The sequence below is a fragment of the Miniopterus schreibersii genome (genome assembly GCF_964146895.1).
Source record: "Miniopterus schreibersii genome assembly, chromosome: 19".
In the NCBI taxonomy this organism is placed as follows: Eukaryota; Metazoa; Chordata; class Mammalia; order Chiroptera; family Miniopteridae; genus Miniopterus; species Miniopterus schreibersii.
The window spans coordinates 27945438-28017526 of NC_138119.1; positions in this window are offsets into that span (position 1 = coordinate 27945438).

Here is a 72089-nt window from a genome sequence, read left to right on the forward strand (position 1 = left end):
CCATTGGGACAGGGTTGTCGAAGGTCAAGGGGTTCGTCAGGGTAAGGGGCTCGTCGGGACAGAATCCAGGCCTCTGGTTTCTAGTATAATGTGCGTTTATTTCCACCATAAGGCTGCCTTCAGTGTTCCTCTGCAGCCAGTGGAGATCCTAGAACATATACTTACTGATGAGATCTTATAGTATGTATTGACTGTGCCTCTCAAGTGACATTTTTTGGGGGGGGTGATTTTATTTCCTTTTTTCAATGACCATACAATATAATTGACTTTCTTTTTGCATAGGGTTTCATGAATTTTAATATATGCGTAGATTTATTAGCTACCACCATAAACAGGATACAAAAGAGTTCTATTACCCCTCTAAGAAATCCTTTATGCTATTTCTTTTTAAAATTGAGATATAATTGATATATAACATTGTGTAAGTTTACTGTGCACAATGTGATCATTTCATACACTTATTTATTGCAATATGGTTACTGCTGTGGAGTTAGCTAGTTCCTCCATTATGTCACATCATTTGTGTGTGTGTGTGTGTGTGTGTGTGGTGAAAATGCTTAAGGTCTAGTGCCTTAGCAACTTTGAAGTGTACAATGTAGTATTGTTTACTGTGATCACAATGTTATGCATTAGATCCCCAGAACTTATTCATTTTCTAACTACACATTTGTACCCGTTGACCAACATCCCCCCAGTTCCCCTATCCTAGCCCCTGGTAACCAACATTCTACTCTGTTTCTAGGAGTTCAGCTCTTTTAAATTCTCAAGAGACATTTAATCAGGTAGTGCCTGCATTCTTGGTTAAGTTTGTCCAGAGTTCATTATCAGCTGGCCTGCTCCAGATGTTGAAATATCAAAATACTTCTATGGCGGTTAGTAAATAACTGTTACTCTGAATCCCTACATAAAAGGAACACTGGGGGAGGGACATCACTAGCCTCCCACAAGCAATTTCTGTTTAGATTGGGCCAACACCTCCTCTTGACACTTGCACACCTAATTGTAACTTCATAGAGGCATTTCCCCCCTTTATATTCTTTAATATCATCCAAAACAGGACTAGGAACCTTGTCAACATTTAATATAAAGTCATTAAATAAATGCATGAATGGATGCATTTCTCTGATGGGCATTATGACTACAGTTTACACTAGGGGTTTTTTCTGCTGTGTGTCATAAGGCTTCAGGGATCTTATGAGCCTCTTAAAATTATAAGCAAAGATTCTGTATATGGGAGGTTTAAAAAATACATACTTTTATTGATTTCAGAGAGGAAGGAGAGGGAGAGACAGAAACATTGATGAGAGAGAAACATCAATCTGTTGCCTCCAGCACGCCCCCTACTGGGGATCGAGCCTACAACCCTGGCACATGCCCTGACTGGGAATGGAACCAGCGACCTCCTGGAGCATAGGTAGACACTCAACCATTGAGCAACACTGGCTGGGCTATGTGAGATTTTTTTTGAAAGGGAGAGTCTATAACTTTTTTTTCACCTCAAGATTTTAAAACAAATCTACACTTAGCTACTTTAAGGGTGCTTTAAAGGTAGGCCTTGGTGATCTTAAAGGGGTCTTCTTGCTCAGGTGAAAGTTTGTGATATTTAGTGTCTCAGTGTCTGGGTCTGGAAGAATGTGGACATGGGTTCCTAGATAGGAAAAGACTGCTCTCCAATATTACTCTATCTCAGACAAAAGGACTCAGTGCTTTGCTTTCTTACTGGCAGATCCGGCACCCTCCTGCTTTGGGGTTTACTGATGTGGAGTCCTCTTTGTGACTGCTGACCCTTGTCAGCTTGGTAGTCCGCCAAGTCATGCTCATTTCCTGGTCTCTCTGTGTCTCTACGACCAGTGCCACTGGGCACTTTCAAACAGGCTGTCTGCACTTGCTGTTTAGATCAGCTATTTTTGGTAATCAGTGGAAGGCTCCCCAAACATATGGCTGGGTCCTTTCCTTCAGAATTACACTCAGAGGGGACACTGAGCCATGTTAATGACATCTTGGGTTGAAGACACATTTAAGCTTATTTTTTCAAGTCTTAGAACCTTCAAATCAGGCTACCCTGAATCCATGCTGCTTTTAGTAAGCTAGGTGATTGTAGAAGGGAAGTATTCAAAGTGGGAATGGGATGGGGTCTTCAATTGTGAAGCAATTCATCAAACTGATGTGATTATAGTGCTTTTTACATGGGAACTAGCTTCTCCCACATTGAAGTATCATGACCTAGCATTACCCTACCCTTTCCAAGCAGCAGGCAACAGCTTACTTTTAGTGCAACTAAAAACAGTATCAGCACCCCAAGCACTCCGGGAGCTGAAATAATCACAACTTTCTTCTCACAACAATACCTATAACTGGCTAGATATTTATAAGACTTTCACAGTCTTTGTATTTCACTGTTCGTGGGAGGGATAGACTGGAAGAAAAAGAGAAAAGAGAGTCAGGACTTGTAGACAAAGCTCTGGGTAGGAGGCAGCCCTTAGATGGAAACTCCCTCCTCTTCTTCCAAGGCAATGCTACCGGGATCATAAATTACCAGCCCTGGGGAATCAGCTTGTCCCTTTAGGGCTATTAAAGGGACCAAGATGAGCGGGATTTCCAAATGAGCTTTGAGGATTACTGTGCCAGATGGAAGGTGGCTGCCCAAAAGGGGAAAGAGAAATTGGCTTCTAGTGTATCATTTTGGAGCCGTCCAGCATTAATCCCCAGACTGATTTAAGCAGGAGGAATTTCAGATAGTGATGGCCAGTTGGCTATTGCTTCTGCCTGATAATAGCCAGTACTCTCAACAACAGTCATTTATCCTCAGGTATGGGAATGAAAGGTGGGAGCCTTAGACCAGGACGTGATGATAAAGGAGTGAAGTGGGTGGGTGCATGGGGGTGGAGACAGGTATGGAGAATGCAAGTGTCATCTCAGCATCCAAGCAGAGCTGCCTCTCTGCCACTAAATCCTCGGAAGTAAGATCAGGCCTGCTCTTGTCTAGCAGAGGGACATGGCTCGGCGCAGATGCCATCTTCAAAGGCAGGAGCTAATTTCCTCCCAGGATTAAGGAGAAGAGTCCTGAGGTCAATGGTGCAGGCTACTCAGAGGCTGTCCTCGAAGCATCACTCAATCCCGGGGCCAGAAGTCTAGTCTTGACCATTGTCAAATATCTATTTTAAGCTGACCCCACCCTCCCTTGCTGGAGGCAGGAGATGTTATTCAACATGTTTGGGAACTTATTAAACGATTAGATGGCAGTTTTTTAAAGTTAACTTTTTATTTAAGCACGTCCTTAGCATATGAGCTTCGAGAGGGTCTTGGGATGGTTTTCTGGCAGGTGGAAGCCCTAGCCAGGGCCTTCGGTTGGATGAGGGAGTTAGAGGCTTCACTGGCTCTCACACAGACAATTGCAGTCCTGCCCCCATCCTCCCCCCCCCCCTTTCAACCCTGCTCCCACTGCAACCGGCCTCATCTTCTGAGGTCTCCCCATATCAGGGCCTCCTCCCCATAGCTGTCAGTCTACTTTCTAAAACAGCATAGTAATGAAATGCCTGTGCTAAAAACCTCCAGAGTCTAAGTTTCTATCACTGATGCAGTCCTGATTCCTTAGCATGCCTGCTACTTTATTTATAATCCAGTTCCAATGTCTTCATCCAGCCTTATCTCCTATCACTTTCCTCCCTGCAGGTCCCACTCCAGCCACGAGAATCCGCCCGTTCCCTGCACATGTGCTCTTCTCCTTCAGGCCTTTGCTCATGCTGGTCCCCTTAACCAGAATCCTGTATCTTCTACCTTTTCTCTGGCAGGTGGATTCCCAAGAACCAGTTCCAATGTTATCTCACTTGAAAATGTCCCTTCTGGTTCCCCCCACCCCAACTCTGGCCCATCCTATTCAGGCAGATGTCATCATTTCTTCTGTCATGCAATAGTATTTTCGGTGGATTTCTGCTAGGACGCTTACCCATACTATTCAAACTATATTGTGATTTTTTGTTTACACATCTGTCTTTCCTCTGAACTAGAAGGCTATTTTCATCCACTCCCCCCCACCCCAGCTTTAGCACCTAGCACAATACCTAGGGAAACGGTACTCAGTGAATACTCACTGGAAGAGAAATGAATGAAAGCTCGAATGAATGTAGAAAGTGGGGCACAGACACAGAGGTTTAGAATTTATAGCTAGAAAAGACCTATTGAAGGTCATGCAGTTCTGTGCCCCGTCGTCCCCTCCTCCAGCCCTCTGCAGGCAATTTGCACCTAAACCGTCCTTCACGTTTCTGTCCCATCATGTCTTGTTGCCCTCAATTGCTTTAGTCTGACATTGACCCGGCATGACAAGCAGATCAACTCCTAATCTGCAAGAGCCCTGGTTTTTCTGGGACATTTGAAAGCTCTTGACAGAACTGGAGGAGAGGAACCTGTCAGCCCTCAATTGTCAGCTGCTGAGTAGCCCGTCCAAGGCTTAATGTGCACCTTGACATTCCCTGGGGCCATCGGAGCTCTGATTGCTGGTTTAAGCCCTTTCAGTAGTTGCTCTCAGGAGATAAGTAGGGTAGAAGGGTGGAGAATAGGGAATATTACTGTGTTCTTTCTGCATCTCTAAAAAGCAGTGATGGGGCAGGGATGTGGAGAGGGGATCGTAGGCAGGAAAACAGAAAACGAGGAATGAATGGACTGGCTTTAAATTTCACATCAAATTGGACTACTAATGGGGAGCTAGAGTGGGGAAACATTTAAGAAACACAAAGGTGGGCCAGTGTAAACAGCGCCATCCAAGAGGCTGCAGAACATCCACCCACGAAGAGGCTGCCAGTGCTAAGCTCCACTCGGGGGATAATCAAGAGGCCGTTAAAAAACAGAGATCTCCCTCGTCTGCTGGGTTTCTATCGCTTAATCAAAAGTGACTCCAACTACTGCAGCTGCAAAAAAAATGTTCCCCACCTTCCATTAATTTCCATACAATAACCCTCTAATGGGGGAGCTGTTCAGGGGAGGAGGGCAATCAATCTGGGCTAATGACACACCGGAGACCCAGGGAAAATGCAAACTTGGAGCAATTTCATGGCAGGTGCAACCTTGGAAAGCATTACCATTTTTCTAAGTTAATTTGTTCCCTTGATATGTTTGAGATCCATATTTGTACTTTAAAGGTATAAAGCGCAAGATGATTAAAAAATATAAGGGCATTTTTGTAAACCTTTCAGCGGCAGCAGGTGATGCATTAGCCATCCCCGCCCTTCCTCTCCCCGGTGAGCTGGACCGCTTTGCATTCTTTTACTCTTTGCTATCATCAGAGAGACTGTTGAGCTCTGCTTTGTTTACTATTTTCAGGTTCTCCCCTGGGTCTGAGGGCTGGAACCTCCTGATGCCCTGGGCAGAACCAGTCCAAGAAATTGCTGTCAGAAAGGCTGGCTCTCTGATGGGGTCCCAGAAGCCTGAGGGGGGGGGGGGGGGATGCAAGGAAACCCCAGGCCGGGATTGGTTGCTGAGAGGCTGTGACGTCTTCTCTCTGCTTCCAGCTCCTCCTCCCTGCAGGGTGGGTGAGGAACAGTCCAGGGAAATGGAATCAGGACCTGCACTTGGCCTTCATTCAGTCCTGTGATTTCTCAGTGTCACTAGGTCTCTCCTGGCCTTAAACTGGTCAGGCCTTGCAGCTTGAAACCAGTCTCCAGAGCTACACAGGTGCCCTTCCTAGAGGAACTTGTCCATTCCCTTTTCTCTTAGAACTTGTCTTAGGAAATAGAAGGAAAACACTCTGCTCCACTGAAATGCGTTCTCTCCCTGCCTCCTCTCCTCTATGCCCCTTGGAATAAAACAGTAACGTGCAGATTTCTTACCTCTCCCCTGCCATCTCGCCCGAAGTCGAGTAGACTGGCTCTGTTTGGGGAACGGGCAGGCCACGTCCTTCCCTCCCCTCTACCTTAGTCTGGGGAACCCCACTCTGAAAGAACCCTTTCTAGACTCCCGGGGCTTCTTCTTTCCACTCTTTCAGTCACTTCTCCTATTCCAAGAGCAAGTGCATCAGGAATCCTGATAAATTCTCATCAGCAGGACAATTCAAACAGCCAGAAACTCACGAGTTCTTTGAGCCTTTAGAAATGAGGTGGTATTTCATTCCTTTTAATGTTAGGGTTCGTAGGTGAATCCCAAAACTCTCAGGAAATGCATTTGCCATCAGATTATAGGATTTGCAGATACTATACTCAGGGATCCAGGTCCAGAGCTCATGATGGTGCTTAGAGATTGAGGGTTTCATGGTGCTTAACCCCTCGGTACCTAGTGCTCTGGGCTGAGCTGCCCGTGGAGAGAGCATAGATCTTTTAGAACTAGAAGCTGGGAGATAGTTTCTTCTGAACATTCATTAATTAGGCCCTTGGGGTTTTAATTTTTTTTGCTCAGAAAAAGGGAAGTAACATTTGCCATATACTTAGGAAATACTCTCTTTGCTACCCTGCATTGGTACTATCCCTGAACCATGAAAATGCTCATGTAGTAACCATGAGAATGCCCCCTGCAAACCTGCAACCCCAGGAGCACAATTGACCAGGGATCCCAATGGCTGGACTCTGAATTCCTTCCCTGAATTCAGGTGGCTCCCGGTCAGTGACTGAGTTTGGCAGGGATACTCCAGCAGACTAAGGCTTGATTTCAGCTTGTTGACTGCCTGATGGCCCCACTGAACCTTCTTGAGACTGCATTGTGGCCTAGGACAATTCCTTTCTCTGTCCTACCTTTGGAAGGTTCAGACTTGCTATGTGGTTTGATGACTCTCCAAGGCTCCTCGGTACTCTTTCTATTTTCTTTCTGGCAAAATTCCTTGACGATGTTTAATCTCATCTTCATGTCTGCACCCCAGAGGCCCTGAACTAACACACATAGTCACAGGCACCAGGGAAGGGTACCTGTGGGAGATGAGCATTCCAGTGGTTGAAATTTTATTGGCTTCAAGGAATTCAGACAGCATTATTCATTTTGAATTTAAAGATAAGGCCTAATATATAAAACAGGGCCCAAAGAACCTGGTGAATTCCTAGATTTTTCTTTTGGTTTTGGAGCCTTCCATCTGTGTGCAGAATTCACTTCATTCCGGAAAAGCGTTGCCTTTCAACTCTTCATCATGGGATCTGTGTACTGCACTCTAGGTAACAGGAGTTGACATTTATTGTTAAACTTGCTTCTTGAATCACTCAGAGGAAGACGGTAAATGTCTCAGATGTGATTCCATATAGAGACTTAAAATGGCAATGTTATCTATATGTGCAATTATGAGTCTCTTCTTCCTTTCGAGAGACTACAAGTGCTGGGAGGAGGCTGCAATCTTTTTCTCTGGTGAGGTGGGGTGAACTGTGAATTCATACAAACACTGTAGGGTCATGACAATATTATCCTGGTCCAGCTTCTGGGACCAACTTTATTTAACAGAAACACTCCCTTAGATCAAGAGTTGCAATAACTTGGATAGATTCCAGGAATTGCAGTGGGACTTCCATCTGGTACATTTGGGAATGCACAAGTTTTAATGTAATCATTTCACCTTTTGCATACTACCTATAACCCAATTCTGGTTCAAATCCCATAGGACAAGCTCCACTATTTTTCTAGCTCCACTATGTATCTCTTTTAATATTCTGTTTTTTATTATCACTTGCATAAGATAAAAAACGTGTAGCTAGACCCATGGTTTTCAGTCTGCTTTTCTCTCATTTCTTTTTCTGGGGGGGGAAAAAAAGATTTTGTTGAGATAGGTAGTATTTTATTTTGTAGCAGAAGCCAATATTTGACCAAATTATTCAATCAGAGAAGTTTTACCCATTTATGACTTCTTCCATCCTTTTGGACAGAATGCTTCTGACATAGTTTACTTCTTTATAACATGGAAGAATTGAAAAACAGCTTTCGTCTTGCTTTCTTATTATTGTAGAAGTATACATGTTTGATTTCTGGGTTCTAAAATATTATCAGCAAACAACTTTTATGGCTCACCGTAGGTGAAAGCATAGCAAATGCTGTTCTCCATTATTTATCTAGAGGGCAGGTTTGAGATACCGTGTACTCATCTGTTCTTTCTCTCACAAATATTTGTTTAAATTTGATACAGCAAATGTTTACTGAGCAACTGCTATATACCAAGGGCCAGGAATGCTGGAATGAACTAAATGAACTAAATTTCTGTGCTCATGGAACTTATTCTTAGCGGGAGACACAGACAATGGACAAACATATAAATATACAATCAGCTTAAACCAATTGTATTTCTAATGGATTCACTGTGGGGATGTTAGAAAAAGAGAGGAGCCAAGGATGAGTGCAGGAAATTTAACTTAAGAAACTGGGTCAACGTAGAGAAAAGGAGAACTCTGAGGGAGAAGCAGGTTTGGCGGCAGGCAGGCCAGGAGGTGGGCCAAGAACTCTGTTTTGGACATGCTAAGTGGCAGACGCCTGTGACATATCCTGGTAGAAGTTTTATGGAAGAAGTTGGATCTATGTATCTGGAGTTCAGCGTATGAATTGAGACTGTTAACATGTATTTAAGATGTCACTTAAGGCTTTGGGACTAGATGAGACTCTCAAAAGTGTGTTGATGGAGACAATAAGCGTTCAAAAAACTAGATTCTGGGGCTCCCCAACATTCAAGAATCAGGAAAAGGGTATAGATTCTTTAGAGGAAACAATTATCATGCGCCAGGAACTAAGCTAAGTGGAGGAGATACAAAGAAGAAAAGACATTCGCTTTAAGTTCTTTGAGGACAGGAAATGTGTTTTATTTTCTTTGGATTCCAGAACTTAGCACAGTATCAGCCACACAAGACTTTGTTTACCCCCAAAATTGGAGTGGAGGGCCCATGCAGAGTTCAATGTTGAACCAAGGATTCTGCTTAATCTAAGTCTGTGCATATGGGGTCCTGTTAAAAAAAAATAAAGGTCATAGTCCAGTGGGATAGAAGTCATTACAACAGAGTGGTTATTTCTCAAGTGGAATTTTGTGCGGACTGTTTTGGGAATGTAAGAGGGACACAGCTATTTCTGACCAGGGCTATCACCAGGGGAGCTGGTGCTTCAGTGGACAGGATAAGAATGGATGGGTTCTCACTAGGCAGACAAGGCTGAGAAGGACATTTGTTAAATTATTGAGGCCTAGCAATTTTGTTGCACGACCTGGTGTCCTTGCTTCCTGGGTGGGGTGAAATCCTCTACTACGAACTCCCCATGTTTCTCGACATGGACCTCATGCTTGGCTCACTTTCCACTACAGTTATGTTTGTCTCTTTGAAAAACTGATTTAAACAAACATTAAATTAAATTCCTACCTGTGTTCAAGAGGCTTTCAGATGAGAAGATGAGAAGTAGATGTTAGCAGTCACAACAAGCCAGGTCAAGATAAAAACATTCTAAGCAGAGGTATGAAGATGCATTACAGCTGAGCGTGGGAAAGAAGGGTTGGTTCTGACCCAGGAAAAAGGAAAGCTGCAGAGAAGCGACTCTGAGTGGACGAGTTCGGGTTTAGAAGATAAGGGAGCTGAGAAAACAGCACCAGCAACCATAAAGGTAATACAACGTTTAGTGTGGGAGGAGCAGGAGGTGTGACTGTCGATGTTTGGAAGGATGCTCCAGGGAGATTGCACCAAATACAGTGCCCCAAGTCATGGAGGGCTCAGGATACCACGCCGGAGAGTTTGAATTTTACTCTGTAGGCAACAGGGATACCCTTTCACAAAGTAGAGAGAATTTTTGAGCAGCCCCTCAAACATCAAATCAATAGGAGAAAACCCTTGGTAAGGTTGGGAATTGTTCGTTTAAATAAATAGCAGGGGGAGAGCATTGAATTCCACCCCTACTGGAAAGGGTTTTTATAAGTCAGAATCATAACTTTTACAGTTCCATTAAGTCTTGCTTTTAGTCCATTAGTTTGGGGATGTTAGGCTGACGTGTTTAGTCATGTGACCCCAAAGTACTCTCGGAGATATTTCTATATTTCATATCCCAGACAGAAAGGTAAACCCTTAGCCTGGCCTCGGGACTTCCAGTAAATACGGTGGATTGACAACACATTTATCTCTCCTTACGTAAGCTTTCTGAAACACCCACAAAGAAAGGAAATAACAAAGTGACTGAGGCAAATGACCACAGTGGGCAGAATGTAAGTTCAACTTTTGTTCACTTATATTTCCCTAGAATCTGGCACGCAGTAGGCGAACCATTTTTGAATGAATGAAAAGGCAAGACAAAACATTAGATAAACTCTTCTGTAAGATGAAGAGAATGAAGGCGTGATAACTGCACAGGGCGGAAAGGAGGTGGTTACAAGCTTTGAACCTACGGAGGGGAAATATTGATACTAGGAAAGATCGTGCTCTTTCCCTTGGTCCTGCTGCCTCCGGAGGGCTGGGCTGTGTAATCCTGTTGCAGCTGTTAATCTTGTTGCAAGTTCAGCCTGATCCAATTCTGTACGCTCCTTAGATCCAGAAACAGGCATGCCATGTCCTCACGGATCCATCTGCTCTGCCTGGTTAGATTGTCATCTTTACCCAGGAAGAATCCATTGGCTCCGGTAAAAGCTTTAGATTCACAAAGCCACGAAGAGAGTGAAGCAATTTCAAATGTGGTTCCCTGGAGCCTGTCCCACGGCCTTTGCTGGGTGTCTGCAGGAAACCACCCTCACCTTCTGCTTCTGTGTCCTTGAATTGAAGGTGGTTGTTGCTGGGTTTGTTTGTTTTTTCTGACCATAATTTATTGGCTCTGGTCCCAGGCCAGACCTCACTTTGTTCTGTGAGGGTCCTATGCAGGCTTTTGCCTGGCCATTCCTCAGCCCTTATGGGGTCCTTACAGGGAGAGCAGGGGGGCAGTGATCTTGCAGGCCCCGATCCTACTCCCTGAATTCTGTTACCAGACCTCACACCCAGCCCCTGCTGGGCCAAGGGGCCAGCTCCTTCCTGGTAATAAAGTGACTGTCCTGGCAAGAACACTGCAGCCAAGTGTCCTTCCCAGCCCCTGGCATGAGCAGGCCACCTTCACCCGCAGTGACAGGCCCCAGGTAAAGCGACAAGTTGGGGAAGGAAGGCATGGGGTCCCACAAGCAGCAAGCCTCTTCCCACCATGAGTTGGCTCATAGGGCCCGTGGGGAAGAGAAGGGAAAGTTTGCTTCCAGGGACTCTTCCTGCACCGGGCAGTTGTTGGACATTTCCCCTTTTATTCCTCATTATTGTCCACCAAAATCTTAAAAGTATGATTCTCCTGTGAGAGTTAAAATAGTAAACCCCATACATATGCATGTGATTATCCATTTGTAGAAGAACCTGGAGAGATATTCTGTAAATGGGCAGCTGAGTGACATAGGGGGATAACAACAGAGCAGAAGCTTTGGTGGGCTGGCCTAGAGTACAGCTGACTCGAGACAGTCGAGCCTGATGACATAGATCAGGTCCTTCCTGGAGACCACAGCACGGTGCTGAAGACTGTGACCTCAGGAACACAGGCCCGGATTCCCTGCCAGCCACGGTGGTTTTGTGTAACCACTTATCCTTCCTGGCAATCAGTTTCCTCGTTGGTTAAATGAAGATTGGTTAAATGTCTTCAGGGTCACATGCTGATCAATGAGATGATATCTGTAAAGCGTTTAGCACAGTGTTTACCACATTTAACAAGTGGATCTGCATGAAGCTGAAAAAAGGAAGACACCAAAGCACCAACATTTGTCATTGTTCATCTAACTCATCCAGAAGACAAAGACTAAATGTGAAGGAAATGAGCCTTCGGGTGCCTGGGAAGTTGAACTCGTGTGGGGATGGGTGGGCTGCTCAGGATTTCCAGGAGCTCAGCTTCAAGACTCCCACTTCCCACTCCATGCACTCATCAAGGCAGCACTGTGTTAGACGACTTGGCTTCCAGGCTTTCTGAGGCCTGGAAGAGGGAGCTCTAAATATTGGATTCCAGTATTCTGGTTACTTACCAAAGAATATTTCCATCCTAAATGCACAAATTGCAATTTCGCTTTACACATGGTCTCTTGTGAGTTTAGTTTACATGAGCCACCATCTAACCTTGATCTGTCTGGACATGAACTCAACAAATGAGACCTTCTGTGCAGAGTCATAACTTTTCCCACAATGTCTTCGTTTCATTCCTCTCTTTTCCTTTTCCAGGGATGATCTCCTATGTCCACATGACACTGGTTTCTCTCTGTAGATTATCCCACCATTTACCCTGTCCTTCTCTGTTGGGTTTGGAGCCCCCTGCTGTGTGCCATGTCCCCTGTCACCACAGGGGCAGCAGCTGTTTTCATGACTCCTTTGGTTGTGGGAATATCTGTCATCCAAAGAGACACACTGAGCCCAAATGTCTGATGTCTGGTTTTCCCAGAATCCAAACCTATTTCCCTAATGCTTCCATACCCACTTGCCCTAATGGGCTAATATATTCTGGAATTAAGGTAGTTTTCTTCATGTTGGAAAGTGGGTATAGCTCCTGCCTCTGGCCCTCTGAGGGGTCTTTCTCTGACTCAGAGCCTGTTCGCTAATGGTAGCAAAATTTTCCAAAACTTCCATTTTACTTTCTTATGTAAATGAATGTGCTTCTACCAAACGGTCTGAGATCAGCTGTCTAGGAAATAAGAAATCTCTCAGCCTCTCTGAGGTGTTGACCACTGCCCCCTAACTCCAGCCTGCTAATTTATCTAGGCCTTACTAGAACTAGTTGCAGATACTGGAATTTTATTTTTTTAATATATCTTCTCCAGGGACACTCAACTTCTTATCACTCCCTGCACCCTCACCACCACATCCAGCCTTCCACTACTTTGAACCCCAAGCGTGTGTTCTCATTGAGTTATTTTCTGGCTAGCCATAGGGTAGGTACAATATTTTACCTTTTTCTGATTTTCCCACTTCTCTGCTTTTCTGAGACATTATTTACTTTGCAATAACACTTACCCATTTAGTTGCATAGTTTGGTAAACTTTTATACTCATATACAATTGTGTAAACCATTGCCACAATCTAGATAGAGCAGTTTCTTTACCCTACAGAGTTTTCCCTTTTTGCTGCTTTTGAAAAAGGTGGCTAAATGGCCTTGAAACACCATCTTCATACTTAGCAATCCTTTATAGGGAAACCTTTAAAGGGAAATTTTAGTTAAAAGTTTTAATTTGAGTGACATATTCAAGGTTCTGAGTTTGGGAGACTTCCAGGTCTGAAGTTTCAGTTGTATCTCTGAGATTTTCTCTCAGTTAAAGGCTACATTTGTCATCTACATCTGCTATCTATGTAGAATATTTTCACAGATGGCAGGTGTCTTGGGCAAAGACTAGCCCACTGGCCTCATTCCCTCTCCATTACTGCCAGCTGCTGTTTTAACAGTTCTTGGTCAGCCTTGCAACTCATCCATTAATGTTTAGTCTTTCCCCGGCCAAATAACTGCATGAAGTGTCAGAGACCGTAGTAACTCTGGAAAATTGTGCTGTCTAAAAGGTGATACACTCTTTTCAGTTCTTTGTAAGGTCTCTCATTCCATTCAGCATTTCAGCTCTTCCTTCAAGTAAATGGAAATATTTATTTTGTCCATGTTTCTTTCATTGTATACCAATATCTGTCCATTACAGTGAGGTATAACCTTAGTAGAATAATTATGTCTCACTGGATCTCCATTTACATTGCTCCATTCATTCATTAATCAATAAACATCCAATGTATGAATATGTGGCCTACATATGTCAGTACTGCACTTTATAGTATCATTTAATTTGATCCTTAAAATAACACTGATTTTACATTTGAGGAAACTACACCTAGTCTAAGGAAACTGATGACCAATAAATGATAGTGTTATGACTCAAATTTGATTTTCTCTGATTGCCAAAATCATACTCCTTCCTGAGTTCTCAGTTGATTGTGTTTTGTGTGTATAATACAGTGGTGGAGATGGTCAGTAAGATTTGACTCTATGAGTATGAAGTTGAGTTGAGAGGTCTGGGGGAAAAATAGAGAGTTAGGTGTCATTGATATGTGGATGGTCTTGGAAGCTTTGCACATACATGGGATTGGTGAGATCAAAAGAGGTGATCTGACTAGAATCATAGCCAGATTTGATCTGGTTCTAACATTTCATGCTCCTTTAGACTTCACATGCTTATATGATTGCTTATCTCTGTCAGCCATTCTTCATGCCATTACAGAAAAGCCTAATCGCAGCATCATCCCTTGGTGTCCTGTTGGTCTGAAGGACGTTTCTCCTTGAAGCTTAGGGCTTTGCTTTTACTCACTCAAGGAAAGGGGAAGAATGCCTTCTTGGGTGCCCATCCTCTGTATTTCCTGGCTGTGACTAGGGTTTGAGTCTGACTTATTGACCCCACACTCATCTACTCACCCATCAGGGGTCTGTTGTATGTCATTTTCCTCTCCCCAACTTCCTTCCCTATTGCTCAAGGAACCTTTTCCTGACCTAAGGAAGCATTGCTGCTCTCCCTGATTTAACTTGGACAAGATTGGAATTTATCATTGGGTTCAATTGTTCTAGGAAACCTAAGTGTGGAAAACCCTAAAACATAGATATGGATGCTTTTAGAAAGCACAGATTTTGAATCCTGTTTTTTTGTTTGTTTGTTTAATAATCTAGCCAGAGACATGCTTATCTGTGCTTCCTTATGGAGTTATTCCCCAAACCTTGATCTTTCAGTGTCAGCACTGTTGCCAAGCCCCACCTCAATTCCATGTTTAGAATTTTTGGGATTCTCCCTCTAACTTGCTCCTGTAGGAGGCCTAGATTTATCCTTATTGGTTTTGGTTAATGAGAAGGTCCTAGTTAAAGACTATTTTCAACTTGTAGATCACACTTCAGATTCCTATGACCTACTAATTAGGGATGTTTATCCCATCCACATATAACCCCTATATTCAGATGTGGCCGAATGCTTTTATTATCCCAAGGAGAGCCCGGGCCAAGTACATCTCCAGTCCAGGGACTGTGCTGTGTACATTATTAATGTTTATACTGAGGGAAAATGCAGTAAAAGAGAAAATAGGTTTGTATTTCCTTAAAAAGACTTGGGTTAGATATTTAGAAGAACTTTTGACCCTGAAGAGGAGTGAAACTTTTTGACACAAGGGGATTGTGGCAGTCCTTGCTGATATTTTTATTTTTTAAAGAAAGGAAAACAAATCACTTTCCAAAGATAGTTTAAATGCCATCCTGCCTGGAGGAAGGGCAATGGACTAAATGACTTCTCAAGGTCTTTCTGAACCCAAGGATTTTTATAGCCATTCATCCAGAAAATGTAAAAATCAGCTAGCTGCACTTTTCCAAGTAAGAACTCAGGTACACTGTTCCTCGAGGGTTCAGTGACATACTACTGCTGCTGCTTATTATAAACCAGAGTACCTTCTCCCAGGTGCCTGAATCTTCTTTTACCAGGACAAGCAAATGTCCATTTGCCATGGACATGTGAGATTCCCAGGCCACTCTGAGGAGTTGAGAGGTTCAACACTAAGTATTTGCCTGGATGGTGCTGTATGCTGAGTACCTGGGAGAAATAACTGAGACTTGGTCATTCCGGCTCAGGAAGAAACACTCTGCGTTGGTGGTTTAAGGGCTCAACAATAGGAATTGGGAGACTTGAGCTTGGGCCTGGCTCAGCCCCCAAACAGCTGTGGCAGAAGTTTCTGTGCCTCCTTAGACCTCATGATATAGAAGGTAGAAGTGCAGATGTTGGAGTCTACCTGAGTCTTCCACTTAGTAACCGGGGGACCTTTTATAAGCGGCTGAGACCCCTTAAACTAAGTTTACAGCCTTGCCTTCTATAAAATTTTGATAACAGAGCCTACTTTAGAGAAGCACCATGAGGATTAAAGGGCATAATTGATGTATATTATAGAGTCAATCAATGGTAGGTACTCTCTACCTGTTCGATAGTGTCATTAGTTTAGTTTTCTTATTTATAGAATGAGGAGATTGGGTAAAGATGGAAGATCTTTTCAGCTCTGAGAGTCTGTGAGTCTAATATTACTTTTTCTGTGGGGCACCTATTTCATTTCCTCCTCTCATCCCTCTTCTGCTTGGGTTCCCCACAATTTCCCCCAACCGCAGGCCCATAGTTGCAGAGCCGGCTGTGCTGACTTCCCTCTTTCCATAGCTCAGGGGCCCCCCATGGCGCCCACTGCTGCAAACGGTGGCCCAGCGTTTGCTGAAGGACACTGTCGGCCTGCAAGTGTACCTCTCCCCCCTCCCCAGACATTAATCCTGCCAGGCACTGAGCACTTGTGTTGCCAAGCCTCCCTCCCCTGCGAGCAATCTGGGAGACTGCCTGACATTCATAACTTCTGGACCTGTGTGTGTGTTTTTTCCCCCTAAAACAAAGTCATCTCCAAAGTTTTACATTATAGATCATCTTGGAGCTTTATTTTCACCATCACTGAACTGGAAAGGGGACTAAAATATCCCATATTTCCCCGCTTTTCAAAATCAAGCATCTCAAATAAAAAACCCGTTTGCCTCTCATCTTTTCCATTTGCTCTCCTAATGCTCAAGTGAAAACGAGACTTCGTCTTTTGATTTTCACTCCTTTGTCAATTTTCCAGTGGCTGCCAACCCCAGAGCGGCAGGGACAAGCTTCAGCAGCTCCTCATGGGCAAGAATGGGATGGTGGCAGCTCTGTCACCAGGCAGACGGGCAGCCTGGGGGTTCTCTCGGTGCCAGTTTTGCTAATGCCCCAGGACTAGATTGATTAAATAGCTTTTACAACCGTGAAGTTTGTGAGGCAGTCTGGGAGCTAAACTATTCTAAATAGCATGGGCGGGCGTAGTGTGCTCGTATATAAGGTAGGCGAGAATGGTGGAAGCCAGTTTGAATTTTCAACTCCTCAAAGGCTTCCCTGTGCTTTCAGAATAATTTAACCCTCTGACCGCTGTAAGAATATAATCAGGCTCCAGACCCCTGGTTCTCCACATACGATCCTACTTGCCAAATTTCACAGAGATTGCTGAGAAAACTCAGCAAGGAAACCAGTATGACAGAAATGGTGAGAATACAGCCAAGGTCCAGCCTGACATTGGGAGGGACTATATGAGGTGTTCCCCACCCGTGGCTCTTTGAGGAGCCAGAGGAGACCAGAGGTTGGTTTTTGATGAAATCCAGCAACAGCAGCAGAAAGTCATCCAAGAACAGGACGCAGGCCTCAATGCCTTCTCTTCTATCATAAGTCGCCAAAAACAAATGTGGCAAAAGATTGGGAATGAGCTGGATGAACAAAATGGGTTAATTGATGACCTTGACAACCTGGCGGAGACACAGATGAGAAACTTCTCACTGAGAGCAGATGTGTGAATATGGTGGACCGAAAGGCAACGTCTTGTGCTAAATCGTGGAGAATGAATTGGGTGAAACGAGAGTCAGGCCAGTCCAGTGCAGTGTCCCAAGCAGGGGATGGTGGAAACTAATGGTGCCTTGAGACCTCTTTCCTTGGACTGCAAGCTTTGTGTCTTTAAACTAGAACTGGATTGTGATTTTTTTCTTTAAAAAAAAAGAAAGAATATAATCAGATGCCCTAATCTATGAAAGCGTGGTAATAATTTATTGTGTTGACTCTATCAAGGGCATCTGCCATTTGAGTGAAGACCACATGAAATGTGCTTCTCTAACGGTGCAATCTCAGGGAGTCTACTAGCTGATTGAGGAAACTATATTTGCTCTGGAGTTTCTCCCTGGTGTTTCTCAAATCACACATGTGACTCTAATTATATTTCAACCTGATTTTACACACACACACACCCTTGCCTTGAGCAGGATTGTCTCCCCAGTCTGCCACTCCTTGATGTGCCTGAATTGATACCACAATGGCCCTAACTGACAAGAGCGCTTTGTTTTATTAATAAATGATTAGTAAGCTTAGCTCTCCCTTCTCTTTCAACTATTGAGACACTGATGTTTTATTCTCCCTGACTCTTCACTGAAGGAAAGAAGAAATCTATTGGTCAGGCGCAGTTCATTTATTCAGGTCTTTTCCCCTCCGAATCACCTGCATTATTATGTAAAGGCAAAGGCTTCCTGCTGTATCCTGTGGTATCTCAGGGGTGCCTGGGGGGGGTGCTCAGAGCACAGGGGAAAGTACTGAACCCACCCTAAGGATTCCAGAAGGTTTCCATGAAGAGGCCACAGAAGGCCATGAAGGCCAAACCAACCAAATTGAAGTTTATCTTTAGGAAAAATGGAATCCACTGAGCAGGAAGGTGCCTTCACCAGCTCTTTCTTCCAGAAATCTCCCCCTAGCAGCTCATGGAGTATATAAGTGGGAGCAAAGCCACACTAGAGGTGGGAAATGTAGTTGGCCAGCCACTGCGATCCAAGAGAGACTAGGACAGCATTGGCAGGGAGGGAGCAGAGACAAAGAAAATATTTAAGAATTAAGTACGTAGAGCCGAATGTACCCGAGCTGGGGATTTTCAGTCACAGTCCCTTGCAATCCTACACAAGGTCTTCATCCTTTCTGCCCATCTTGCTCTACCTCATCTCTTTTCTAGCTAGGCCAGAAAGGTGGGGGAGGCATGGCACGGCTCGCTTAGTGTTTTATAAGATTAACTGTGTTCTTTTGGCAAGTTGTGTTACCAAATATAGCCCATGGCAGGTCAGAAGTGAGTGAAGAAAACACCACTCAGTGGGGTCCCAAATCCTAACCTGCAACAGGCCCAGCTCAGCCGCCAGGGCTGGGGGCTCCCCGCTGTCCTCCCTGCCCAGCTGTCCCGTCTGGGCTTGCTTTCTCCCTCAGGCTGCTGATTTAAGAGGGCAGCCTTGCCTTTTGCTGCTCTTTATGACGGGTGACACAGGGACCCTTGAGGCCGAGAAGCACTGTAACTCACAGAGCTCACAGCTTCCGCTGGGTGAAGCTCCCATATATAAACCCTGGCCTGGAAACCAAGGCCTCCTGGCTTCTAATCAGACAGGCCTGATTCCTCTCCTTCCTGTGGCTTTTACGACCCATCCTTGCCTGAGATGACAAAGTTCTTCATTGTCCACCTAAAGGTAAAAATCCGTAAGAGGCAATTCAATTTCACAGGTCATAAAGTTATATGCCTACTTCCTGCACTTTTTCTTCTTGTTTATTATGGCAGAAAACTTCTGACTTCACCATCTATATTTTGTCAGTGGATAGAAATTGTTTCAGCCTATGTGTTTCCCCTACCTCCTGGCCCCCACCCCACCCCGATCTGCACCCTCGCCTTGCCTGTATCTCATTCTGTTCCTTACCTAAGAGAGCCCTTCGATCAAGGCTCCCCACTTCCTGGCAGGTAAAAGCAGTATGTCTGTTGCTGAGACTAAGGATGCAGCCCCCCTAGGTGGTGGGACTTGTGGTGAACAGGAGGGCAGAGGAAGCAAAAGGAGGCACAGAAGATGCCCCCTTTTCTGAGCAGCACTTAGAGCAAGTGTATAACTTTCCTTTCCCCCTGGCCCCAAAGTTTTACATGCACAGATATAGTGTTCTCATCTTGAGCGTGGTAAAAATCTACTTCCCCATGTTTAGGGTCCCCCTATTTCCATTAAACCTGGCATGGAGCCATGTTTCAGGGAATCAGCCTTGCAAACCGCCCCTTGAGGGAGCAGCCTTCTGTGTCATGGGACCTCTTGCCCCACTGGGCATGGCTGATTGAACCAGGTGTAAACCCCTGACCAGAAAAAAGCCGGCCATCTCCTTACCTGGCCTAGAGCTTGTAAAACCTGTATCAATCAGATTCTTTCTTTTGAGAATTTATTTTTTTGCATCATTTTATTATTAAAAAATGCAAACATTTAGAAAAATTGAAAGAATTATACATTAAAAATCTATAAACCCACCACTAGATACTATAATTAACATTTCGCTTTGTTTTCTCACATATCTATCCATCTGCCATTCTTCTGGTGGCCCAGTAATACATTTTTTTAATGCATGTCAAAATAAGTTGCAAACATCACTACACTAAGAGACATAGGGGTGGAGAGTGTTGACGTTAGAAGGTCATGTAGACTAGGGGATAGAGGTGACTGTGTCTGAGTCATAGACAGCTGGTAAGTGATAGATCCAGTTTGCAGAGAGAAGGAAATGGAGCAGATGTGGAGAGAAAACCAGAGATGCAGAGAAAAGTTGCTTTGGAATTTTTTCCAGGACTCAGTTACAATTCCCACGGGACCCAACTGCACTTATTTGTTAATTTTTGTTTTTTGGATACAAGATTTCTGGGCCTACCTCTTTTTACTAGAGTTAGTTCTGTATCTGGCAACCTAGAGATTCCCACTTGGAACACCCTGTTGATTTTAGCACATAGTCACCGTGGCTCCTCCCGTGGCAGTGACTGTTAGGCACTCTGAAGACCTGGTTCCCCTGCCTGGAATGCCCTGACCCCCCGACCTGCCTGGTAACACCTGCTCTTCCTATAATGGCCCGCCTCCGTGGAGCCTTCCCTGACTGGCCAAGGCAGAATGAATCACTCTCGTTTGTGCTCCTGGAGACTTTACACGCACCTGTACTGTACTGATCTCAACATTGTGCCGTAGCTAACGATTATGTGCTGAGTTCTCTGTAGAGTGAGTGACAATGCAGTTGATGTTGTCATTTTTGTATCATCATGAACTAACAGACTATTTGGCACACTGTAGGCCTGCAATAAAGGTGGCAAGGTTGATGTATGCCTTCTTCCATTGGTAGGACCTAAAAGTATTCTGAACCTCTTCTGCTGGAAGCTTGAGGTAACCATGGAAGTGAACTTGATCAGATTTTCCTTCAGGAGAGAAGCTCCCAAGGAGTGCGGTGAGCTGACAGTGTCCAGCGGCAGTGCTTGAGATCTGTCACGGTGTTTCAGCTGAGGACATCTCCTCCAGTCGCTGCAGCCAGTGACTGAGCCAGGGCTGTGTGTGTGGGTGCGGGAATAGGATCGAGCTATTTCTGCCTAACCCGGGGCTGTTCAGAACTGCACTGCAGTCTGAGGCTCATCCTATCCACTCCTTCCTTCCCTCTTTCCTTTTAAGGGTGATGGACCTGCATCATGGTCTGAGGGCCACCCTGCTTATCCTTGCTCCAGTGCTTCATTATCTTCCCTAAATACATCTCTTGTGTTTATATCTCTGCCTTGGTCTCTGTTTCTTTGAGAACCCAGACAGATCCAGTTATTACTAGGAGTGGTAACAAAAAAGTCAGATGGTAGGATGGGATTTGGTTAACTGGGTCCCCGATCGCCATCTGGTCATCCAAAAGGATCTCAACCAGAGTGGCATGTGGTTCATAGACAGTTCTTGTAACGAAAACGACACTCCAACTGATCAACTGTCACTAAGTGTGGCTTTGGAAAATGTCCCCCTGAAAGGAATGCCCTTCCTGGTGTGGCGGCTCAGCCATGGGAGAGGTATCGGGGAACAGAGCACAATGGACTTGACTGGTTATTACTAAGTTGTCTTGACCCCTTACAGAAGGACATTGAGAAACTGAGGGTAGTTAATAAACAGCTAAAACGTAAGTCTGTTGGCCAAAGAGCATTTCCTGTAGCTTAAAAAGGTCATTACCTCCTGTAGTAGATGATCAGATACAAATGCAGGTCCTTGTAGTTAGGGTCATAGAGCTTTAAATACTGAATCCTCAGCCAACGCTCAGGTCAGGGCCCTGGCTGGGAAAACTTTAGACCCTGAAATATGGTTACAAGGACACCTGGGTGGACACCGTGGGGATCGTGACTCTGCAGACTCCCCTGAGCCCTCAGAGCATGCAGAGGTTAATGCCTCCTCCTTAATAAGAGCTAGCACTTCTCCTGTTTTGATTTTTCAAATATATTTTTTTATTGATTTCAGAAAAAGGAAGGGAGAGGGAGATAGAGATAGAAAAATCAATGATGAGAGAGAGTCATTGATTGGCATTCTCCTGCACACCCCCTACTGGGGCTCAAGCCTGAAACCCAGGCATGTGCCCTGACCAGGAATTGAACCCTGGCATCCTGGTTCATAGGTCGAAGCCCAATCACTGAGCCACGCCGGCTGGACACTCCTCCTGTTTTGGAAGATGCTGCAGAGGCCTTGCTTCCATAGGCAACGGGTGCCTCCAACAGGAGCTGCCTATATTTCCTTTTCCAGTTGCCAGTCAAATTTCCAAGGTTAAATTTTAATACAACCCATCTAGAGAAGTGTTAAGCCTGATAAGGAAGGAAAGGATCTATATCTCATAGGAGATGCAAGAACTAGCCAACATTTCCTGGCAGATGCCGGAGGAGCACCCATGGAAGTGCACGCTGAAGACGTTCAGAGGCTGAAACATGAGACTGAATGAGGAGTGTTCACTTATTTGGGGTACTCTCTCAGGGTGTGGTTTTACACCCTAGCAAAGATTTTAGGGTTTGGGACAAACTACTGCTAGAGTGAATCTTGGAAGCGTGCAGAAAACTATAGCTTATGCTGAGCAGACAGAAATGTCCAAGTTGCCATAAAAGATGATGTAGGAATGATTAGGAGGCCTGGGCTCAGGGGAGTGAGTGTGCTGAATGCATGTGTTACCAGAGGCCAGAAACCCACCAGAAGATTATGCTCTATGAGAGGGCCAAGAGGACACTATTCACAAAGGCCATCAGACTGTGCTGAAGAGGAGGCATAGCATTACTAACAAGTTCAGTGGTGGCTCTCCTCTGCAGGTAAGGGCTGTCACAAAACTTGGCTTATTAATACAATGGAAATGAGGGGCCCCAGAGCAATAGAGCCAGGTAGCAGCTCTTAACCTTTCAGAAGCTGGTGAGATCGGGGGGCAGCCAAGAGGAATTGACCTACAAGGACTTAGGGAGATTTTTACTTCTTCCTGGAATCTTTGATTTTGTGAGAAAAAGTTTTATTTTTCAACCCTGCAAGTTATGGAATATTTTAAACTTTATATATATATATATATATATATATATATATATATATATATATATATATATTTTAAATTCTGTTTATACCCAAGGCAACTCTTGCCTAAATCCATACCTCTCTTGTGGTATCTTATTAAATACAGTCAGCAGAAGCCAGCTCATATTTCCACATTTTGCCTCAAAATTACTCACTCGACTTGACCAGTTCATTAAGCATATTTTCTGGCTTCCAGATGATCACTGGGGACAGTTTTACCACCATGTAGCACAGGTCCCCATTTCTTCAGCTTCACTTAATAGTTTCCTTGAGCCAGGTCTATATATTTTAGGTTTTTGCTAACATAAACATACATTTCTAGGTGCAAATTTCTGTGTCAGTCAGCTCTTGCTGCATAATAAACCATACCCAGATTCAGCGGCATATAATAATAATAACCATTTGTTATTTTGCTCACAACCCTGCAGGTCAGGCCACTGGCTGCCTTGCTTCAGACTGTGTACTTGCAGATCGGAGTTGATGGCTTTGCTTCAAGCTGCAGGCCGGTGGGTCAGCCTCTGCTCCACGTGCCACTTGTATTTTGGACCCCAGGGGCTATGCAAGGCATGTTCTTGCCATGGCAATGGCAAAAGCCCAAGTGAGCAAGCCCCATGGCACAGGCACAGCTTTCTCCTTTCTCGCATCACATCCGCTCGCCTTGCACTGGAAAATCAAATCACATGGCCAAGTCCAACCAACAACAACTGGGTGGGGAGCATATCTTCCCACAGTGGGCAGGAGTGGAATGAATATTTTGTGAACACTAGTCTGAACTATCATAGGTATGCGAATTTGGGGAAGTTTTATTAGACATCTAAGTAGGGTACTGGATGTATGTATGAGTTTGGACCTAGAGACAGGGATCTAAGCTAGAGATAAAAATCCCTAGCAGGTAGTAGCAGGTAGATGTACATAAAGCCATAAGCCAGCATTAGACTGCCAAGGGAGTGTGTGAAGACAAAGATCAGGGTCCACCTACTGAGCGCTGGGCATCTGGCTTTCAGAGGCTGGTTAAAAGAGGAACCAACAAAGGTGACCGGGAGAAGGTGCTCAGCGAGGTAAGGGGAAAGCCAGCAGAGCATGGGGTGGGAATAGTTATAGAATTTGTTTCAAAAAGCACTTACATGAGCATTTTAAGCCTTAAATACTTATGTTAGAAAAGGGAAAGATGGCTGGAAATTAATTAGATGAACATTCAACTTAAAAGTCAGAAAAAAGGGCAACCCCTCCCCAAAAAACCCAAAGAACAGGAGAAAAACAGTAATGATAGAGCCGACATCAGTGCAACATAAAAATAAAGATACAATAATGAAGATTAACAACATCAAATGTCTATATTTTTAAAAAGACAATTCAATTGACATAGCTACAGTGAGTAACCAATTCAAAAGAGAGAAGGCCCAATAAGCAATTTTAGAACCGAAATAGAAGACAAAACTGCAAGGGCTACAGAGATAAAAAGACTAATAAAAGGGTATTATGATCATTTCTGTGCCAATAAAGTTGAGAGTGGATGAAGTGTACAGAATATCCCCAAATAAGTTATTAAACCTGAATTAAGAAGAAACAGAAAGCAGACTCCTTTATAACAATTAAAAATATTGACTCTGTAGTAAAAACTTCCCCTAAAAATATTACCAAGGCAAAAAGTTTTTTCTTTTCTTTTATGCCAAATTCTAAAATTCAAAGCACTACATCCATGTTTACCTGAACTGTTGCAGAATATAGTAAAAAGGGAACACTCTTCAACTCATTTATGAGGTTTGCAGAATTTGATACCAATAACTGAACAATAGTAGAGGAAGTAATTATTATAGGTGAATATCTCTTATGAACATAGATGCAAAATCCCTAAACAAAGTATTAGCAAGTAATATCTAGTGATATATTAATGATCAATTTGGGTTAGATTCTGCAATGTAAGATTAGTTTAACACTAGACTATCAATTACTATAATTCAATGGATTAAAAAATTAAAGGAAAAAATTAAAAATCATATGGTTATTCAATAGGCATAGAAAAGTTACTTATAGAATAATGTATATAGTTATTATTTAAGAAAACTCTTAGAAAACTAGCAAAAGTAGGAAATTTCTTTAAAGTTAAATACAAGTCACAAGACACCGAAAGCAACTGTGATATTTTGGTGGCGAAAGGTTAAAAACATTCTTAATAAAATTGACAAGTCAAGGGTGTTTATTCTCACCACTGAAACTCCTAGCTAGCATAAAAAGTAAGAAAACACTGAAATATTGCACTGAAACTTACCCAGAATAAGAAGGAGAGGAAGCACAATAAAAGGTAGAAGAATTAGGAAGACACAAAAGTGTGATTTTTCAAAATTATATCATTGTATATGTAGAAAACCTACAATGATCCCATTTATTAGAATAAAAAAGTTAAACAAGAATGTTGGTTATACATTCAATGACAAAAAAATAATTGCTTTTCTATACCCAACAGCAAACATTTAGAAAATGTAATTTAAAAAAGACATTATTTGTTTTGGCTTCTAGTAACAGTAGAGTAGCTTGGCTGAACTAATCTTTTCTCAGATAACAACTGGAAAGTATGGAAAAATATTTTTAGAATTATCCAACATTTTGGAGAAACAGGAGTTATTCAAAGCGGAAAGAAACTAGTAGGGAGTCAACCTTGAAAGGTGAACTGCAAATTAGATATTTGTTTGTGACTCTCCCCAATGCAGTAAAGCTCATTGGGTGGAACGCTGCAGCCTTATTTGCTGAATGTGTTAAAGGACAGAAATTGAGACTAGTAAAAAATGCATAAAAATTAGGTGGAAATTAGGTGGAAAATTAGGCGGAAAATCCTAGATGGCTGGGATCCACAGAAGGGTGAACCCCAAAATCTACAGATGTAACCACTGCAGTCTTTGGATGACCATGAGCTCTCCTTGCACAGGGGAGACTCCAGAAGGAGGTGTGACAGAAACAAACACAACAAAGAAAACCAGTGGAAGCTGAGAGAACCGAGGAGAGATTTAAGCTTCTGTCCATTGCAAAAGAGACAAAATTTAGAGTTTGAGTCCAGCTAAGTTTAAAAAAAATTATTCTTCAGGGGAAAATAACAGAATCTAGATTCTATACAATTTTTATAATGTCCAGTATCAATCAGTTATCAGTAGACATGTGAAAGAGATGGAAAAATGTGGCCCATAGTGGGAATAAAATACGTTAATAGACCCCAATTCCAAGATGATGCAGCTGTTGCAATGAGGAGAGGGGGACTTCAAAGCAACTATTGTGAACATGTCCAGGGACTTAGAGGAAGAAGTATTCATAACGAACAGATGGGAAATATAAGCAGAGAACTAAAACCTATGAAAAGGAACAAAATGGAAATCCTAGAGCTGAAAACTATCATAACTGAAATGAAAAATTCACAGAATGGGTTTAACAGCAGATTGAAGGTGGCAGAAGAGTCAGTTAACGAAAGCTAGAACAAAAGAAATTATGCGACTGAGAAATAAAGAGAAAAATATCGAATAATTTTTTAAAAAGCTTTAGAGACCTATATGGCGATATTAAGCAATCTAATATATGTGTAATTGGGGAGCCAGGAGAAAAGGTAGAGAAAGAAGCAGAGAAAATATTTGAAGACATATTGGGTGAAAACTACTGATACAGAACAGAGAATTCAAAACTATCCCCGCAGTTACAGAGTGAGCTGGTTTTTGACAAAGGCACTATAAAGCTATAAAATGTGGGGGGGAAGTCTTTTCAACAACTGTGGTAGGACAACTGGATGTCTATATGGAAAAACATATATAAACTTCCAACCTTGCCATACAAAACATTAATTCATAGATCTAAAATTAAAGGTTAAAACTGTAAAGTTTTAGAAAATAATCTAGGAACATATCTTTGCAACCCGGGGTTAAAAAATTTTCTTAGACATACATAGAAAACAGCAATTAAAAAAAAGTAACTAATAAATCATATATCAAAACTGAAAATATCTGCTCACTAAAATAAACTGTAATGTAAATAAATAGGCAAGCCACAGACTGGGGAAATATATTATTTTATGCATATACAAGCCATCCAGTGAAACTAGATTAAAATTAAGGCTTATTTTTCAAAGGGCAACATGAAGGAAATTAAGGAGACAAGATACAGATTTGGCGATGTGATTTGTAACATGATTATTAAAGGATTCATATCCAGAATCTATAAAAAACACCTCAAGAACAACACAAAGGTCTATAAAAATTAGTAATTATAAGAAGACAAAGATGAGTAATCCAGTAAAAAAAAAAATAGACAATGGGCACCAAATTAGGAAAAAAACCCACCTTTTTAATAGGAAGATACAAATTGAAACCCTAATGAAACATTTCACATTCAGTATATTGATGACTATAGGAAGTTTGACAAGCATGTGAATCAATCAGAACCCTTAAACAAAGCATGTGACAGTAAAAATTGGCACTAACACCTTGGAAAAAACTTGGTATTGTCCAGCATATTTGAAAATACACATACCTTTGAACCTAGTAACTCTTATTCTTGATATATACCTAGAGAAACTCTATTAAATACTCCCAGGAGACATGCGTAAGAATGTTTATACTAGCCCTCCCTGTGAGGGCCATGCACTATAAACAGCCCAAGGATCCATTAACGATAGAATGAATAAATATATTGTTGAATAAATGGAATACTATACACCAGTGAAAATAAATGAATTATAGCAGCGTACGGGGACATAGATAAATCTCGGGAATATGAAATTGAACAACAAAAAAGCAAGATCCAGAAATATATAAAGTTTGAAAACATGCAAAACTAAATAATATATTACTTAGAAATAAAGATATATGTCACAAAATAATAAATAAAGAGATTAATAAACAGAAAATATAGTGAAGTGGTCTCTAAGAGAAAAAGGAATAGAATGAGATTGGTGATAGGCACAAAGACAGCTTCATGGATAATAGAAATGTTCTATTTCTGAACTCGGATGTGCGTAGGTAGAGTTACACGCCAGTACACACAAATATATTTATGTTCACGCAGTAGTGAATAAAAGTGAAAATATAAACCTCTTTCTTGGTAACATTTATTGACCTCAGGATGCTCATTACAGTTCTGGATGTGGGAAATATGATTTCTGAATTCCAGCTCACAGAACAGTTTAACAGGGGTGAGTATGTTACACTTTTGCTCCCATCTTTTAATTTTATTTCTTTTTCCAACCTCCACTCTCCCTTGTCAACATAAAAACACACCTTATGACAAAGCACTTGGGCATTATTAGGAGAAATGATAAACTTTAAAATTAACCTTTCTCTGTAAAGTGTTTGTTTTGAAGTATGTTTATTTTCAAGGCTCTCACCAGTCATTGTGTTAATTCTTGATATAACTGGCCAGTCAATATTTAATAACTCCCATTGGGGTGGGTGCCTTGGACCTCTTAGCCCCAAGGTGTATACCTTACAAACAAGGCATGTCCAGTCTCAGTAGATAAGGTCTACATGGTAAATGGAGTGAGCATGATAAAAAATTAGTTATATCGTTATGAATGCAGTAAGGTCAAAGAAAATGCAGGTTATTACTAAATATTCCTATTTCATTGAGAAAGAAATGTGAAGTGTTAAAGGACTATGAAGGTACTGTCCTAAATAATAAATGGGAAGGGAAAGTAGGTCAAGCTACCCTGACTGTAGACATCTGCCCCTTCATAGATCTAAAATTAAAAGTTAAAACTGTGAAGTTTTAGAAAATAATGTAGGAAGATATTTTTGCAAGCTGGAGGTATGTAGGTCATTCAAATTTATGTCTTCCTCACAGTTTTCCTTCTTCCCTTCCCTCCACTTCCCTCCCCTTCCTCTCCTTTCCCCTCCCCTCCTGTTCTTTCCCCTTCACTCTTACCTATCTATCATCTATCTATCTATCTATCTATCTATCTATCTATCTATCTATCTATCTATCTATCTATCTATCATCATCTATCTATCATCTATATCTATCTATCTATCTATCTATCTATCATCTATCTATCTATCATCTATCTACCTATCATCTATCCATCTATTTCAAGTAAAAGAACAGGGTCAGGATGCATTATTGCTACAGATAGTGGTGAAAGGAGTGAGCAGTGATGTCATAGGAGCTGTAGAAAGTGATAGAGATCTATTGCCATGTTGAGAAACAGAATTGTTCGAACTCTGCTTTTCTTTTGTCTTCTTTAAGAATATGTTCTTCAGACTGAAAGGAACAGAACACACACAGCTCAGAAAGAATTAAATCCCAAGAAAGGTATACAGCATGTCAGAGAAACTTGATATCCTGAAAGAGTCAGTCTCCAGGTTCAATCATCCACTGAAATTCTAAGTGAACTTTTATTGGCACTTACCAAGCTGTTGTCCTGCATTTAGGAACAAAAATATCAATTGCCCACCCTTGAGAAGTGGGAGAGCTGCCTTACTAGAAGTTCACAAGAAAAGATTCGGCGCTATTGGTTACCTCCAGCTGAGTTCAAATCAGGCGTAATCAGAGACACCAAAATGACTAAGTTGTCTTAGGCTGTGCTGATAGAAGTGTGATGCCCAGACACGGAAAGTTTAGTCTCATTCTAGTAATCTCTGGCATTTCAAGAGAAACATTGAGAAGCTGGATGCAGTAGGCTCAGTCAGAGGAAGCTAAATAGATTGCTCACAGGACTGGAGACAAGGCCACAAGGAATAGGTGCTGGCTGTGTTTATAATCATGAAAAGACTCAAGCCTCAGCCATGAGGAAGGAGTTCAACAGCTGTCTTCCAGCATTTCAAGAATTGTAAAGTACGAGAGTAATGAGACCGATTCTGCACAGCTTCAGAGGGCAGAACAAGGACCGTGGTTGAAAGTGATAAAGAAGGAGATTCGATTCAATATACAAAAATTATAACAATCTCTTAAATTTACATAATGCGGTATACTCCACATATATTCTCACGTGCTCATCTCACTTTAGGAAGAACTCCGAAGAATTGGTGATGGAAGGAGCTGCCAGACATGCGTAAGCACAGAATAATGAATCGCATTAGGCTAGTTGAACTTGAAGATGATTTCCAGCTCAGGCTGCGAATTAACCTAGAGGTGCTTCCAAGCCAGCTTCTAAACTGAGAAGAACAGGGAATAAAAAAAATAGCATCTGCATCAATTCGTCTTTGTCTGTCTCAGCTTATACTTTTCAAAGAAGAAAAAAGTAAGAAGATAAAAGTCTTTGTTGACTATATGGGGGACAGTATACCTTAGGCCTGTAGGGTATTCAAGGGGACTTCTGCATTGGGTAAGAAGATGGACCACATGACCCCTGAGTTCCCTTCTGACGCCAAGAGTCTGTGAAAGTGATATTTCACCTTTAGCTTTGTTGCTTTATAAACTGGCCTTGAGAAACTTGTGTTCACTCTCTGGGCCTTGTCTTTCCTATTAAATGTGAGTATTGGACCCTGTGATCTTTAGGATTTTTAAGGAACGTACAATCTACAATTATAGGATTTATTATAAGTTCTCGGAAGTGAGCATGAATATACTTAACTGTAGAGCAATACTACAAATTGGAGATAAGTTTAAAAAGTAGTGTAGTGTTGATATTTGCTTGAACAGTGCCAAATAATAAAACTAACAAAAATGGGAGTAGAAGGGAGAGAGTAAATGGAAAGAATAATTTTAAACTGATAGCTGTTTCGCCTAGCTGGCGTGGCTCAGTGGTCGAGCATCGACCTAGGATCCAGGCGATCGCAGTTCGATTCCCGGTCAGGGCACCATGTCCTTTGCCTCTCTGGCTAATGACCAGCCATAGGATTTGGATAAGCAGTTCCAAATTCAGCCCTCTGAGCCTGCGCTCCTGCCGGCGAGCCAGAGTCCATATTCAACGGATGGGGCTAAGCAGGGAAAGGATATTTGAAAAGAATGAGACTTGAGAGCATTCAAGCCGAGCTGCTCTTGAGATGGTGGCTTAGGCCAGACTCTCGCACGGCTCTTTTTTTGGGGTTTTGTTTTAAATTTTTTATATGTTTTTATTGATTTCAGAGAGAGGAAGGGAGAGGGAGGGAGAGAGAAACATCCATGATGAGAGAGTCACTGATCGGTTGCCTCCTGCACGCCCCCTACTGAGGATCGAGCCTGAAACTCGGGCATGTGCCCTGACTGGGAATCGAGCCAGGACGTCCTGGTTCATAGGTCGATGTTCAGCCACTGAGCCACACTGCCTGGGCACTCACACAGTTCTTATCAGACCAGCTTGAAGGTTCCCAGGCACTCGTGCCCTCAGAGGGGGCAGTGTGATATCATGCCATTGTGTTCGTATAAGATGTGGGGTAAGAGACAAGGTCCATGGCCTGCTCCAGCATCTTTCTTCTCTCTCCCCGTTTTCCTTTCTTCCTTCTGTTACCCACCCGACGTGCAGCAGAGGCAGCCAGTGGATATGGAGGTTTGCAGGGCCACTTATTTGCAGGGCACCAAGCGTGAAGAACTGGAAGCTACCATTTAAAACCCAAACTTCTGGTGGCTTTTAACCACGGGTTTTTAAAGGCAAAGATTGAGGGTTAAGGGCTAGGGGTTGCGGGTGAAGCTGGCTGGTTAGTTCTTGTTCAAGTTTCAGCAGTTTTCTTCTGTCTGATTAAGTTAGCTCCTGGGGTCATCTAGTCTGGAGGCTTGGTAACTGTGGTCAGGTGACCTGGCTGGGCTGAGGGACCAAGCAAGGTTCTGCAAAACATCTCATCTTTAAAGCAAAAAGTAGAACCTAAACATCTCGTGACCATTGTTATTATTTAAGGTATCATTGCTTTATGCTTAACTAGCTACATTTTCCTATTATATTAAGCAAAGTATACTTTTAAACATTTTTTTCTGGAACTTGCTCTGCAGGCAGGTCTCCAGGACATGACTAACATACTTTCTTAATCTTTGACTATGAGCTACGCACCAACCAAAGCAAATGAAACATTTAATAAAGCCTATACATACATCTCTAGACTCTGGGTTCTAAACATAAACATGTTTACTGTTAACTGTCAGTTTCCCTCGCTCCCTCTCTTCCCTTCCTTCCTGCCTGCCTTTTTTCCTCCCTTGCCTCTCTCTTTCTTCATTTAATCACTGCTAAAATTGGAAAGGGACACCTGAGTAATACTTACACTTGTCTTAGCCGCACTCAGAGTTAAATTCAAAGAGTTGTCTTCAATCCAGTCAGCCAGAGAGAAAGCCTCTAAGTTCCAGGACGGGGTTTCAAACAGCCAGCTGGATGTCAATACCCTCCCCTCCCCCTAATACTCCTCCACCATTGGGTCAACAGGTGGGATGGCGAGAGTGTTTGGACAACTTACCAAACCAAAGTGAAGCTCTACCAAGGGGCAAAATGGGAACTCTTATATCAGTAATCAGGAGACAGAAACGCTCATAGGCAGACTGGGTGTGAACATGGAGGGAAGAACTGGAGAACTGAGAAGAGAAGATCGGGATTAGTCAGGATCCCCCTGGTTCCCAGTAATAGAAACCCACCGGACCAACCTTAGGTAAAAAGGAGCTTTCAATCAGCCACTGGGGATTGAAAGAAGTCAGAGTCATAAAACTCTGAGCCAAGAGCAGACACCTACCTGGTCCTGGAACCACCAGGGATGGGTCAGATCTATATGAAGACTCAAGGCTTAAGTGACAATTTCCCAGACCCCACTTGGTATAAACATCCCTTATTTGATAACTGGTTCAAGGCCTCCCTGGCCAGCTTCCTATTGGTCTTGAAAGACACTTGACCTTTCCAGGCCAGGCCTCAGACACCCCATTCCAAAGAGAATCCCTCATAGAGTTCAAGGGTATCCTTCTGTCTTTCCCTTTTTCATCTTCACAAGCTCTAATCCCCTCCCCACACACCTACACATGTTTTTCTAATGATGCCACACAGTAATCAGAAAGGATCATTTGCACGGCCGTTCTGGTGGGCATAGCCATTGAGACAAACCATACTCTCAGGCACAGCACAGGGACCTGGGGACGTGAGTGGGAGTTTAACAAAGTGGCCGTATAGCATGAAAATAAAAAGGTGGAAGAGAGGAAAGGCGGGCGAAGTGGCGTTACTGGTTGCATGTACCAAAATTTAAAGAAGAAAGGGAAAAAAAGCAGACAATTGGAAGAGTGATCTTTACTTAAACAGCTCACAGAGCCTGTAGTCTCACAAATCTGCCAAGGCCTGACAAAGGAAACCCACCAGCGTGAGGGGAGCGGAGCTGCAGGCCCGGGCGCTGAGAGGGCTAATTACCAAAGCGCCGTGTCCGTCCTGCTGATATCAATCCTGGCAGGGCACGGCGGCTGCTGCCAGCGGAGAGGGAAAAAAAGACCAGGCTGATGCCTCCAAATAATTGATAATTTGCCTAAATGAACAAATCAAGTAAGATTTAATTGTTGGCAGGGATAGCCACCCAGGAAGAGCAAAGTATATAATTGCTTAAGCGTTACACACGGCTTTCCACGGGTGCTCTTTCTTTTTCTAAATCAAGTATAATTGTTTAATGACGTTGATGGGGATAGACTTGTGACATTATAAATGACACTTATGACAGAACTGTCAGATGGTGACAGCACTCTGACGGCCCAGTGAGAAATTAATCATTTTAGATGCTTTGTGATTTGCTCATTTAATGTCACAAATAAGATCTTGCTGTAAAACCACACACACTCTCATCCTCTAAGGGACAGTTGGTTATTTCCCTGCCTCTGGGAGGGGGGCTGGTGGGGCTGGAAGAAAGGGGTCAGGAGTATTTGGTGGTGGCTGACCTGCGCCTCCAAGTCTAGGGAGAGACTCGAGTTTTCCCGGGAGGAACTGGCGCCTGAGCAGTTCTAATTTCGTTTTCTCGCTTGCCACTTGTTTAAGGAAGCTTTCAAGGGGAAAGAGCTAACCTGTTGGGACTGATGCTTATAAAGAGAGAAAGCTGAGGAAGTAGAGAGGTTATTTTTAGCTGGATAATGGGGAGTAAATGGGGCCACCCTGTGATATGCTAAGATATGCCTGCGCTCATTTCTGCCTGGAACTCCCACTCTCTCTGCTGGGCAGACATCTGCTAATTGCTTTCTGTTGGACTTCACTTTGACATTTGCAGAAATGGAAGGAGACTGCCTAACTTTTTTTTTCTTTTTCTCAACAGTGTCTCTGTGGAATTCTGGATTCGGGGAGGAAAGGAGGCGAGGTGAGTTTGAAGCTGGCTCTCTGCCTGAGTTTGCTAAAACCTTAACACTCTGCGCCTAAGGCGCTTTGGCCTGGATTTCATTGAAAACCCCGTGTGGGTCTCCAGACTATCAGAGGCACTCAAGTTTTTCCCTCCACGCTACGCTGGCCCGTGCTCCATTTAATCAGAGCACATGCTTATCTCTCTACCCACTTTGACATACGTGTTACTAATCATGTAAATAGATTCTTAAAAAATAATGAAACACGCTTCTCAATTTATAAGAGAAACGTTCATTTTAGGGCATGTGCATCGATATTTTTTTGATGAGACAGTTCCTGTCACCAAGCAGCAGAAAGCTAAAAGTAAAACTTAAGGGAGTGAAGGTCACATTTCATTGGTACATAATTCCCCCACCCCACCCCTGTTATTTCCATTTTGACGTCTACGTTTGCCCGTTGGGTAATTGTATTAAATTGTGTTTGGGTAGGTTGACCTATGTGGGTACTGTGACTAGGGGCCACCAGGTGGCGACAAATGACCTTCTAGCCTGATTCCTGGGTGTAGTAGGCAATGACTGATAAGTGAAATGGGCCTGCTTTCTGTTATAATAGCATCAACTTATTGGATGCTGACCATGTGGCAGGAATCATTAGAAGTGCTGTTTTTTACATTAAAATATTTATCTTTGCAGCAATCTTGCGAGTTTTACAGAGGACAAGGAACTAACTTGTCTAAGGTCACATACCTGGTTGTTGGCATAGCTGAAATTTGACTCCAGCTCTGATCGATGACACGGGCTGTATTCTTAATTTTTTTTAATATATCTTTTTATTGATTTCAGAGCGAGGAAAGGAGAGGGGGAGAGAGAGAGACAGAAACATCAATGATGAGAGAGTCATTGATCGAGCCCACAACCCGGGCATGTGCCCTGACCGGGAATCGAACCCCGATCGCCTGGATCCCAGGTCGACGCTCAACAGCTGAGCCACTCCCAGCCGGGCCGGGCTGTATTCTTAGACACTGCCCACTACTGTACCCTTAAGGAAATACCCTACTAGTCTGAGGAAGAAGTAGAATGGCCAGAACGAAGGTCTTGCCCTCACTGAGCTCTGAAGCTTCCTTCATCACCATAAGATGAGAAAAAAGGGGCTCAGAAAGAGTAAACTTACCAGGTGCATAGGCTCTGAGAGTTGGAAAATTCTTGACCATCTAGCTCAGTCTCCTTTCCAATAGAGGCCACTCCCTGGCACAGCCCTGAAGGAGAATTGCATGGTCTCTGCTGGACCACTTTGGAACCAGGTTGCCAGATGAAGGTGACATGGTTCCTTCTCAGTCTTCTATGATCACCTTCCTCTCCAATATGAGAAATTCAGACGGGGAGGGAGGAGTTGGGGGGGAAAAATCCACATTCCCTGTTTATTAAAACAATTCTAGGCAAGAACATGGGTGTGATGGTTTATGATCTGTGTCACATCTACTGGGCCATAGGTACCCAGATATTAGGCCAAACATCATTGTGGGTGTGTCTGTGAAGAGGTTTCTGGAAGGAGATTAACATTTGAACTGATCGACCAAGTAAAGCAGATTGCCCTCCCCAAAGCAGTGGGCCTCATCCAATCTGTCGAAGGCCCGAGGGAAACAAAAAGTCTGACCCTCCTGCAAGTATGGAGGACATCCTTCTGCCTGACTGCCTTTGCCCTGGGACATTGTCTGTTTGTTTCTGCCTTTGGACTTGAACTAAAACATCAGCTCTTCCTGGATCTCAAGGCTGCTGGCTTCTGACTGGATTGGAACTATACCACCAGTTCTCCTGGATCTCAGGCTCACTGACTACAGCTCTTAGGACTTTCCAGCCTCCTTAACCACATAATCATGCCAGCCAATTCCTTGTTACCTACATATATATGTATATATATGACATGTATACACATGCACACATACGTACTCATACAATTCCATTTAGATGTCCAACCATTATCTAGACTTCTACATTTAAAAGTGAAACCGCCCAGCCGGGCTTGGCTCAGCGGTTGAGCATCGACCTAGGATCCAGGAGATCAGGGTTCTATTCCTGGTCAGGGCACATGCCCCGGTTGCGGGCTCGATCAATGACTCTCTCATCATTGATGTTTCTATCTCTCTCTCCCTCTCCCGTTCTGTCTATATATCTATCAATAAAGATATATTAAAAAATAAATAAATAAATAAATAAAAAATAAAAATAAAAGTGAAACCATTTTATTTTAGTATGTATTTTTATCTATAACTATAACCATACATGTCTTACTGATTCTGTTTCTCTGGAGAACCGTGACTAACATGATGGGTCAACCAAAACGAAGAATCTAAATCAAAAAGCAGTAAGGCTGGAGTCCTGACAATGTAGTGCAGTGGTTAGACATGTGAGCCCTGGGGTCAGATGACCTGGGCTTTAGTGCTGGCTTTGCTCCCTCTGGGCTATTTGTCCTAGGAAGCCTCAGTATCCTCATGTTGAAATGAGGATAATTACAAAAAAGGTGATGAGATACAATTCTTAGCACAGTACCCGGTGATTAGTGTCTCTTATTTTTATTAGGCACTAGTTGCTTCCCATCCGTGTTACCAAAGAATCTTGGTAGAATAATGTATTCTGTCTTTTTCACAAATGAGAAAACCCTCGAGGGGGGGACAATGCATGACTCTCCTCCCTTTCCTTCTTAGAAAGGTGTTGTAAGGTCAGAAGGGATCCCAGAAATAAGGTCTTGATGAGTGAAAATGCCAGTATGTGCACGGGAGGTGGTCACATGAGTTTAATAACAAGGCCGAGCCAACGGCACAGCAGCCCAGTGCAAAGACTCAGTTGTTGGGCCAGGGGAGGCTCGGCCAGGGGAGGCGGCAGTCATTTCTCTGCACAGCTCTTAGTTTATTCAAACAGGAGGCAGAGCAGATGGCCGAGAAAGGCATCCTCAGGACAGTCTGCATGCAGCTTTGGTGTCTTCAGTGAAAGGCAGCCTTGGGGCTTCCCTTCAGTTAAACAAGTAGATCTGAAGAAAGAGGACCCTGGGTGTGGGTGTGATGCTCTGTTACAGGCACCTGCCCTTGGTAAAGAGCATCTGAATGCAGGGGAGCGAGTGCTCCTACTCCCCCCTCCCCACTCAGTCCCTCCTTCCCCAGGTCCTGACTCTCTTTTTCCCTTTTCTCACTCATTTCACTCACATCCTTGGGACTCTGTACAGTCTAAAGGCTTTGGCTGATACCCCTCAGAAGGAAACCAGGAACCAGGCAGGGGAGTTTAAGCCTGGGGAGGAGGCACTGAGAAGTGTCTGTGGGGTCTGGAGCAGGGGTAGGGGCGCCCTTACAGGATTATTTGACAAGGATTAGTAGAAACAGGGAGCCCCCAGAGGCTGTTGAAGGCCTTTGGGTCTGCAGGATCCAACACCTGAACAGTGGGAATGGAGAGAAAGGTAAATCTGGGAGACCCCTGGAAGCAAATCATGGTGGCACCAATCGGCCATTTCCACTTAGAGGCTCAGCCATCCTCGGGAATTCTACATTTTAAAATCGAACCCTCGAATTTTAATCATTAAAGTTGCCTTCTGCCCACAAGCCACATTTTTCTCCGAGCTACCACTCCTTGGACCTTCAGGCTTCTAGACTCGATGGTTTGAAATCGACTTTAACTCATCCCTCCCCTTCATCAGTTCCCACCATGGTTTGCTTCCAGGGGTCTCCCAGATTTACCTTTCTCTCCATTCCCACTGTTCAGGTGTTGGATCCTGCAGACCCAAAGGCCTTCAACAGCCTCTGGGGGCTCCCTGTTTCTACTAATCCTTGTCAAATAATCCTGTAAGGGCGCCCCTACCCCTGCTCCAGACCCCACAGACACTTCTCAGTGCCTCCTCCTCAGGCTTAAACTCCCCTGCCTGGTTCCTGAACTATTTCCCCCTTTAGTCTAGTCAATCGTTTCTCCTTCCTTCCTGACTTCACTCCATCAGGCCTCTCTCTGCCTCCACTGCCCCCCTGTGACGTGTATGAAGACTGTCCCCAGGCACAGGACTCAAAAAACCTTCTCTATCTTTCCCACTCCAGGTTCACCCCCATCCTTCACAGCCAACCGAGCCACTCTACTGCCTCATCTGCATTCTGATCCCATTTTTTTATAATTTAAATTTTAATTACACAAGTGATATAATCTACAGAGCCTTTAAAATGAAATTCTGTAGACAAGGCTAAGGCTTCCTTTGGTCACTTATTCCAACCCCGGTTCTTTCTTCGTTGTACAGAGGTTAAGTGTTTGAGCTACATATTCAGATATTATGTTTTTATATACATATGCATGTGCTCATAGAAGATATGTAGTCTTTATATTCCATATGGCCATTTTTAATATGACATTGTACTTTTTAAAAAATATATATATCTCTCTATTGATTTCAGAGAGAGAAAAGGAGAGGGAGAGAGAGAGAGACAGAAACATCAATGACGAGAGAGTCATTGATCGAGCCTGCAACCCGGGGATGTGCCCTGACCGGGAATCGAACCCTGATCCCCTGGATCCCAGGTCGATGCTCAACCACTGACATTGTACTTTCATATTTTATACCATTACTGGACACCTGTGCATGTTAGTCCACCTGGATGAGACTCACTCTGATTGCCTGGTGGGTGCTACTCTGTCGCATGAATCTGTCACCATTTATTTGACTCTTGCATCTTTGATGTGCATTAGATTGTCCCAGGTTTCGGTTTACAAATGTACTTCATGGAACAATGTGTGGCAATTGCTTTTGCTGGTTACATTTTCTTCTCAGAATCACAAAGTAAGATTAGAACAAGGCTGATCTCCCCTGAAAGGTTCCTAAGTACCAGGCACTGAGATGTCTTTGCACAGCAAACTTTGAGCTAGGTACTATCATTCCCATTTTGTAGATGAGAAAACCGAGGTTTAAAGAGGTAAAGTGAGTCAGGATTTGTAATCCCTTTAATGTTCTCACTCCTACTATTCTCTGGTGCTGAGTTCTTTCCCTCCACCTCTGCTGTGGATCTCGTGACAGCAAGAACTACATGACATACTTCCTTTCATTCTCTAATGTGTCCTGATTACACAATAAATCTCAATAAAGCCTGATTGATTATTTGGGAGACAAATTAGCACTATCATCTTAACTAGCAGGATATTTTATTTAGGTATTTTAGCAACAATGAGAAGACACTAGCACCATAGAGTGGCTGGTTAAAATATTATTATAAGTTAATTCATATTTTAGCAGATAATTTCTAATTAATTTGCTGTAGTTATCTTGTTAAATGTCAATTAAATCTCTCCACATCCCTTACAGGTTTTAGCTATTCATAAAATGTAATTATGCAGCTATTGCTCATGTATTCTTTATTGCTTATATAATCTACCAGTTAAATACAAGTCAAAAAGATTTATCTTTCAAGTTCTTAATAACATCACTAAATGTCCTAATTAATAATTAATAATCATTTGCATAATTAATTGGGGAAAGTAACCTAATGGGATGGTGCCTTGCAGCTAGCTCCTATAGCAATCCTAGCTCAGGATGGAAGAGTTCATCCGAGCCACTCAGACTCGTTCAGTGCCTGGGGAAGTGCTGGGCTTAGCATTAACGACACAGCGCTCGCATGATTCCAATGGCACATTTTTGTTGACATTGTTCTTAACAATATGTAATATACGTGTCTCTATGGAGCATGACTTATTTGTTAGACATGAATTTTTACAAACACAGGGTCAAGTGAACAAAAACAAATTTCTTCGTTCTCCTAAAAGCCAACCTAATTTCCTGACTCTGAGCCCTCATTTCACCTGATGCAGAAACTTAATCTAGTCACTTTCAAGCAAACTTAGTCCTATGTCGTATCTTCTCAGGCAAATAAAAGTATAATTCAGTTACATTCTAGATTTGGGGAAAAACCTTCTCTTTTAGCTTTTTTCCTTGGGAACTGGTTTATAATTGAAGAGGAGGGTGGTTTTCCAATAGTGCCCCCTCATGGTGTCATCTGGGCAGGGGCTGCCCATTTTCCCAGCTCTACCTGTTTGGGTTCTAGGTGTCATCCTTTGAGACACAACATCAACGCTGGGTCCTTGAGGGAGCCCCTTTCACACTGACCCCGCTACCAGGCATTCAGCCACCCACGTTCACTGAAGTATTTTGGTTTTGCTGTAGCCTTCACCGTCCGGGTTCATAAGGGTTGTTCTCCATTTTTCTTGCTCAGACCTCCAAGGTCCTGTGCATACACCTGCCCTTCCTAAGCCTTCTCATGGGCTTGGGGATCACTTAGCTCTGAGGAATTTTGTGATCATAGAAATTCTGAGGGGCTGTTAGGGGGTCCTTGCTCTGTCTAGCATACCCTCTTACAGCCCCCCTGCTTTATTGCTCACATTCCCAAAGCCACAAAGGTCACTGAAAGGGATGCTGGATACTGTAAATCCAGGTAGGCCCAATAAGATACAGATCTCCTCTCTCTGACTCTTGAAAATCAGTGGTTCTTGTTCTACTCCCCTCTTCCAAATTATCAGTGGGGGGGGGGGGAGACACAAAGATGGATCTCGGCTTCTGAAACCCTCTCAGCTCTTTTCTCCCTCTCCCTAATGTGTAAGGGGAGGGTTCGGGCAGAAATGGTTTACTTAAGAGCATTTCTTTTCTTGCATTTTTCTTTCTTACACCAGAAATTTCAGCACTTTATCTTGGAAGCTGACAAGGTGACATCTTTGCTCTCTGGCCCTGGGGTTAAAGGGGGCCCCTTGCCAACAGTGGGAACAGGGGTGACTACAGGGAGTGGAGAAAATAACATGCCAGGTAATATATGAATGTGTTTTCCTGCCACACCTTTATCGTGACAGAGCCAAGGCTGAGAACATTGAACTATACGGAGCCTCCAGTGTTCATGCCAAAGAAGACTAGCCCGAACCCACAACACAGAGGCAGGGAAACAATGCCAAGTTCCTGAGGGTCGCCTGGGGTGGGACTCCGCAGTTGGTTCATCTTACCTAAAGGTAGGCGGATAAATGTGCTAACCTCTCAAAGGGGATTCCAGTCTCAAGCAAATTTCCTGTAAAGCAGAGAAGAAAAAATGCTTCTCTGATTTTTTTTTTTAAATCTCTAATCTATGATTTCGCTGAAGAGAAAAAAAAAAGAATCTATATGCCTGGGGGCTTGGGGCTGAGAGCCACACAGTCTAAGAGTTTTCAAAAAACAAACATAAATAATAAATAAATAAATAAATAAATAAATAAATAAATGTAAAATAAAGTCCCATCATTGTTCATTGAACTACAAATTGCAATTAGTGAAAGAGAATAGTATGTTGATTTGGAAGAAAAAAGCTCTTTCACCCAAGCACATTGTGAACCTCTTAACGCAGTTACCTGTCTTCAGACCACACCGCCAGAACAGCCACACGTCAGACCAACCAGAAGTATTGTTACCCTGTTGAAACTATTGCTTGTCATTTTTTATGAAGCATCTGCCCTGTCCAATTATGAATAGCCATGAGCTTTACCTCTTTTTTTTTTCTGCTTATTTTTTCTCCTCGCTCTTATCACATGGGGATTGTTATTCCCCAGTGACCCTTCTCCCAGAGAAGAGCGTCTTCTGTCCACAGCAACAGGAATAACACGGAGCAGGGTGGGTCCGCCTCACAGAGCTCCGACTGGATTGTCCATCAGCAGTTCAGCACCGGGGCGTTGGAGAGCAGCGGGGGAAGCTCCCTCTGGGGAATCATCTGGTCCTTCTGTCTTCTGGCAAGTTCTTCAACTCCACCAAGAGAAGTCTCTCACCTTGAAAGTCTCCTTGGAAAGACACCCCTTAGATTCTTGTTATTGACCAAGCCAGTATTTATATTTAGGAATACATTCGTGTCTAATTAAAATCTGTCCTACCGTTTTTTATTTTTCATACTCTTCACAAGCATTGCCTGTGGAAAAACAATGAAGTAGGTAAAGGTTGTTTTTGGTGCCTTCTCTCTCCCCTTCCCAGCTTTTTATAAGTCTTCTGCTTTTTCTAGCTCTCAGGATTTTGGGGTCTTGATTGTCATAGATTAAGGTGGATGCTTTTTTTTTTTGACATGCACTTGCAAAATGAGCACTGCAAGAAGAGAGCAATGCTTAATACAAAGTGTTGAATTATTAATGGTGACATTTCAGGCACCTCTGAAAAAGAAACTGGGGTTAGCGTGAACTTTGTCCAGATCCCTCAAGTAATGCCATGCTTGTAAAATCAATCATGACTATCGAGTCAAGGCAGCCAGCAGTGAACTTCAGGAGACCTGCATCTGGCTTTCTTCAATAGCTCTTCTTAATGTCACTTGAGCCAACTTGTTAAATGTATCTTAGGCTCATGTTCCCTATCTGTAAAATGGATGCAACCAGCCTACGTTATAGATTATTGTGATGCTCAAATGAGATGTGTAGACAAGACACTTTCCACATGCCTGCCAGGCATATTGTGCTTTTTACACATTATTATTATTATTATTATTATTATTATTATTATTATTATCATCATCATCATCATCCTTGGTGACTTTTTATGGATACAATCAAAAGATTTCCATAAAGGGTAGTAGAATACTAAGAAGTGACAATGGGGAGTAGTTGCTCCTTCTACAGATATATTTGATAAATATTCCTGTATAACTAACAAATGCCTTTCTCTCTCCCCAGGATAATGTAGTCTGGCAAATAGTGAAGGAGCAGAAAGACACGGGGAAGGTGAGAGGCTCCCCAGAGCACGATAGGAGTGGATAGCCAGGTGAGCATGAGGAAGGATGGCGCCTGTGTCCTCTGCTTGCCCTAAACATTTTGTGATTCTCATTAACTAGAGTGAATGTCAGCAAGGACTGGGAGTTGGGTTGAACCCGTGCACATTTCACATCTCCATATTTTGTATTTCCCAGGACTGACTCACATATAGCCTCTTTCATTCTAAGATAGAGGTCTGCTTAGCACACACTCAAGTAGATAGACAGGCAGCGATTTGGTGAAACCTGGAAGAATTATGAACTATAACAAAAACGGCCAACTCAGGGATAGCTGAGGCATATTTTCCTTTCCCCTTGATATCTGTGAAAATGTGCATCTTCAAGCATCACAGAAATAATCACCTCCTCTATACATCCCCCCCCTTTTATGGTTTTTATTGGTATACAACATTATTCAGGCTAGGCTCTTCCATCTCCCAAGCCACTTTCTTTTGCATCTGTGTTTATATTGATGCTATTCAAACAATGATCCTCCACTTCCCCTGTCAGTTTCCATTGTGCATTTCACGTATTATGAACTTATTTAAACAAAAATCATCCTCTCTGGGTACATTTCTTTCCCATCTGTTTCTCCCCGGCCTCATGCTACCAAATCTCATTTCAAAGCAACATTGTAATATCATTTATTGTTATTTGCTCATTTTCCTAAGCTGCTTCTATAACATTCAGAGTGGGAGAGGTGGTGCTGGGGAAAGATGCAGTACCGTTGATTGATAGTCAAGAAATTGTTTCTTACCCAAAATGTTTCTAAAAGGATTCATATCAATTTTTTAGAGAAATGAGACCTCAATAATGACTACATTTTCTATTTCTAGGGTGCTGTATGGTTAGTTTTCAATGTTCTTTCACTAAGCGTCATTTCAGGGAGCTTGGAGAGAGAAAAAAAGAAAAATACAGCTTGTTATCCAGATTATTCTAAATATCCAGATTTTTGGCAACATCGTCGACTGCCATGTAGATGTTGGGCTGAATTATCCACTCTCTAGATGCTGAGTGTTGTGGAAGCACAGTACTTTGTCTCTTAGAATCAATGTGAGGTGGTGGTGTGTGTGTGTGGGGGGGGGATTGATTTTATGACATAATTTAAACATGGAGAGGCAAATCTGTCTCTGAATACAGTTTTAGCTTAATATATTTTTTTTAGTTGCCATTTAGTTTCCTGTTTCCCAGACTCAGGAAGACCTGCTATAAATACCCTAATCCTTTCTAAATCTGGTGTTTGTGTACCTATTTTCATACAGATATGTTAGGACCACGAGAGAGAATTTAGTCTCATGATATGCCTGCAAAGAATGAATATTCTTCTTGTCTCTGCCAGCCTTGCTCAGATGAAAGGCCCGGAGCCTCATGCATGCTCCCAAGGCCAGCTGAGGGAGATCAGCTCAGATTTTCGTTTAAAAAGAGAAATAAGTCTCTTCCATCTTTGAAGAAATATCTGTGGAACCCACACTCTGGAAGACAACTTCCAGGGGTCACCAAATCCTACATGGCGTTTTTAACTCATTTACAAATGGGCCACGTTTCTCTGAAATGACGATCATGCAAGTTAATATTATCTCACAGAATACTTATCCTTGAAATATGAGGTGCTTTAGTGATTTAGAGGCCCCTTTCAAGAGTTTCTGGGCTTTGTTAGAATCTCTTGTGCACAGGAAGAGCATTGGGGAGGCCCTGATCCTCTGTCTGGCTCAGTCTTTCCTGCTGCCTTGAAGCCTGAGTTGGACTCTGGAGTTGGACTTCAAAGCCTGCCCCATATTGGGGAGCCTCTGCTCCACTTTTTCTGGGCTAAGGAAAGCAAGATGCTTCAGTTGTTCCTCCCTGTGATGGTTTTATAAGTGGGGAAGGGCCTATTCATCTCTTTTACAGTTCATTACACCTGAGGAACCTTACTTAGTCAAGGGAAATTGCCCTCGGGGGAATGATTAGAATTAACTCGGAGTAAAATCTTTTGGGGTAGGAAACACTCTCTGCATGTTACAGAAAACAAAACTCCCAAACCTGCTCAGACTGCTATCTATCAGTAGTCAATGAAAGGTCTTTTCCTTTTGTTAACTCGCCCCATGCGAATATTTTTTATATCAACTTGGTGTCTGTTCTTCTCTCCTTATTTTCTAGCTTCCTCAGGTAGATCAGGTCTGGTTTCAGTTGGATGAAAGGCTAAACCTAAAAGTTGGAAGATCCAAACACAAGATGTATCATCTTGAGACTCAGTCACTGGCAGTTCTTATGTGGTCTATTAAGAGAGCTGAATCACAGGAGCCAAGCCTCAGAAGGGGGATTTGAACCAAATGTTTTTAAGGGATCCCCCCCCTTTTTTTTAAGGGGAAATAATCTATTTATTTATTTATTCTCACCCTAGGATATATTTTTATTTATTTTTAGAGAGAGAGGAAGAGAGAGAGAGAGAGGAACATCCATCAGTTGCCTCCCATATGCGCCCGGATTGGGAATGGAACCTGAAACCTAGGTAGGTGCCCTGACCGGGAATCGAACCTGCAACTTTTTGGTGTAGGGGATGACACTCCAATCAACTGAGCCACCTGGCCAGGGAGAGATCCCTTTTTATTATGAGAGATGATCATCCTGGTATTTATAAACAGTTTATTCCTGTCACAGGCCGTCATCACCATGATCTGTTTCTAAAAATCTCCCTCTGCTCTTATCAAGTTCATCCTGGCCTCTCCCAGAGCCTTCAGATTCTGTAATCTTTGCTTCTTTACCTTGGCAGCTCACGTAGCCTCTCCTTTCAGTATTGATTACATTCTGGCAGTTACCTTCCCCTGTCCCGACCAAATGTGCTTATGTAGTTGAAGGTAAAGGAGTTTCTGAAATCCAGAGACTCAGAAGGTAAAATGTGATGCGCTCAACACCAGGGATAGGACCAGGATGTGGAAGGTCGAGTCTCTGAACACGGGGTGGAAAATGAGAATTTCTGTCTGAAGTCCACATATCAGGTCTGAGAAATCTTTTACTGAACACTTGTACGTGTGATGACCTATAATTTGAAGAGTGTCTGAAAAGTATTGTTCTGTTTTTAGGCAGCTTCCAACAGTCACTTTATATGAGTAGGCTCTTGGTTTATGTCACTCTTAAACTCATTCTGAAGTGCAGGGGGCACATCCTGGTTTTGGAGGCAGGAAGCTTGTTTTAAAACTTTCTCTCTTCTGCTAATGAGGAGTGTAATTTTTGGTAAGTTATGCAGCAGCTCTGTGCTAATTCCACATCTGGAAAGTGGAAGAGGGTCTAGGTGATCACCAAGGAAGCTAAATTGCCGGACAAGCATAGCCTTTTACATTGATTGTCCTAAGACCAGAAGTTCACAAACTTTGTTGGGCTTCAGAATCATCAGATGCCTTATTGAAGGGTAGGTTTGGGGGCTCACCCAAACAGGTCTTATGTAGTGGATTTGGGGTGAAGAAGCCGTCCAACAGACCACATGCCTAATCAGTGTGCTAGGTGATTCTGAGGCTCAGTCCTCAGACCGTGCTCTGAGAAACACTACTTCGGAGGTATAATTTCAGTCATTAACAATGGAAAAGTCCTTATTGGGGTACCAAAGGAAAACTTCTCATTGGCCTTAAGGCCTGACTGTCTTAGATAAGAATACAGTCATACCAAAGTATAAGTGATAAGTGTGAGCCTTCTAGAAGCAGGTTTTGGTGGGAGAGAGGGGGAAGCTTGAGGGCGCTGAATGACTTACGGTGACACCAAGAGTGGGGAAATGGTGGGAGTCACAGGCAGGATGACTCAAAGACAAACCTACTGACTTTAAAATTTTGCTCCAAGCTGTCTTCAGAGATATAGACAAGGAGCTGGTGAGAGGTAGGAAGGTGTAGAGAGGAGTCAGGGAGAGTGGTTGAAATAATGCATCCAGAAAATAAATGCCTAAGGGTATTTTCTGAAAGGCACACAAGTGCGAAGCCTGTGACTAAGAGGTGACTTGTTGCAGCAACTAACCTGTGGTACCTGACTGTGCCTTGAGAACACAGGCAGGCACACTTGGTGGCGTGACATGCGGGGCGATGACAGCTATTAGCTTGGAGTAGGAGGAGCAGGTGTGCAGGGCTGGGTGTGTTTGTGTTGGGGGGAGAGATGAGAGAGAGTAATAATGATGGAGGAGAGAGCGTGGAGCTAAGCCATCCAAGAATTCTGTCCTAGTTTCAGCTCCACTGGTGCAAGGGCAAGCCCCCGAAATTAGCCTCCAATCCAGTTTATTTGTTGCTATCTGAATTCCAATTTATTTTTTTGCCGACTGGCCCATTTGCATGCGAGGCACCTAGCTCTAATCTACTCTGATAATGACCTGGGTAAGCAGGATGGAAATGTCTTACTCTCCCCTGAAGGCTCACAGTGCGGAAAAGAAGGACAGTAAAGCAACCTTTTTGTGATTAAACTAAGAAGAAAATTACGTCTTGTCTTTACTCTGTTTAATCCCCCCACCAACCCCCCACATCTCTCAGAGCTTTGGATGCAGAACCAGGCTTGACTCAAAGATGCTGAACGTGGACTTGGGGAGATGGGTGACTCGTTCATTGGAACTCAAATGTATATTTATCATGAAGCCATAGTGATACTGCGCAGCCAATATCCGAATTAAAGAAACACAAATTGAATGAGAAAAACATTATTTAATCTCTACGTGGCCAACGTCCATTAATAACCTATATTTTCCTGAACCTAAATTTTATGGACAGCTTAGTCACCTTTTTTCTTTAAATGTTTGGTTCTTGTCTTGGATTTATTTTCAGATATGCTGAATTCTTTCATGGCTGAAGTGCTACATTCTCCATGTAAAACTTCTACAGCATCCCTGTCGATTCCAAGCCATTTCATTTGGTTCTGTTCCATTCTGTCACTTTCTCTCTCTTATTTCATTTAAGAAATCGCTGGAGTCAGACCTGGAACTTAATCCCCTTTTGAATACCTGGATCGGTTACCGAGGCACCATTTCAACGCTGTGGGTTAAATCCCTGTGACGCTTTAATTCTTTTAATCACCCCACTTTCAACCCCTCCCCTAGCTCTGCCTGCCTCTTACCACGGAGTAAACAAGAAGACATTTCCGTGAGGGACCAGGGTCTGGGTGAGGCCAGGGGGCCCTGGGGAAGCACCAAAAGAGCAAACAGAGAGAGGAATCAACCCAAGGGAAAAACCGAAAAGGGTGAAATTTATTTAAATTTCTTTCAGCGCTGTCTCTCTCAGCAGTTTTCTTCCCTCGCGTGGCTCTTGGCCTCTCCTTACACTTTGATAGCCCCGGGGCGCTCGTGCCTCCCCAGGCCCTGGACACTCTCTGCAGCATCACAGCGGACACCTGAGCGCTCCTTCCATCAGGACACAGGCATAGACCCCAGTTCTCTACTTCTCTCGGTTAATGACAAGCTGAACTGGACTGAAGGGTAAAGGGTTAATGGGCCATCCTCTCTAGGGGACTTTTGAATTTTATTTTATTTTTTTAATGTATCTTTATTGATTTCAGAGAGAGGAAAGGAGAGGGCGAGAGAGAAACATCAATGATGAGAGAGTCATTGATCAAGCCCACAACCCGGGCATGTGCCCTGACCGGGAATCGAACCCGGATCTCCTGGATCCTAGGTCGACGCTCATCCGCTGAGCCATGACCGGCCGGGCGACTTTTGAATTTTAGAAAGAGGCTTCAGAAACGAATTAACCCAAATGGCAAGGATGTAAGGAAAAGAGAGGCCTTGTGCACTGCTGTGGGGATGTAAACTGGCGCCGTCACTATGGAAAACCATACAGAGGTTCCTCAAGATGTTGCAACTGGGACGGCCGTGTGATCAGCAACCCCGCTTCTGGGGAATGAAAACAGGGCCTGGAAGAGGCATCTGCACCCCCATGTTCACTGCAGCATTGCTTACAACAGCCAAGGTATGGGATCAACTGAGGTGTCCAACGATGGATGAATGGAGGAAGATGAGACATGCATACATACATACACACACACATGTGTATACATAATGGTATATATTCACATATACGTCTATAATGGTGTATATCAGTGGCTTTTAGCTGGTGTGTCGTGACACAGCTGTGCAGCAAGAATTTTTAATGTGCAGCACCGGACTAGTTAGTCAGGGGTGTTGATCTCTTTACCATTAGATTGTCAAATAGAAAAATGACAACAGACAGCACAAAAATAGTCATCCAATGTAAATGAATCAAAATTATACCTATTTTTTCTCAGATCGGCAAGAAATATATTTTGTAGTCTGCAGCAGAATTTTAGTAATTAGTTTATGTGCCATGAGATGAAATAGGTTGAACATCGCTGGTGTGTATAATGGAATATTATTCAGACATAAAAAAGAAGGAAATTCTGCATTTTGTGACATCATGGGTGAAACTTGAAGGCATTATGCTAAGTGAAATAAGCACACCTTAGTATTACACAATGTTTCTTACAATAAAGCTGGAAAAGCCCAGCTGGTATGGTCAGCTGTTGAGCATCGGCCTAGGATCTAGGAGATCGTGGTTTGACTCCAGGCCAGGGCATATGCCCGGGTTGTGGGCTCGATCCCCAGTCAAGGGCATGCAGAAGGCAGCCGATCAATGACTCTCTCATCATTGATGTTTCTATCTCTCTCTCTTCCTCCCTCTGAAATCAATAAAGCTATATTTAAAAAAAAAATAAAGCTGGAAAAAATTAAAGTTCTACTTGTTTGCTTGGAAGGAAGGAAGGAAGGAAGGAAGGAAGGAAGGAAGGAAGGAAGGAAGGAAGGAAGGCAGTCACCTTGGCTGAAAATTTTTTAGCTGAGTGGCCCTATTGTTTAAACACTCCCATGTATATGATTTTTTACTTTGTCCCTAAATAAAGTCAGTTCTGCCAGCGGGGACTGAAGGAGAACTTTTCATTATAAATGCTACCTGGATAAATCCCTCACTTCATACATTTATGCACCTATACAATAATTTATTCACTCATTTAACAGAGATTTCCTGAGCACCTGCTACATTTCAGGCTGTGTGGGGTGCCTTGGATAGCAATGATGGGTAAGCAGTGTTTCAGGTAGTGAAATTTGAACAAGGGCTCACTTGCCTAGCCTGACATCCTCTAGGCTGGGGATATCTGCCAAACCTATCTCATCTGTAAAAAAATAAAAAAAACAAAGGTGGAGACGAGGGTATTCACACACTTGAACTTAATCCCTGCTACTCTCTTACTGTGGATCCAGAAGAAAGCGTTTGGAAGAGCAAGATAAATACTTCAGTCGGAACAAGCTGGCTGCTGAGGCATATTTAAAAACCATATTACCATTTTAATAGTATGCGTCGTTTCCATATCAAATGATGACACTATTGGCAAAGACGAGAAGGTGACCCAATTTAGAGTGCTTAAAACGGTACCAACAATAGATGAAGCTGTCTTAAACGGGCTGCAGGGCCACTCTGCCATCTGGCACGCTCCCTCCCCAGCCTGGCGGTTGTGGGGAAAGAGGGTTTCCCAGTGGCGAGCGAGCAGGCTGCTGCCCTGAGAGTGCACACGAGGAGGCCCTGCTCACCCACCTGACATTCAGCTCGCTGTGGCTGCTTCAAGGGATGGCTTCCTAAGCACAGTGTTTCTTTAGTATTACAAACATACGACATGCTTACTGTAGTGACACAGAGTAAAACACAGGAATCATTTAGGCAACCAAGAGATAGCTGATACTATTTCAGTGTATAGGTTTCCAGTCGTTAAAAAATTTCTGTGTGTGCATGTGTGTGTTTTCAAAGCCAAATTAAGATCAAACAGTGGTTATTCCCATTTAATGCAGGGCTGGCTTCAGGAGAGTGTGGCCTGGGCTTGGTTCAATGCTCTGCTGTTGCCATCGAGAAATTCTTAATAATCACGGCTTTTGGTTTGTGTCGTGTAAGTGAAGTCTCCTGGGACATGCATGTGAGCAGAGGGTGTAATGCATGTAATTCGGGTGACTCCAGTTCTTGCTGCCCATTTGCATACAGTGTTCCCGCGGCTCCAGGAGGGCAGGGTGGCAGTGGGTGCACAGTGCACGGGACCTTCAGGGGACTGAAGTTAAGTACCAGGTAAGCGTGTTACGTCTTCGAGTGAGCAAGTGGCAGCGCTGACAGTAGTGAGAGGCCAAGCGGTCCCTCTGAAGGAGAACTTGCTTCTAATGCAGAAAGAAGACAATGGCATTAAAAGAAACACGAACGGCCAAGAAGCCCTATTGCATCTTTTTTCACTCCTGCTACTTTCCTCTACTAGCCAATCATTAGGCCCAAAATGATGACACTGAAGGAAAGGGAGAAACAGGGCAACCCGCTGCCCTTCTTAAAGTTCTTCCTCACTCACCAGTGAGCTGTTCGGTGGATTGTGTGCGTATCAAGGAGTAAAGTAAAACCAGCCGAGTTCACTTTGTGCGGCCTTTCCACAGCTTTGGGAAGAAAGAAATTCGTGTGTGTGAACTTTGAAACATAAACTGAATCATTTTGGTAATTCTGCAAGTGAGTAAAATAGTTTATTGTTTGTATTATAAACGTTTATTGTACACTAGAAAGATGAATTGTAAAACTCATGCTAATAATATAAATTTTTAATTTTTTCTGACTTTGAAAAGCAAATAGCAAAAAACGCATGTCAAGCGAGAGACCATGAAAGAAAGGAATGTAATTTTATTCTGCTTATTAACCCCACATTCTCATTTTCTCCTGGGCTGTGCGAATTATGTAGCCAGTGCTGACTGAACCATATACGGTGATCATTTCTTCATGTCATTAAATATGATTTTAAAAGATTATTACTAACAGCTGCATAGTAAATGGTTTCAATTGATGAATTCATTAAACTTACCTCCTATTATTTTTTGGACACTTAGATGGTTTACAATGTATTTAAAATCAATTGGTTATTATGGTATGATGAAAACCTCTGTGCATAAATCTTTATATATATCCACGGTTATTTCATTAAGTAAATTCCAAGAAGCAAAATTGCTAAGTCAAATGATATATACGTTTTTAAGGGTTTTGGGATATAGTGACGCGTTGCTCTTCAGAAAGTTTGCAGCAACTTAAAATTTTCACCTTAACGTGATAACCTAAGTCAGTCCTTCAGTTATTGATCATGTCCACGCATTCCACCTTTGGCATTTCTTCACCAATTCACTCATTCATCAACAATGCTCATTAAGTGCCAGGAACTGCATTAGGACAGTATGGGGCCAACAGTGAGCAAAACAGGACTTGCCTTCATGGAACTTACAGTCAAGGGGGAAGAGTCTGACATTAAACAATACGACAGCCAGGCCAGCATGGCTCAGTGGTTGAACATTGATCTATGAACCAGAAGGTCACAGGTTCGATTCCTGGTCAGTCAAGGCACATGCCCAGGTTGTGGGCTCGATCCCCAGTAAGGGGCGTGCAGGAGGCGGCCGATCAATGACTCTCTCATCATTGATGTTTCTCTCTTTCTCTCCCTCTTCTTTCCTCTCCCTCAAATCAATAAAGACAAATTTTAAAAAAAAGTAAGTTGGTAAAGAAGGAAAGGGTAAGAGGTGAGCAGCAGACGGAGGAGGGCCAGCCTGAGCAAAGCACTATGGGAGGAGAGGACATGACAAGGTCTTAGAACCAGAGAGCAGAGCGGAGGAGAACGGAGAGAAATGAAGCTGGAGCGGTCATTTTGGACTAGCCCAGGGGTCCACACACCATGGCCTGCCAGACAAATCCAGCCTGACATTTGTTTCTATTAATAAATTTTTACTGAAACACTCACATGTTATTTTTTTTTTCATATTGCCTGTGGGTTCTTTCTTGCTACAATGGCAGAGTCGAGCAGTTGCAATGAAGTTCACCTGGTCTGCAAAGCCTAAAATATTTAGCATGAATGCTCTGTAATGAGAAAATTTTGCCGACTGCTGGACGAGAGCATTCAAGGCCTTGAAGTCTGTGGAGAGGTGTCAGTCTTCACCCCAGGACAATGGGAGGTGACTGAAAGGGAGCATGAGGAGACTTTGGAATAGGTTGGAGAGGGGCCAAGGGAGATGCAGGGATTCCAGGTGAAAGCCAATGGCCCCTTGAACATGGACATCGCTTTCGAGGTGGAGATTGAGAAACACTTGGGAAGTAAAACCAAGGTGTGTAACGTGATGACATGATGGGTGAGAGAGAGAGGTATCAAAAATTACCCAAGAATTCCTTTCTTTAAAAAAATGTATCTTTGTTGATTTCAGAGAGAGGAAAGGAGAGGGAGAGAGAGAGATAGAAATATCAGTGATGAGAGAGTCATCATTGATCAGCTGCCTTCTGCACACCCGTGACTGGGGATCGAGCTCGCAACCCAGGCATGTGCCCTGACCGGGAATCGAACCTCGGTCTCCTGGCTCCTAGGTTGGTGCTCAATCGCTGAGCCATGCCCAGTTGGGCCAAGATTTCCTTCTGTCTGGTAGAATTGCATGGACTATAGTGCCCTTCATAGAACTAGGGACGATTGTAAAAGCCAATTTGGAGGGCTGTGGAAAACATTAATGGGTTCAGTGTGAGGTACCTTTGAGATATCCAGGAGGATTTTGAGCAGGCAATTGGAAAAATATTTCTATAGCTCAGAAAAGTGGTAAATACTTCCCATTATAAATCTGACCAAAAACATGCATAGTACCTCATTATATATTTTCTACTGGGTTTATATTTGCCACTGGCTTTTCTTGCAAAGAACATCTATTTAGTGTCCACGCTGTGCTAAGCACTTGTGAGTTACTCAAGAATACAAATGTGACTACAGTAAGCTTTCTGCTCTCAAGACCTACATTGTACCACAATGTAAGGCAGTCACCAGTGAGTGCCTTTAGAGTTGGGCCACAAATGCTATGAGAGCAAGTAGCAAACACAAAAACACCCTGGCTGGGTGGCTCAGTTGGTTGGAGTGTCGATTCCCAGTCAGGGTACACACCTAGATTGTGGGTTCAATCCCCATTTGGGGCATGTATGGGAGGCAACCAACTGATGTTTCTCGTTTACATTGATGTTTCTCTCCCTCCCTCTCCCTTCCTCTCTCTCTAAAATCATTACAAACATATCCTCAGGTGAGATTAAAAAACAAAAATAAGTGATATGGGAAAAGCAAGTAATTCTGTTAGGGGTGAGAAATCCACAAAGTGGGTAAGATTGGAGCTTGGAAGAATTAATGGGGTTTCAGATGGTGAAGGGTGAGGTATATGGACATGGAGGCAAAGGGACCTGTATGAGCAGAAGAGGGGAGCTGAGAAGAGCTGTTAGCTATTTTTATTTTTATTTTTTTAAATTTTTTATTGATTTCAAAGAATGGAAAGGAGAGGGAGAGGGAGATAGAAACATCAGTGATGAGAGTCATTAATTGGCTGCCTCCTGCATGCCTCCTACTGGGGATCCAGCCTGCAGCCTGAGCATGTGCCCTGACTGTGATCTCCTGGTTCTGGGGTTGACGCTCAACCACTGAGCATGCCAGCCAGGCCTGTTAGTTATTTTTAGATAGTGATTTCCTTTTCTGTTCTCACTGTAACCACCCCTAAGCCCCACCCCCACCCTCACATTTAGAACAATGCTTGGCAAACTAATTTTGCTTTGGTTGACTCAAATCTCTATTTCCTGTGAGCATATAGCCTTTCATCACCCATGCTGTAGAGGAGAGATCTTATCTGACTGATCCCTTCCTCCCACTGCAGAAATATTAATTGCTTCCTCCTCTGTACTCTTATATTGCTTTATCTCTTATGCGAAAATTACCCTTGTCATGCATTGTTGGGGTTAAATGCATGTAAGTCCGTCTATTGGGAACATGAACTTTTGAAGGGTTTCTACTATGTCTCCTACATCTCCCAACCCCCAGTGCCCAGAACAATGCACTGTAACAACAACGACAAATGGCAGCTGTCAGGTTGAACAGAAGCCAATCACCCTGGCTCCAGTGCTGGCAGTTGGAGTGATCTGATGAGAAGTCCCAGACTAGATGCTGGTGAGGACTGGGAGCCGGAGAAGAAAATGAATTTGAATAATTGAATTTTAAGAAGGAGGCATATGCTTCCGCTGTAACCTCCCACTCCAGACAGCATAGTCCAGATGCAAGTCAAAATGCATTATGTATTTAATGTGTCTCGGGGGGTTGGCATCTGAGATAATAGGAAGAGAAGGCAGGGATTATAATCAGAGTGGCACCATCTGAAGGCGTTTAGCCTGTGCTGAGAGGTCAGGGCGTATCTTTAGATATTTAGTCAATCTTGTGCCAGAGAAGAGTGGATGTGATTGAAGGCTGGTGTGTGTGTGTGTGTGTGTGTGTGTGTGTGTACAGTTTAGACAGAGAGGAAATTAAGCAGCAGGGAAAGGTCTCTCGGGCAGTTGTTTCTTGGGGTTGTAGGAGCTGGATGTCAATCCTGAGTGTTGATGTATGTGCCTGGGACTCGAACCTGGGGAGACTGTGCATTGTTTCTCAGTGTCTCCTGGAGTCAGGGCAAGAGGAAGCGGGTTTTGTGAGACCAAGAGGGAATTAACTTATCAGGAAGAGAGAAGCTATCTTACAACCGCCACGTGCAAAAACACTTTATCTTTTTAAATACATGGCCAACAGCACTATGTGTGAGGTATCAGCATGTTTTCAGCAAAAGGAAAAAAATGGAGGGTCAGAGAAGTCAGAGAACATCATTCACATCACATAGCTCAGGAGAGGCAGAGCTGGGCTTCAAACCCAGGTCTGACCAATGCCCGGGCCTATGATTTTTGTCACTACACTTTCGGCTCCACAGATTGGGAGATCTGAAAAAGATGTGAAACTTTTGTGAGATGTCCTCCTGCAAAAATATTTAAATGGTGGAAGAAAAGGACATGTGGGTTTCTCCTTGATATGGACTCATGATCAGAGGCAGTCAGGCGAATAACCTGGTCCAGTTTGGATGCTTCGTTTGGATCCACAGCATCCTCCTGGGCAGGCCCTCACGCCCCTGTGATGTGGTTTGGATCTAGAGGACTTAGCGCTGCCCCCCAGGCCTCAGACAGAGGGGACGTGAGAAGAGAGGGAGGTGGGAGCTCCCAGGATGCTAAAGGCCACTAAACATAGTTACAGAACGTCACAGACTGGAAGGATCCTCACGATCATTCTGCAACACTTGTTTTACACGTAAAGAAACTAAAGCCCAGGGACTGACCACAGGGTATTTATTTTAAAAAGATTAACTTATCTTCTTGGTTCTTCTGAAACGGCTTTCAGCACCCAGCTTTCTGGGCATTTCCACTCTTCCAAGAGTACTGGATCCTTATCATTTTTTAAAAAATTATCTTTATTGTTGAAAGTGTTACAGATGTCCCCTTCCCCCTCCCCCCCCCAATGACCCTGTCTACCCCACTTATCATTTTTATAGGGCCTTTCTCTCAGCTAGTTCTCAAATCCAAGACAACTGATTAGACCTTCAAGAAGTACCCTAGTAGATATTCTGTATTGTTTTTAAAAATTGAAGTGTCTCCCATTGAACTAGAATATATTCTCACTATAAAATTTTTATAACAAGATTAATAGAAGAAAATTATGCTCTTCTATCCAGACACAACCATTCTTAATGTTTTTGTGAGTTTCCTTTTAGTCTATTCATATGTATCCTTGTTTTCATGTTGTTCCATGTTCTTTTATGGAGCTATTTGAATAGAGAGTTAGGAACTGAATTTTGGGCATGCTGGCTGGGTGTCTGGCCCTGCGAATGCATACGTGGTAAGGGTGTTTTGTGTGTGCGTGTGTGTAGGGGCGGTGGAGGCAGACAGAAGGTTAGATTTGGGGGAAGGTAGTACCCCCAACCCAGCACCCTTGCAGTCCACGGCCTGGTGGCAGCTGAGGCTCACCAAGAGACAAGGGCTGAGTGGTTCCCGTGGTGAGGGGGTGTCCATGGCATCACGCAGGAAGCGTAACTCCTGTCCCCTGGCCGTCACTCAGATGTGAACAGTGTGACTGACTGGGGGCCGATAACAGCGGTGTCTACTTCTGTTGTCTTCGCTCAGAAAAGGGAAAACATGAAGCAGGGGGGAAATCACCCAAGAGAAGCCAACTCCTTCGGGAACTCATCAATGCCATCTTGTCACCGGTCAGAGACAGAGACATCAGGGGCTGAGTGGCTGCGTCGTCTGCCTTCTCAGTACAAGAGGAAGGAAAGCAGCTCAGCATCCCACTGGAATCCCCGAGGTGTCAGGGGGCGAAAGGAGTGTGGCTCCCGGGTCACACAGAGTGCCTCTCAGCTCCATGTGCTCGGTGACAACTCTGAAGCCTCGCCCGGCCACCATCTGCCTCCGTCAACCCCAGGGTTTTCCTGTCTCTCTCTCTCGCCCACTTTCCATCACACCCGAGTCCTGTTGTCCAGCAGCCTTTGTGCGAGGCGGTGAGGTCGTGGGGGTTAGAGACCCTGCCGTGGCTGTCTGGGGCTCCAGACATTTTTAAGATCAAAATCGGGGGGGGGGGGGGAGATCAAACCATGTTTTGAAGCTGCTGCTGCACCTTTCTTTGGAAAAGTGCCGGCCTCCTCCCCACCCACAGCCCCAGGCACTGTCTGACCCAGCCTTTTATACACTTACACTCCAGAACATTTCCAAAAATATACATGCATTTTAACAAAAAGTCCTCTCGGCCAGTGTTTCCGTAGGGGGAAGAATCCGTCTATGGGTTCCAAGCCCTCCTGCTGCGGGGAGAGGACCGTGGGAGGGAACGGAGATGCTACAGGTTGTAAGCTGGCAGCAGCCTCACACTCACTTCCAGTCCACTCACCCTCCTCCCTCTGGAAGGACTTCTCCTGCCTGAGGCTTCTCTGGCCCGAGAGTGCAAAGAGGACCCCAGGATTTGTAGGCATCAGACAGGTAACAACCCTGGTGCTCCTTTCACTGCTGAGCCTCAGTCTCCTCATCTGTAAACTAGACTAATGAGACCTCTCTGCTGGTATGGGAATCAAATTTGCAACATACGCTTAAAGTCTAATGCAGTGAGCACATGGTCGATCTGCAGATGCGATAACCATTGCTCTTCTGTTGTTCTAACCCTGTCGGTCCACATCAGGAATCCTGCCCTAGTTGGGGATTCTATGTGACTTGCCCAGCTTTGCGTGGGGTAACCTATGAACTTACACACCTGAGGAGTTAAAACATCCAAGGAGGTGTTAAACTGAGCGCCTGGAGTCACCATGGTCCAGGAACCAAGGACAGCCTTGCTGGAAAGAATGGGACCCGAGGTTTAGGGCCTTTAAAAGGACTCAATGCCTCAAAGATTCTCCTCAGTCAGCCTGGCTGATACCTGAGGTCTCACCATTGTGGGCTCTTTCTTTGACATATGAAACATGATCTCTGCTAAAAAAAAGTTCCCCAGAGGGGAGAAGCATTAGGCATTTGCCCTGCGTGTGACTGGGAAGGGTGCTGAGGGAAAACTGGTGGCTTGCCGGTCAAGGAGTCATAGATTCACAGTAAGGCCTGGGAGGAACTTTCTCTGAGGTCATCCTATATTTTCTTCTGAGAAAGAGGAATCTGAAGCCCAGAGGCTGGTGATAAAGCAGAAAGCTGGGGTCCTGAAGACCAACCTCCCTGAATTTTATAAATGTGCCTCTGGGCCACCTGTGCCCACATATTTGCTCCCCGCTTTAGAAGGCGATTTTTATGTTAATGTTAAGTCCCTGGAAGTATGAAAGAAATGCAAATACTAACAGTATGAATGGAATTTGAGCTATATGTTCGGAATGTGCTCAGGCCATTTTCATAGGGGAGATTTTGTCTCTGGGATCCCAGAGAGAAGTCATGCTCAAGATTGGGGGCAGTTACTCAGTCTCCCTTCTTCTCTCTTGCTCTTTTCTGAGGTGTTGCCTGGATGTGTGACGGGTGGAATGGGGGGCTCACAAGGCTTTGTGGGGCCTCCACTACTCTGCGGAAAATGAAACCCAGGAGGGGAAAAGGTAAGAGACGAGTTCAAGGGTCCGAGTTCACAGGAACAGAACTGGAACTGTGGGCCGGGTCTTCACTTCCAGTGTCCCAGGCTCACCACCATGCCTCAGTGCACCCAAGGGAACCCTGTACCTGGGAGCCCAGGGACGTAAGCCTGAACGGGAGCAGCAGGGCTGGAAGTCAGGCAGAGAAACTGAGAATGGATAGGGGAGAGAAGGTGTCTGTGATCGGTTTGGGGTAAAAAGAGGGGCCCGATAGGGGCAGAGAGCAGGCCCCAGGGGTTTCGTTTCCATCACCACTCAGGGGACAGCTCGCTCCTCCTAGGAGGATTGTTTTGAGAGCTCAAGGAACTCTATCCATGTGAGTTCAGTACTAAGAGCAGCAGGACTGGTCTTTGGCCTTGGGGTCCCTTCCTCCCTCGGGGTGGAGTGGGGCGTGGCTGGGAGACCCTCATGGCATCTTCAGGCTCTTTCCTGCTTGGCACCCATGCTCCTCCTCTGCTCCCCACGATGACCCTTCCTTCCATGCTCCTCACTGGCGCCTAGATGCTGCTGAGAAGACAAGCACTATATAAATGCTAAACAGACAGGGCTGTCCCTGGGATAAATAGACCTCCAGCTCCCGCTGTCAGTCCGCACCTTTCGTGAACACAGACAAACATCTCCCGAGAAGGGGGGAGACGTTGGTGCTGCTTCTCCATTTATTTCTGCGATTTACTCTCAATCTTGGTAGCAGAATTTTGTGCTGTTTTCTTGTTTTGTTTCCTTTTTGGTATTATTGATTTTTTTTTCCAGAGGGACTTTATAGTTTATTATTTTGATTTCCTGAATTCATATTCAGGAAATGGGATGCTTTTATTCTGATTGCTCTTCCAAAACAACAAAAATAATAACCACTATTTGTATACTGCTCTCACGTGCATTAGCTCATAGAAATTCATGAGACCTGGAGTCAGAGGGAGCGGGTTCCAGTCTGAATTCTACCTCACCCTCACTGTGTGGCCTTGGGCACTTGCTTTGACCTCCTGACTCCTTGCTTCATTTTCACAAGGGGCATAGTGACAGACCTGTTCTTCCTAGTGCAGATGCTTGTGCTAGAGTAAATAGGATAATTTATATGAAAACTTGAGGTAGGTATTGATTTTTAGATGAGAAATTTGAGACACAGAGAGCCTAAGTGGTTTGCTCTAAGTGCTGTAGCTTATAAGCAGCAAAAGCCATATATAAACACAGGTCTTCTGACAATACGTGATCTATCCATGAACCACAGCTCTGAACGATGGCTGAGGCTTGGACAGATGGACGTGAGAGCCAATGCCACACGGTATAATAACAGTTACCATTTATGAACACTTACTATATACTCGCACTCTCTAAGAACGTTACTGTATTAACCCATCCGGTCGGTATCATAATCCTATATGACTGGTATTGGCATAATCAAGTGCTTTTCCTGAGGTTACAAAGCTGAGTCTGAGCTGACCGACAGCAGGAACCCGTGCCATGAACCACTACCCTGCCCGTCTGAGAACACAGGTGTTGTAGGGCCACTGCAGGTTAGAGCAGATCATTTTCTAAATAAGTTCCAGGGGAGGATGGGACCCAATTGGATTCTAGAAGCCTTTACAAGAAGGGAGAAGAGGAGGGCCTGGGGTGCAGGAGCGATGACCTCTGTAAACGTCCTGGAAGGTTTCCCTGGTGTCTGAATGTCTAGAGCAGGGGTCCTCCACCTTGAGCAGGCCTCAGGACCACCTGGGGGGCCTGGGATAACGCAGAAGGCTGCCCTTACTCCATTTCCATGCCATAGGTCAGGACCCGAGCATCTGTATTTCTAACAAGTTCCCAGGTGATAAAGATGCTGCTGATTTGGGGAGCCACATTGTGGGAAACAGCCCAGAAAGTAAGAAGTAAGAAGTAAAAGTCCAGGTCCAGCCTCTAAGAACTCACCACATCCGAATAAGCAGAACTTGGCCTGGCCCCTGGAGAATGTGTAGGTCCACTCAGAGGGTTTCGGGGAAACTGTTTCCTACAGAAGGGGCTGGGGTTGCCCTCCCTGGGCTGGAGCTCCTCGGGGGAGCCCAGCAGAGCTGGCTGCGGGCTGAGGACTGAGGGCAGTGTGCTCTGCATTATGGATGAGCGAGCTAGAAAGCCCCCGCTGCACAGTCAGTAAACAACAGCCGCCAGAACCACAGGAAAGGCTGTCACCGAGCCCCCAGCCCTCCCAGACGGAGCCGTCCCTTCAGCTGCTCTTGTTGTTTGGCTCTGCTGCTGCCTTCTCATGGCCTTGTACTGACAATAGTCGTAAATAACCGCAGTGCTGTAGAGAAATCATTTTAACAGCAGAGAGTCAAATAAATACATTAGAACTGACAGCTTAACTACGCCGAGTCCATTTGTATGTGGTGGCCAGCTGCTTCTGGAGACGCGCGGCGAACGCAGCGGCCAGCGGGGGGCGCGCCGAGCTCGCTTTGAGCAAGGCCAAGGGCCGCTTTCCCCCACCTCAGCCCTGCCCGGGTGCTGAGGCTTCAGCCTCCGTTAAAACAAAGCTTTCGGAGTCCAGTGCGCATGGGAAAATAATGCATACCTGTGCCGCCAACCCGCAGCCCTCCACCAGAGTAAAGATGTTGTTTTTAACTAAGCTGAGAGTTTAGGGTTAGGTTGGGGTTGGGGTGCTGAGACCTGTGTTTCTTACACCTGTGTCACCCCTGGGGGTGGCAGAGTCACCAGGGCACAGTAGGGGCATCAAATCCCCATTCATGTGCCACACACATGCACCCTAGCCCCACCCGGACACTCAGTCCGGGCTTTTCTTCCTTGGCCCTGGTTCTTGGCAGCCGTAGCTGATTTGACTTATCATGGCCCTTTTAACTCTGGTCCCCTAATTCCCAGAAATATTTCCCCGTCTCTTTCCCTGCCTGTGGCTGGGCCTGTGGTACCCTGGTTTTCAGGCTGCCTACCCTTTCTGGAGGTGCTGAGGGTCAGTTGAAGGCCATAAAGTCTCCTCTGCGCCAAGGGGCATCCATGCAGCCTGGCGGACCCCGCTTCATCTGCAGCTGGCTGCTCCCCTGCTTCAGGGCCCAGCAGGCCCTGGTGATAGAACTGAACGGAGAGGGGCTCTTATTTCCGGGGCTGACCACCTTTGGTTCAAATAGGGTTGTTGTCTATCTCTAGGAAGCTGACTGGGTCAGACCCTGTCTTGTCTCCTTGCAGCTGGCGACACTTCTCTGCTGTTTGAGAATGACGTTCATGGTGGAGTGGGCACCTCTGGAACCCGCTGCCCAGCATCCCTTTTTCCCCGGGGATGACTGGGTTACTGACAGTATGCAAGCCACTGCTTCCAGTTGTTCCCGGGGCCTGCCTACATGCTTGGCCTTGAGTTCCTTGAGATACCTAAGTTTTTCTATAAAAATTTCCCTTAAAAAAACCCAGAAATAACCCTGCCCTCCTCCCAAACCCCAGCTCCAGCCACATGGTTGTTACTTGCAATCAGAAGCACCCAGCTAACTGAGGCCCCCAACCAAGTTCATGACTTCAGCTTGCTGTGTTCATCAGGATACGTCAGGGCCAGAAACAGGCTGCGCAATGCCCAGCCTTTGCCAGCGTGCGGGCCCTTCCCTCGGCCAGAGTCCTGCAGAGTCCCTCTCCCTCAGCCTCGCAGGAGCTCGCCGCTCTCCTCTGAGGCTGCCCAGGCAGGCAGGGCAGATTGATTTGCTCCCGTAGCACTTTGCTCATCCCTCTTAGAACACGTTCCTTGGTGCTGGGATTACAGAATTGTCCCCTGCACCAGGTTATGACATACTGGAAGGCGGGACATGCCCTGGTCAGCCCTGTTTTCATGATGCCTGACACATGCTAAAACACAGAGGGGTGTTTACACGGTGACTGTGAGACTTGTGCCCTGTGCACAAGACGGGAGGTAGGTCCTGAAAAGGCCCTTATGGCCAATAATTCCTAAAGATTGGGACTGCGACAGGAGGTAGAGAGGAAGGGTACATAAGGCCCAGAGAGAGTGCGGGCGAGGGAACATCCCAGCCCCTGTGCCTGCTTTCTCAGCCCCACTGAACTCTCACCCTCCCTTCAGTGCGTGCGCACACACACTCACACATGCTCACACACACTCACACATACACACACACACAGACACATACACACACTCACACACACACATCCACACATCCACATGCATACACACACATCCACACATCCACATGCATACACACACATCCACACATACACATGCGCACACACACAAATACATACACTCACACACACATCCACATGAATCTACACATGTACACACATATGCACATCCCCATACATTCACACACATACACTCATACTCACACACACACACACACACACATACACACACATACACGAGCTTTTGCAGCTTTCCCTTGCTGCCCAGCCCCCCTCCAGTGTTCAGAACTGGCTCGCACTCGGTCTCCCCAGCTCTTTCACTCAGAGCCCCCCCAACTCTAATCGCCAGCAAGACCTCCCCCAACTCAGAGCAAAGAGAAAGGAAAGAAAAAAGGAGCCGAGAAGAGAGGAGGCGAGAAAGGAAGGTAATACCCAGTTTCAACACTCTGTTCTTTGCCATTTAAACTTCCGGAGGCAGCAACTGCACAATTTGTATGTTTTGTATCATGTCTGCTTCCTTGTGGGAGTTTCATAAATTGATGATGATAACCCAGCACATTTCTTTTAAGTCCTTAGACATTCAGTCTTTATTGCTTTATAAAGTCTGCTCGGGGCGCCAGTGAAATGAAACTGGTGAGCTTTTCCTCTGTCCATTCTGCAAATCCCATCACAGAATTTGCACCCGAGATGCAACTTGCATTCAGAAGCAGCAAATCACATTGCAAAAGGCCCCGGAGGCCGGCGCTGGGAGGCACAGCACAGGGGGTGACCGGGAGATTGGACAGAGCCATCTCAGTGGCTGGTGAAGGAAGAAGGGACTTGATTAAGCGCCAGTCTAGGGAAGCAGCCGGGGCTTTGTTTAACCTCCACTTGCAACCAGGAATTTTTGAAAATCATGCACAGTTCATTTCCCTCCAGCCCCATGATAAAATGTATACAATATGTAAATAGCAGGGTTTCCAATGTGGAAGCCATAGCCGTCACCTGCTCTATTTAATTAGTGGAACACAATGGTTTTTCCCCACAGCCGAATGGCTGCACTAATAGGAATATTACCCTGATGGACAAACTCGCTCCCTGAACCAATACACTTCTGACTGTTTATGCTGATTTCATGAAATAAATGTGTGTCGTTTGTAGTTCACACCAGAAAACAAGGAGCTCTGCAGTATGTGATCACCTGCTTATGCGGCCAATGCGCCTCTGAACCTCGGGCTGGGAGAACAGCCTTCCCTTGTTAATAACAGAAATCAGACCTCTTCAGTTATACAACGAAAACAGATGAAAATAGTACACCTCCCCCATACACACAACACAACACACACACACACCATGCATGCACACACGATTTGTTCTCTTCTCTAATGAACTAATTTATTCCTGAAGTGCAAGGGTGACTTGACTCATGCTGGCTTGTATGCAAATGACAAGCTGTAGCTGGTTCCCTTTTGTGAGGAGAGAACAGACCAGGCCCCCACGGACTGGCATTACCAGCTCAAACTGGGAAATACCGCTCCCAAGGCCCACAGCCTGGTACACTTGGCCTTCAGCTGCCGGCCTCTCCGTGGTGGAGCAGCTTCGGGTTCCAGAGAGATTGGGCTAAAGGGATGACTCTCACTTGTTGAAATACTGCCTTTCCGTTCCTTCCAAGATTCTGTATAGCAACTGTTTTCATATAAAGTGGGTATGAATGGATGAGTGGGTTGCTGCGTGCGCATTGTTGATCAGTATAATGAAGCTGCATTATGGCCGGTGCAGTATGGAAGTACAGTCACTTGTCAGATGAGATCCTGCCTGCAAAAGAGCCCTGCCAACCCTGTGGTGCTCTGCAAATTATAAAACGCTACAGACACACGGGTTTGCAATTATCAGGCGTTGTGATTATGAATCCCTGAAGGGCAGAGCGTGACAACAGGCAGACCCAGGGTGCTCTCAGACATGGAGCAAGTTAGGCTTGAAATCAGAAATGAGCCTGAGATTTACTGATTTTATTAGAGGGAATAAATGCTTGGAGACAGAGGGGGATCGTTTACGATTGCTGTTAATAGCTTACTTGGAAAATGCACAGCGTTGTGGCCCGCCATCTAGTGGCAGGCGAATACATTTGCAATTCCCTCAAGACCCTGGGCAATGACTTACAGATTGTCTCTGAGACGGGCGCGCAGATGAGTGAGGAGCTGTCAGTGGAAGCTCACTGAGCGGCGAGGGAAACAGAGCGACTGTCATCGCTGCCTCCGCCAGCCCAGGAGCCTGACCTCGGGCACTGCCGCAGCTTAAACTGGCATCTCCAGCGTGTGGACCTCGAGAGCCCCGTGGGCTTAATGTTTAGACATTAAGTAAGAGTAACGACAGAAATGATCCGAATGATGATGATAATATTAAGAAGCATAAACAATTATCATCATAATAGCAGATTGCTTCCACTGTTCCTTTCTGGGCTCTGATTAGTAAACATACAAAGGACTGAGGCGGGTGGTGGAAGATGCCCGGGAGGCTGCACATGGGAAATAAAGTTCTCCCTCCCCAGTTCCTCTTTCCAGGAAAGGCTGGCGAATTACAGCTCTGCCTTTGGAGCATCCGGAGCTTTTGAACCCAGGGGCCACCTTCTGTCGTGTCGCAATTTACCCAGGCGAATGTTCTGGACTGCGGCCTCTGCTGGCCAGGTGATGCCTTTTTCCCGTGTGGTGGCCTCAGCAAGGGCCGCTGATACGAATGGGCTCCCAATAAAGAGTCTGGGAACCGCTGGAAGAAAGCAACAGTAATGAGCAAAGCACTTGCTTAAATGGAAAAAAATAAAACACCTTTAAATTAAGAATTACAGTGCTTTATTAATTGGAAGTCACTGATAAGTACTTGCTCGGTACTAGGCCCTCTACATGGACAACGTCAGGCAAATCTCACAGTGATCATATAAGATCAGGATGGTCACGGCCCCCTTCACAGATGGAGAAAGAGAAGACTAGACATTAGTTGGGTGAAGGGCACGTAGTAAGGGACAGAACCAGGACCCAAGCCCTGACCGCTTACTCCTCACTCTTGGACTTGGGTTATCTTGCACCTATGGACTTGGGTTATCTTGCCCCAGACACTGAATATCAGAACCTTAGTGTAGAAAAGAACTTTATGGGTCACCTAATTCAGTTGCTCACCCCAAGACAGATGCTTCTTCTATAGCAGTGGTCCCCCGACTCTGGCTGGTTTTGAGTGGTTGTATGAAAAAGATTTAAAAAAGCAAACAGATTAAACAGAAAAACAAGTTCCTGAGACCACCTCCCCGCCAAGGCCCCTTCCCAGCCCCTACCAGCTTCCTTGCCCTGACACTCCGATCCAGTGACTGAGGTCTGGAGATGCCATTCAAAGGCTCCCCGAGTTTCTCCAGCCTGTGCCGCAGGGTCCCTATAGCCAGAGAGAGGAGGGAGGGGAGAGACAGGGCTTGGGGCAGGGAGGGGAGGGGTTGGCTCCAGTGATCTAGAGTCCTGGAGGCGGAGAGGTAAGAGAGCACACAGGTGGGCAAGAGGCTGGCTCTGGGAAACTGTCAGGGCCACTCTTTTTAGAGGGTGTGCCGTCCATTAGCATCCTTGCCCGTGTGTGTTTGTGTAACGAAGTCGAACACAGATGATCCAGGAGCCGGCGCTTGTTTCTTGCCCACATGCTGCCTAAGCAAACAGTCTTGTTGTTCGGGTCAAAGTTAAATAAAACCTTAACTGATCTGATTTTTGTGCTTCCGTTTTTAATTGATGCGGGGAGCAGCTGCAGCCACAGGGCTCACCAGGGCACCCTGTGCTCACTCCCTGATTTCCTGCGCACCGTGAGTTGCTGCTGCCTCTCAGAGGCTCCTGGAGTGTTAGAAAAATACAGGCAGTTGGGGATGGCTCAGAGGTGCTGATGGGAGCCCCCATGCTCGCTATCCCAAAAACGGGCTACCAGGGCTGGGATGCCTTGTGGCAGAGGCTCCCTGACCCCTTTGTAACATGGGCAGTGATGAAACCCGGAGATTCCTGAATCGCACCTCCTTGTGGTGGAGAAATGACTCTGGCTCCCCACTTGGCCTTTGGCTTTGCAGAGGTGAACTTGTGACTATTTGAGGACTTGGGTGTCTATATGTAGCTGAAGTCTTTGCTTCCCATTAAAGTGAAAACATTTATCTGGCCAGATAGAGTCACCCTAGTTTATTCTAAAAGCAAATGTCCTTTAGCTCTTTTGTGTCTGATGTTTGTCTTCTGGTGTATTCTCTCTTATCTGGAGACTTTGTGGATTTCCTAAAAATCAATAGGAGAGGCTGAAAGGAAGTTAGCATGTGTTACTCAGAAGAGCTACATTAAAAGAGAGAAAGAGGAGAGAGAGAGAGAGAGAGAGAGGGAGAGGGAGAGAGGCAAACAGCCCATCTGTCAGAGAGTGTCTCTGTGCCTGGCCCTGTGTTAGGAACTATGAAAATACAGAAAATAAAGGCAAGCTCAGCTCTCATGGATCAAACAGGTATTTGAGGAGGAAACACAGTACAGAAGCTAAATGGAGGGATTCCAATCAAAGGACTAGGGTTCAAATCTTGGCTCTGCCACTCTACTCACTGTCTCACTAGTTAGTGAGTGAGCCTCATTTTTTCTCATCTGTAAGCTGGGGTCAGGAAAGATATCCTCTTTGTGAGAATAAAATGAAGTTACATGAGGTTTATCAGTACAGCCAACATAACAGGTTCAGATAAGCAGTGTAATAAAATCACTACAACCGTGGACTCTTAATTTAACTTCATGAAAATGTGTAACTATTTCGATTCATCCCGCAAAAGACTTATTTCCCAAGTGTTTCGAGAATTCCTACCACTTAACAATCAAGTCACTATTTTTTAAGTAGTTCAACTCTTGGAACTGGCATTCTGATCATAGGGCTGAGGTGGATGGTAAGTTATCAATAAATAGGACATCAGTCTGTTCCAGGGAGAGAAGTAACAGTGCTCATGACACACAGCACCAGACGGGCTGATAGGCTCTGCGTTTAACACCGTGTTTCCCTAATTTCTTTGACTACAGAGTCGTTTAATTTAATGTAAATCAGTATTTTTATTTTTTCACCTTACAGAACTGCCTGTGGAACTAGAGTTCTGACAAACTCATTTTAAGCAACTCTGAATGGTACGAGCCCCCTGAGTCTGGAGATGAGGAAATTGGGCCCCACAGAGTGCACGGGGCTTGGTTGGTGTCTCGTGTGGCTGGTTGGTGCCCAGAACAGACCCCTGTCCCCTGCCCTCCATCCACTGTTCTCTCTAATACACCGGGAGGAACTGAGGGACAGCTGACTTATTCCACAGTTGTTCAGGTGCCTTAGCCGCCAGCCAGGTGGGGCCTGGCTGTGCTCCACAGTGGCATGGCTTTGATTTCTTACAGAACATTCCTTTCATCATCTGGTGAGACCTCCTTTCAAAGCCGTCCCCTCCTTCACCCCTCCCTACTTCTTGTTTTCAATTCTAGGCCACATGTCTACCACTGTCTTCTGAAATGCAAGTTCATGTTGTACTTGATATCATCTTAAAAACGAAAGGATTCATTTGCTTCCAAAATAGTGGGTTCTATTAAGTGATGACCGTATCTGTTTAAGAAAAGCATGCTGTCTTTGCATCGGGAACTAGTGGCTTTGTCTTGGTGTGTGTGTGTGTGCGTGTGTGTGTATGTAGAGAAGAAATATGGGTGTTTACAGAATACTAAAATCATCCAGTGTTAAAAGGACACATGTGGATATCGTGTCATAGGCCCTTTAGGTTGTCGAGATAGTGACATTTAGAAAACATTTGTTTTGCCCTTGCTGGTGTGGCTCAGTTGGTTGACCGAAAGGTCACCGGTTCCATTCCCGGTCAGGGCACATACTCAGGGTGCGTGTAAGAGGCAACCAGTCAGTCGATGTTTCTCCCTCTCTCTCCTTCTCTCTTCCTCTCTAAAAAAAAAATCAATAAAAACATATTTTAAGAAACAAAAACAATTTTTTTAAAAAAATAAAAATTTAAAAACATTTGTTTTAAGTTTTGCCTTAGGTAAGATGCCTCAGAGTAAATCTCTTCACAGCCCTTTCCCTTTGCTTCTCATTAAAAGGTCGGACTTTAAGCTCTTTCTATTGCATTTAGATCAACTTTTTTTATTTTAGACCAGCTTTTGACTGAAACAGTGATTTTTTTTTAAATTTAACTTTATGAATTTGCTTGTTTGCATCGGCCGACTCAACCGGCTGTTTTGGATTTATGTGAACTCAGGGTCAAGTGCTGATGCAGCTGAAGAATTGTAGAAATTAATTCTGAAAATGGTGAGAGGAGTAGGAACCTAAGCCCGAATCCGTGCTTGGTAGGCGAAAACTGATCAATTTCCCAGTCTCTAATTAAAACGAGCCACCAAACGCAGCAGCAGCATAAAATCCAGGGCTTTTCCTGGCGATGAATGTGACCGGCCTGCGAATTTCTCATTGCTGGGAACAGAGGTTCTGTGCGCAGTAACCGTTCAACGGAAAGCTTACTGGCAATTTATGTTCGGTCATATCTATGTGTCTACTCACTGCCCAGGCCCTGCCCCTACCCAGCCCCCGTCCCCAACATAGGCATCCACTCAATTAAACCAATAAAGTGAAAGAGGAAGTTGCTTTCTCTCGCCTGTGTGGCTCTGAAGGAGTTCATTTCTGGAGACTGAAGGGGTAAACAAATATGGCAGGGTAGCTGAGTTTTTGATGACTTGAGTTGTGAAAATCTGCATGGGGAACCATCTGCTTTTAAACTGAATCCCAGCTTTCCATCAATTAGCACTATAATTTCAGATGTAATGTAGGTTAACTTCTGATTGATCTTCAATTAACACTAGTTCTTAACTATTTACTTTATTTCTAACATATTTTCTCTCTCAGATAAACAGGGAAGCTGCGAAATGACCTTCCAGCTTTGAAATGCGGATACCTCTTTAGGATGAGAAGATTCCCCATTCCTCCCACCCCCCCTTTATTCCTGAGTTAGTAAGAGCTCAGGTGATGCCAAGTCAGTATAATTTTATTTCCAAAAGAGCATCAGGAAATCAGCCAGGAAAGCCTCATTACATGCAGACATGTCTTTCTTTCTTTCGTTCATTCTTTAGAATTGGAAATTTTTACAACATAAGTTACAAAATTATGCCAAGAAGCCCCAAAACAGCAATTGGAAAACTTAAGGAATTGGGAGACTATGTAAAATCATTTGGCTCCTTTCCTAGGACACAAACTCTCTCGGGGTGTAAAGGGGACACAGCTGTCCTCCAGCCTGTCCCCACCCAGGGCAAGCATCCCGGCCAGAGCGTCCCTGCCAGATGGTTGGCCAGCTTTTCCTCGTAGCCACCACTGGATAAAGGGTCAGAATCTCCCTGATGAGGTTGTTACAGAGAAGTTCTGGCAGCTGAAGAATGTTTACTAATTGGTATAACTCTGATATTTCTTTTGCAGTCTAGAAAGATGCACAATGTTATTGCTAATTCCTGTGTAGCTCATGGTAATGCATCACTGTGATGTGTTAGCTTTCCCTTCACAAATTTCATTCATCTATTTGTTATATTTTCAAGTACATAATTTTGTCACATAGGGGACTGTCTTTTTCTTATTATGGAAATATGATGATTGACTTAACAATCTTTTCTGCTGTGGTCAGCTTACTGGAAGCTTTTATACCATTAAGCAAGGATAGTTGTGTGTTTTTTTAATGGAAAAGACCTACGACTTTTCCTTCTTATCTTATATTTTTATTATATGCATCATTGTGTCTCTTATTAGCTTCTATGTTGAAAATGAGCAACAAGGGCTCTGCACTCGGTGGCTTAATACAACAAAAGTCTACTTCTCACCCATGTCGCAGTCCGATGTCCATGTTGTCTCTCCTGGATGGTGTCCCACATGAGAGTTCTACTGTCCTCCAGGGATTGGAAAGCTTCTCCATTCAGCCAGGATCTGAGGAAAAGAACGGAGTGGATGATCCAGTGTGGGACTTTCATCGCTTCCTCATGCATTCCTTGAGCTAGAACTCAGCCACCGGCCAAACCCAACTGCAAGACCAGCAGGGAAATAACTTGTACTTATTGCCAAGAATGACCTTCTGGGCTCTGGGACCTTTGCCTGACACCCCCTGCTTCCCGCTCAGCATGCCCTCACTGGGATGGTAAAGGAAGACATGCTACTGCAAAGCCTCACTTCTCTGGGTGTGTATGGTATGGTTGCCCCAGAAATCTTCCTCCAATTAGACCCCAGCTTCTACTTTAGATGAGTTACAGCGTATAGATTCTAACGTATAACAATAGCAGCAACAGGAGTAGTCGACCGCCTTTGGGGAGTCCTGACTACCTGTCAGGGACTGTTCTACATGCTTAGCTGGATGATGTCATTCAATCACAATGGCACCTGCAAGAAGCAAGTGCTCAATGATCACTATTTGAAACGAAGACACCGAGTTGCGAAGAGATTCAACTTTATTATAGTGATGTTATCTTAATTTAGGTGCAAAGGCTACATTTGGTTTGGAAAGATGGGGCTGACTTTGAAGGATATAATTGGAAAGAATTCATGTGGTTCTTGGCATGGATTCCCAGCACATGGGTGTCTAACCATACCTCCTAAGGGCCATGCCCACTTCAGGTAGCCACTTCCCTCCGGAGAATCCCAGCATACCTGTCCATGCCGGAACCTGCCAACAGAGCTGACGACCCTCCCTGACCAAAAGAGGACTCTGCACTTTTGCAGAATTCACAGGCTACCAAGACAGTGTCCACGCATCAGCATTGTCCTCGCCCTGTTTGGAGCTGTGAGCGCTCTAGCCCTAGGCTAGAGATGGTCCCTTTTTCTCCCTACTGGGTCTAGGAGATTAGGGGGTGGCATTAAGGCTTGTTCCTAGTTTACTTATATCAAGTGAATCTGTAGGAACTTCTACACGAATCTGTGTGAACCTCCTGTGAAACGGCCCATTTGGTTGAAGGAAAATCTCTTTCCTTAGCACTTGGATATTAATGGTTAATAGGACCGAAGCGAAGTGTCATTTACTCAATGACTGCAGCTCACTGAATTTTAGCCAATAAGGAAGCATAGAAAGGAGACCCTCAGTGTGAAGGGAGATGCCACTAACTAAACCCAACAGCTGGAAAGGCAAGATTATGCAGGCAAAGCACCAGTCCCCGCAAAGGAGGCCTTGTACCCCAGGAAGTTTTAGTGGCCCCTTCCCGTAACACGGGCAGTGGGGAGCTGACTGCTCACCCAAGGGTGACAGGGATGAAGGGAGGTGGGGAGGGGATGTGCCTTCC